The sequence below is a fragment of the Bombina bombina genome, chromosome 12 (genome assembly GCF_027579735.1).
Source record: "Bombina bombina isolate aBomBom1 chromosome 12, aBomBom1.pri, whole genome shotgun sequence".
Classification (NCBI taxonomy): Eukaryota; Metazoa; Chordata; class Amphibia; order Anura; family Bombinatoridae; genus Bombina; species Bombina bombina.
Genome location: NC_069510.1, coordinates 12,055 through 84,143, shown reverse-complemented (window position 1 = coordinate 84,143; position 72,089 = coordinate 12,055). Strand labels below are relative to the sequence as shown.

At 40.7% G+C, this 72,089-nt stretch overlaps 1 long non-coding RNA gene across 1 annotated transcript; it reads left to right on the top strand.

The window, feature by feature from the left end:
* Positions 1 to 25,641: 25,641 nt before the first annotated feature.
* LOC128643117 (uncharacterized) lies at positions 25,642 to 61,821 on the top strand. The gene is made up of 2 exons (XR_008399774.1): positions 25,642 to 25,992; positions 60,368 to 61,821. It is a non-coding gene; the product is annotated as an uncharacterized LOC128643117 (long non-coding RNA).
* Positions 61,822 to 72,089: the final 10,268 nt, after the last annotated feature.

Here is a 72,089-nt window from a genome sequence, read left to right as displayed (position 1 = left end):
ATATATATATATATATATATATATATATATATATATATATATATATATATATATATATATATATATATTAAAATGACCGTAAACCCATTTACCCATATGATTTATCCTTTACGTATATCAATAACAAAGAAATAAAATACCTATCACATACATGAAAGCTGGACTGTGTGTTTTCTTCTGTAGATGTAAAAATATCAGGGGCGGATTTTCAGTATACTTATTTATTTCTCCCCCATCATACATGACATTACTAAGTTACAGGTGACATAACATCCCGATTGACATCACTGATCTCACAATACCATGTGGTTTATTTTTGTAGAGTAATATCATGTCTATTAGTCGCTGAAGGACATTTCATGCACAGTAGAGTTTTGTGCAGTCAGTTTGTGTCATGTTTTGTAGCAAGCCTTGAACATGCTATAGTGGCAATTGGTGAGGCCATTTGTAAGCTGTTTTGTTCTAAGCAGTGTATATAGGGCAGGTCTGGTGCAGCCTTTTTGTTGGTTGTTGAACTTGCAGTGCTAGTTTGGCATTGACTTTTGTTTATGGTGTTTGTGATATCAGCAATGTTATGATATAGGATGTTATGGGATATGTCATGTCGTGAATGTCAATGAAATTTCAAAGGATGGACAAATAGAAGGTGAAAGGCTATACCCCAGAATGCCATGTAATATGCCCATGATGCATCTACTGATGTAGCATACAGTCAAGTATGTTTGTATGTGCCAGTCATATATCAATGTTCCTTTGTATGGCATCTAATGCAACATACATACAGCCCCATATGCAGCTTATTAATATACCCATGTTTGCCGTCTACTTATTTGACATACAGCCTAGTATGTATGCCTTGTATTTATATGCCAATGTATGATATCTACTGATGTGACATACAGCCCAATATGCTATGTATTAATATGCCCATGTATGTCTTCTACCAATGGGACATACTGCCCAGTATGCAATTTTTTAATTTTCCCATGTATACCATCTACTGATGGGACATACTGCCCAGTGTTATGTATTAATATGCCAATGTATACCATCTACTGATGTGGCATACAGACCAGTTTGCCATGTATTAATATTCCCATGTATGAAATCTACTGATGTGACATATAGCCCAGTATATGATATATTAATATGTTCATGTTAATTTTCCAATGTATGCCATCTACTGATGGGACATACAGCCCAGAATTGTATGCATTATTGTCTTCTATTGATGGGACATATAGCCCAGTATTCCATGTAGTAACTTGCCTAGGAATAGCATACAATTCTATATTCACATTCTCCCATTTGAACACTAAGATATTGGGTGAGACAGGCACACAGTTTTGTAGGTTAGGGATTTGGAGCAAACTGGTGTCGCAAAAGAGCTGTTACTTCAACCAGGGCACCGCCCGACAACTGCCCTTATAAGGGCAAATCCTAACCAGAATCTGGACCAGAGAGCTCCTGAACATGCCATCAAGAGAACACTAGGCTTCTCTCAGACCCCCAATCTGAACTCACACTCTCATTAGAGGGACCAGGGAGGGTCACATAGATACACAGTAAGATAGTTGGGCCTTAGTTTAATTCTGAGGAGGATCACTTATGTACATGGGAATATATGAATGCAAGGCAGCACCTGATTTAATGTATCTGAAAGATATCAGAAATTATCATGTTCACATTCTTATACAACCAAATGTATCATGTCTATTATACATTATGTAGATAAAAATATGCAGACATGTCCACATATGCAAATAAACATTTGCTGTTTATTAAGTGGAGGGTCTAGCACCCATTTACCCATATGATGTATCCTTACTTATATCAAAAACCAAAACAAAAATTCCCTATCACATATATGAAAGCTGGGCTGTGTGTTTTCTTCCTTAAATATACAAATATCAGGGGCTGATTTTCAGTAAACTTATTTATTTTTTCCCTCATCATACATGACATCATTACTACATTGCAGGTGACATAACATCCTGAGTGACATCACTGATCTCACAATACCATGTGGTTTATTTTGGTAGAGTATTGTCATGTTGTCTATTGGCCGCTGAAGGACATTTCATGCACAGTAGAGTTTTGTGCAGTCAGTTTGTGTTATGTTTTGTAGCAATCCTTGAACGTGGTATAGTGGCAATAGGTGAGGGCATTTGTACGGTGTTTTGTTCTAAGCAGTGTATATAGGGCAGGTCTGGTGCAGCCTTTTTGTTGTTGAACTTGCAGTGCTAGTTTGGCATTGACTTTTGTTTATGGTGTTTGTGATATCAGCAATGTTATGATATAGGATGTTATGGGATATGTCATGTTTTGAAGGTCAATGAAATTTCAAAGGATAGGCAAATAGAAGGTGAAAGGAGAAAGTCTGCAATGGTATGCCCATGTTGCATCTACTGATGTAGCATACAGTCAAGTATGTTCATGTATGCCAGTAATGTATCAATGTTTCTTTTGTATGGCATCTACTGATGCAACATATGTGCAGCCCCAAATGCAGCTTATTAATATAACCCTATATGCCATCTACTTATGCGACATACAGCCTAGTATACACCATGTATTTATATGCCATCTACTGATGGGACATACTACCCAGTATGCAATTTTTGAGTTTGCCCATGTATACCATCTACTGAACAGACCAGTATACCATGTTTTAATATTCCTGTGTATTCCATCTACTGATGGGACATATAGCCCAGTATGTCATTTATTAATATTCCCATGTATGAGATCTTCTGATGTGACATACAGACCAGTATGCCATGTATTAATTTGCTTGTGTATACCATCTACTGATGTGACATACAGAGCAGCATGCCATGTATTAATATGTTCATGTATGCCATCTAATAATGTGACATACAGAGCAGCATGCCATGTATTAATATAACTGTATGTAATCTACTGATGTAACATAGAGACCAGTGTGCCATGTATTAATATTCCCATGTATGACATCGACTGATGTGACATATAGCCCAGTATATGATATATTAATATGTTCATGTTTATTTTCCAATGTATGCCATCTACTGATGGGACATACAGTACAGAATTGTATGCATTATTGTCTTCTACTGATGGGACATATAGCCCAGTATTCCATGTAAAAATGTGCCCATGTATAACCTACAATTCTATATTCACATTTTCCCGTTTAAACACTAAGATTTTGGGCGAGACAGGCACAAAGTGTTCTAGGTTAGGGATATGGAGCAATCTGGTGTCATAAAAGAGCTTTGATCGCTTCAATCAGGGAACTGCCCTTCAACTGCCATTATAAGTGCAAATCCTAACCAGAATCTTGACTAGAGAGCTCCTGAGAACGCCATCAAGGGAACACTAGGCTTCTCTCAGATCCCCAATCTGTACTCACGTTTTTATTAGAGGGATCAAGGAGGGTCACATAGTTACACAGCAAGATAGTTGGGCCTTAGTTTAATTATGAGGAGGATCAGTTATGTTCATGGGAATATATGAATGCAAGGCAGCACCTGATGTATCTGAAAGATATCAGATATTATCATGTTTACATTCTTACACTACCAAATGTACCATGGCTATATTACCTTATACACTATGTGGATAAAAGTTTCAGACATGTCCACATATTCAAATAAAAGTGTGTCTGTATAGATGAGTATCAGTGAGGTGTATAGGGTGCTGTTTAAGGGGAGAGTCTAGCAGATGTGTCAGACTGTATTGGGAGTGACAATTCTGCACATAGATGAACTGATGGACTTTCAAAGGGTCCATCTCAGTAAGTGTATAACATTTCTGCCCTTCTGGGACAATCCACTGTGACTGATGTTCTTCACCGATTGAAAGCAGATGGTGCCACTACAGTGAAACTGTGCTCTGGGTGGCTGAACAGAGAGACTGTGCCAAACAAATCCTACTGCAGAATGTGTCATGCATGTCCTTTACCACAGACCTTACTGGCTACAATGCATAAGCCACTGGAATACCTATCTGCACCAGGGCAATCTATCAGGTGCTATGTATTACTATGCTCATGTATGCGATCTACTGATGTGACATACAGACCTTTATGCCATCTATTAATATGTTCATGTATGCCATCTACTGATGTGACATGCAGACCTTTATGCCATTTAATATTATGCCAATGTATGCCATCTACTGATGTGACATGCAGACCTTTATGCCATCTACTGATGTGACATACAGACCTTTATGCTATATTTTAAAATGCCCATGTATGTCAAATACTGATGTGACATACAGACCTTTGTCTTGTATTAATATGACCATGTTTTGCCATCTACTGATGTGACATATACATGTATGCCATCTCTTAACATGCCCATGTATGCCATCTACTGATGTGACATACATACCTTTATACTATCTATTAATATGCCCATGTAAGCAATATTTTGATGTGACATACAGACCTTTATGCCATCTATTATTATGCCCATGTATGCCATCTAGTATTGTGACATATAGCACAGTATACCATGTATTAATATGCCCATTTATGCCATCTACTGATGTGACATACCAACCTTTGTCATGTATTAATATGCCCATGTAGACCATCTAGTAATGTAACATACAATCCAGTATGTCGTCTTCTGTGTTAACATACTATATGCTATCAATATACCCGTGTATTCCATCTCCTAAACAGCCCAGTACTCCAAGTAATATGGCCATGTATTAATATGCTTTGTACGTCATATACTGATGATATACAGCTTAATAGGCTATATATTTATTTGCCCATGTATGTAATCTGACACAACATACAGGCCAATATACCATGTATTAATGTGCATTTTGTATGCCATTTACTGAAGCAACATTTAACCCAGTATGCCATGTACTAACATGCCCTTACCATCTGATGTAATCCCTGTATACTATGTAATATGTCTGCAATCTACTGACCACCCAATATGCCAGGTGTTAATACAAGCTTGTGATGTTTCCCTCCCTATCTATGTGCTGTAATTAGCGCACTGTGCATTGGATCATGTCAAGTCTATAGTAATACTAATATGAATATGGTGCAATAAGTAACAATATATTATGTATACTGGGATGTACCAGTCACTGATACATTATGTGCAATACATGCCCATTTATACCTTATACTTATGCAATAGACATCAGCTGTTTATTATGTATATGCACATATATATACCACCTGCTGATGCTGTATACTGTGTAATATATTTATGAATACTCATTAGGTATAAAGCAGAAAGCCCATCATAATCTATATAACATGTGAAGGCCCAAAAGCGTGCAGTATATATCCCCTTATGACACAATTTATTTGTACATAATACACACTGTGTAGCCATTTGCAATGCTGTATATGTGTGTGTGTGTGTATATATATATATATATATATATATATATATATATATATATATATATATATATATATATATATATATATATATATATATATATATATATATATATGTATATGTATGTATGTCCCATCTAATAATCATTTGAGACAGTTTATTAAGTCCTTACCAATGTTTAAGACCTTGATTCCCTTACTATGTGACCCTAGAACTTCTGTAAATCTGTTCCCTGAATCTACTAACACTTATTTTATGTTGTGTTCATTATTTACTCACTGTTGTGTTTTTTTTTTGTTTTGTTTTTGTTTTTCTTGTAAAAATTAATGTGGAAATACAACCAACTTTGGGAGAGAGCCAGGTCAGAAAATAGGCACTGTTACCAATGGTGTTCCCAGATCAGACGGCGGGCAGACGTGTGCATATAAGTAAAGTAGGGGTAAGTGTGATTACTCAATTTTATTTGTATAACTTTCATCCCAAACATTACTATCATGCTTAAGGAATATCACTATTTATACATGTTAAATGTAATATATAATGTTTAATTGACTTTGAAACTAAGAGGAATAATTATTTCTTACATAAGATGGTGAGAGTCTATAATCCATTATTTGTGGGATGAAGCGAAACATTCCAGAGCTTTGCTCTTCTCTGCCCAGTATTTCAGACGGCAGCACCTTCCAATAGATAAAGTTTTTAATTCATCATACCAGAGTTACAAAAAAAGTGATGTTTCGGGTATATAACCCTTAATCATACATAGCTACAAACTGACAATGTGCTCTTATATAAACCCACCTACACACAGGTGTTCAATTGACACCTCATTACAACACCACCTAGTGGTTACATCCTATTACAAAAATATCAAACAAACACTTGTTACGTTTAAAGTACACAGTGCAGGTCAAATGTTAAAATCAATATATTAATATTATAGCAAATATATATACACAGACATGTTGATATTTGCTGCACCCTTTTTAGGACACTCAGCAATTGGACACATTCATAGAGGAAAAATTACAAAAATAAGGTAAAATCCAACTCTTTATTTAGACCCTGTGGTTGCATAGCACTAAGTTTATGTATCCAAAATGCCTCTTTCCTTTTTAAGAAGTAACTCTGTCACCTCCCCGCCTAGGACGTGGCACTGCATCTGTTATCTGAAAACGAACTTGGCTAATATGTCCACACTGCAAAAAATGGCTAGATACAGGGGCCTCTTGGTTATTACACCTTATGTTGCTTTTATGTTGGATGATTCTTTCGCGGACCCTCCGGGTGGTCTCCCCGATATACACTTTATAAGGTAAATTGCAAACTTACGCCTAGATTAAGAGTCTTGTGTTAGCCTTAAAAAGCAGCGTTGAAGGGTCCCAACGCTGCTTTTTAACTCCCGCTGGTATTACGAGTCTGGCAGGTACAGGTGTACCGCTCACTTTTTTTCCCGCAATTTTAACATACCGCAAATCCCCTTACGTCAGTTGCGTATCCTAACGCCGGTATTACGAGTCTTGGAAAAAGTGAGCGGTACACCCTCTCCTGTCAAGACTCCTACCGCATTTTAAAGTCAGTAGTTAAGAGTTTTATGGGCTAACGCCGTAACATAAAACTCTTAACTAAAGTGCTAAAAAGTATACTAACACCCATAAACTACCTATTAACCCCCCCCCACACATCGCAAACACTTCACTAAAATTTTTAACCCCTAATCTGCCGTCCCTAACATCGCCGACACCTAACTACATTTATTAACCCCTAATCTGCTGCCCCAACGTCGCCGACACGATATTAAATGTATTAACCCCTAAAGCTAAGTCTAACCCTAAACCTAACAACTCCCTAACTTACATATATTTTAAATAAAACTAAATAAAATTACTACAATTAAATAAATTATTTCTATTTAAAAGTAAATACTTATAAAACAAACCCTAAGCTAGCTACAATATAACTAATAGTTACATTGTATCTATCTTAGGGTTTATTTTTATTTTACAGGCAACTTTGTATTTAATTTAACTATGTACAATAGTTTTTGAATAGTTATTAACTATTTAATAACTACTTAGCTAAATTAAGTACAAATGTATCTGTAAAATTAACCCTAACCTAAGTTACAATTACACCTAACACTACACTATAATTAAATTAATTACCTTAACTAACTACAATTAAATACAATTAAACACTAAATTACAGAAAATAATAAAATTACATTTTTTTTTTAAAACTAATTACACCTAATCTAATCCCCCTAATAAAATAAAAAAGCCCCCCAAAATAATAAAAATCCCTACCCTATACTAAATTACAAATAGCCCTTAAAAGGGCCTTTTGCGGGGCATTGCCACAAAGTAATCAGCTATTTTACCTGTAAAAAAAAAAAATACAATACCCCCCCAGCAGTAAAAAAAACACACCACCCACACACCCAACCCTACTCTAAAACCCACCCAATCCCCCCTTAATAAAACCTAACACTACCCCCTTGAAGATCACCCTACCTTGAGACGTCTTCACCCAACCGGGCACAAGTGGTCCTCCAGACGGGCAGAAGTCTTCATCCAGGCGGCATCTTCATCCATCCGGAGCGGAGCGGGTCCATCTTGAAGACATCCGACGCGGAGCATCCTCTTCGTTCGACGGCGACTGGAACAATGACTGGTCCTTTAAATGACATCATCCAAGATGGCGTCCCTTCAATTCCGATTGGCTGATAGAATTCTATCAGCCAATCGGAATTAAGGTAGAAAAAATCCGATTGGCTGATCCAATAAGCCAATAGGATTGAAGTTCAATCCTATTGGCTGATTGGAACAGCCAATAGAATGCAAGCTCAATCCTTTTGGCTGATTGGATCAGCCAATAGGATTTTTTCTACCTTAATTCCGATTGGCTGATACAATTCTATCAGCCAATCGGAATTGAAGAGACGCCATCTTGGATGATGTCATTTAAAGGACCCGTCATTGTTCCAGTCGCAGTCAATTGAAGAGGATGCTCCGCGTCGGATGTCTTCAAAATGGACCCGCTCCGGATGGATGAAGATAGAAGATGCCGCCTGGATGAAGACTTCTGGAGGTCCTCTTCTGCCCGGATGAAGGATGAAGACTACGGACCGTCTGGAGGACCACTTGTGCCCGGTTGGGTGAAGGCGTCTCAAGGTAGGGTGATCTTCAAGGGGGTAGTGTTAGATTTTATTAAGGGGGGATTGGGTGGGTTTTAGAGTAGGGTTGGGTGTGTGGGTGGTGGGTTTTAATGTTGGGGGGGTATTATATTTTTCTTTACAGGTAAAAGAGCTGATTACTTTGGGGCAATGCCCTGCAAAAGGCCCTTTTAAGGGCTATTTGTAATTTAGTATAGGGTAGGGATTTTTATTATTTTGGGGGGCTTTTTTATTTTATTAGGGGATTAGATTAGGTGTAATTAGTTTAAAAAAAAATGTAATTAATTTATTATTTTCTGTAATTTAGTGGGGGTTTTTTTTTCCGTAATTTAGTTTATTTAATTGTATTTAACTGTAGTTAGTTTAGGTAATTAATTTTAATTATAGTGTAGTGTTAGGTGTAATTGTTACTTAGGTTAGGGTTTATTTTACAGGTAAATTTGTACTTATTTTAGCTAGGTAGTTAATAACTATTTAATAACTATTCTACCTAGTTAAAATAAATACAAAGTTGCCTGTAAAATAAAAATAAACCCTAAGCTAGCTACAATGTAACTATTAGTAATATTGTAGCTATCTTAGGGTTTATTTTCTAGGTAAGTATTTAGTTTTAAATAGGAATAATTTATGTAATTGTAGTAATTTTATTTAGATTATTTAAAATTATATTTAAATTAGGGGGGGTGTTAGGGTTAGACTTAGGTTTAGGGGTTAATAACTTTATTATAGTTGCGGCGACGTTGGGGACGGCAGATTAGGGGTTAATAAATAAAATGTAGGGTTTGGCAATGTTGGGGACAGCAGATTAGGGGTTAATAGGTATAATGTAGGGGGCGGCGGTGTCCGGAGAGGCCGATTAGGGGTTAATAATATAATGCAGGTGGCGACGATGTCGGGGGCGGCAGATTAGGGGTTAATAAGTGTAAGATTATCGGTGTTTAGACTCGGGGTTCATGTTAGGGTGTTAGGTGTAGACATAACTTTTATTTCCCCATATGAATCAATGGGGTTGCGTTGTCGAGCTGAACGCTGCTTTTTTTGCAGGTGTTAGGTTTTTTTCAAGCCGGCTAAGACCCTTTGTTTCCTATGGGGAAATTGTGCACGAGCACGTTTAGCCAGCTTACCGCTACCGTAAGCAGCGCTGGTATTACAGTGAGATGTGGAGCTAAATTTTGCTCAACGCTCACTTTTCTGAGGCTAACGCCGACTTGCAGAAAACTCGTAATACCAGCGCTGTCTTAAGTGAGCGGTGAGAAAAAAAAAAAGGAGCGTTAGCACTGCACAGCCTTACCGACAAACTCGTAATCTAGCCGTATGTATTACATGTATAATAACCTCTTATTAAAAAAAATTCTTTTTAATGACACGATGAGTCCACAGATCGTCTAATTACGATTGGGAATATCACTCCTGCCCAGCAGGAGGCGGCAAAGAGCACCACAGCAAAGCTGTTAAATATCACCTCCCTATCCTCCCACCCCAGTCATTCTCTTTGCTTACGTTAAGAGCAAGGAGGTGGTAAATTAGGTGTTAGAAAGATTTTTCAATCAAGAGTTTATTATTTTTAAAAGTAGTACAAGATTGTGCTGCTTTGTTCTAGAGCAGTGCTTTCCAAACTGTGTGTCAGGACACACTAGTGTGTCGGCAGCAGTGTGTAGGTGTGTCCCTGCTTCAGCACAATTTTTTTAAATGTTTTTTTTTTGTTTTCTGACTTTCCGCCTGCCTGCTACGCATATCACATGGTTGACACGTGATTGATACCTAGGGGGTCACAGATCATCTTAACCTATTGGCGCAGCTCAGTGGGAACTGAAACTATTCCCATTGGCGGCACATTGGCTCCTGACTGCACGTGTAGTCTCCTCAATCGGCTCGTGGCTGCATGTGTAGTCAGTGAGTGGGACAGCAGTGTGTTTGCAGCGTGGGCAGTAGTCAATCGGACTCACCGAGCTCTGAGGGCAGCAGCTTAAACGCTGAGCTGAAGTCAGTGTTTTTTTTTTGCAGCTACCTCCCAGTAGTGAATTGCTGTTCCTGCTCTTGATATATGGATAGGAAGGGGAAGCTTAAAAATGCGAGTGTCTAATATTCCACCAAATATTCAGAAACTGTGTTCATCCCATTAAAATAGTAAGTAACTATTGGTGTTATTAAACTTATTCTTGCACTGTTACTGTTGTACTGTTACTTGTAAATACATTTTGTTATTATATCATTTATGTATGTGTCCATAATCTCTTAAAACAAGTTAGTTTAACCTCCTGTTTGCTAGTACAACTGAATTACTGTGTCGCGAAATTATGTAGGTCTAAAAAGTGTGTCACCAACATGAAAAGTTTGGAAAGCTCTGTTCTAGAGTGTAGCCGTAGTCCATATCAGTCTCTTCAGTAGAGCAATGGGAACTTGTGGGACATAATTCTCGCTGAGCCTCCCATACTATTGCTGCCCTAACCCTTAAAAACTGAGGGATATTACTCAGTCAATTCTCTTGTTTCACAGGTCCATGTAAGGGAGAGGACCTCTCAAACCTGGGAGCTGCCCTGCTGTCGGGCAGAATATGAGGTAAGTGCTAACTTTTATTGCTGGGGTTAATAGAAGAATACTCAGAAAAAGCTGGGCACGTTATTTCATAGATTGGGACATATAAGGAAGCCTTCATTGGAATTGGGCATTTTATATTCTTAAGACTTAAAATCTCCTATGTACTCAGGAGACACTATGTGGGCAGCCTAGACGCAGGCACTGGGGCATAAAAGTACTTGTGGTGGTTCACATCTCCCGGCGGTTTCATAAACAAATATGCCGACCGGGAGATCACTGTATTGGCGACGCCCACGATGGGCGGTACTAGAGGAGGCGACTATTGGGTTGCGCGCCTTTTCTCCTTCACTTTCTGAGAATGGAAGGGAAGTTGTACAGTTGCTTTTCTTATTACGCATTCTCCAATTTAACATGCGTATTTAGGACCAGAGACAGACTTCTGCTGCTGCGTTCCGGATCTGATAGTGTGGGAACGCTTCTGCTCAGAGGGAGTTTGTTATAGCGGTCAGGTAGGCACCTCAGCAAAGAACTGCTGAGGTGTAGATGTGATTGCAGTATTTAAGCCTTTCTGTCCTCTTTATACTTAAAAAATAAAAAAGGAAAATAGTTACGGTTTTAAAATTTAAAGTGACAGTAACGTTTTTGTATGTTTCAATTTTTATTAAAAAATTCAAACTTTTTATTGATAAATTGATTCATTGTGAGTCAGAATGAACCAAGAGGCCATGCAAAGTGTCACTTGTTCTTTGTGTTTTGATGCCAATGTGGAACCACCAATCCCTCATGTATTGAGAGGACTTTATACCATAGGGATATACTTTTTCTGAGCCAACATTTTCCAAAGAGGATGCTGTTCAGGAATCTAATGACAATGTTCAATATATACCGCAGCTCTCTCCTCAGGCGTCTCAAATGACAGCTACACCATGTTCGTTGTTAATCCTAAAAAATCCAGTAAGCTAAACAAATATTTTGATGTACCTTCCTTGGTGGAGGTTTTTCCTGTACCAGATCAAGCTACTGAGATCATTGCTAAGGAATGGGAGAGACCCCTTTCCCTTTTTCTCCTCCTATATTTAAAAAAATGTTTCCCATAGCGGACTCTATCAAGGAGTCTTGGAAAAGTTTCCACTCTGGCCAAGAGAACTACTATACCCATAGAGGATAGATGTGCCTTTAAGGACCCTATGGATAAAAAAAATTAGAGGGGTAACTCAAGAAGATGTATGTACACCAGGGGTTACAATGACAACCTGCAGTGTGCATTGCTACTGTCACTAGCGCGGCGGCATATTGGTTTGATGCGTTGTCTGATGCTATCAGGACAGACACTCCCCTTGATGACATTCAGGATAGGATAAAGGCTCTTAAGTTAGCTAATTCCTTTATTACTTATGCTTCCCTACAGGTTATCAAACTGGGAGCAAAAATATCAGGTTTTGCTGTTCTAGCCCGCAGAGCCTTATGGCTAAAGCCTTGGTCTGTGGATGTGTCCTCTAAATCTAAACTTTTGGTGATTCCCTAAAAGGGAAAGACCTTGTTTGGGCCAGGTTTAACAGAAATAATCTGATATTACGGGAGGAAAGGGTCATCTTCTCCCTCAGGATAAGAGAAACAAGCAAAAGGGATATCAGAGTAATTTTCGTTCCTTTTGAAATTTCCAGGGAAATTCTGCCTCTTCCAAGCAAGATCAGTCTAAACCTTCCTGGAGACCCAATCAGTCTTGGAATAAGGGAAAACAATTCAAGAAGCCTGCTATTGAGTCAAAGACAGCATGAATGGTCTGCCCCGATCCGGGACCGGATCTTGTAGGGGGCAGGCTTTCCTTCTTCGCTCAGGCTTGGGTTTGAGATGTTTGCCTTTCTAGACAAACACTTCCAATTTGTGGCTCTTCCTTTCGGGCTAGCCACAGCTCCCAGAATTTTCTCAAAGGTTCTGGGATACCTACTGGCGGTGCTCCGATTACAGGGCATTGCAGTGGCGCCTTATCTGGATGACATCCTGGTCCAGGCGCCACATCTTTTCAACAAGCAAGGTCCCATACGGAAATGTTATCCTTCCTGCGATCTCACGGATGGAAGGTAAATTTGGAAAAGAGCTCCTTAGTTCCAAATACAAGGATTACCTTCTTGGGAACCATAATAGATTCCCTATAAATGAAGATTTTTCTGACAGAAGTCAGGAAATCAAAGATTTTCGATTCTTGTCTAGCACTTCAGTCCGCTCCTCGACCATCTGTGGCTCAATGCATGGAGGTAATCGGGCTCATGGTGGCGGCAATGGACTTCATCCCGTTCGCTCGTTTCCACCTCAGACCTCTGCAGTTAAACATGCTCAGTCAGTGGAACAGAGATTATGCGGATTTGTCTCCACAAATTCTACTGGAGCAGGATACAAGGATTCTCTTCAATGGTGGTTGTCTCAGGATCATCTCTCCCAGGGAACCTTCGTTCACAGACCCTCCTGGGTGATTGTGACAACAGACGCCAGCCTTCTAGGATGGGGAGCAGTCTGGGACTCCCTAAAGGCTCAGGGAGTTTGGACTCAGTCTGTTCTGCCTATATACATTCTGGAGCTGAGAGCGATCTTCAATGCTCTTCTGGCCTGGCCCCAGTTAGCCTCGGCCCGGTTTATCGGGTTCCAGTCGGACAACATAACTTCAGTGGCTTGCATCAATCATCAGGGAGGAATGCGGAGTTCCTTAGCAATGACCGAGGTAGCCAAAATAATTCAGTGGGCGGAGACCCACTCTTGCTGTCTGTCGGCGATCCACCTCCCAGGGGTGGATCTCATGGCATCTCTACAGAATGCCAAGCTTCCGAGGTACGGGTCGAGATCCAGGGACCCTCAGGCTGTACTGATAGACACCCTGGCAGTACCTTGGACCTTCAGTCTAGCATATCTATTTCCTCTGTTCGCTCTTCTTCCTCGGGTCATTGCTCGAATCAAGCAGGAGAGGGCATCGGTGATCCTCACTGCGCCGGCTTGTCCTCGCAGGATTTGGTATGCAGATCTGGTGGACATGTGGTCTCTTCCACCTTGGAAACTTCCGTTGAGGAAGGACCTTCTACTTCAAGGGCCCTTCCTTCATCCAAATCTAGTTTCTCTGAAGCTGACTGCTTGGAGATTGAATGCTTCATTTTATCCAAGTGGGGCTTTTCGTAATCGGTCATAGAGATTGAGGCTCGTAAACCTGTAACTAGAAAGATTTACCACAAGATATGGCGTAAATATCTCTATTGGTGTGAATCCAAGGGCTATTCTTGGAGTAGAGTTAGGATTCCTAGAATTTTGTCATTTCTCCAAGAAGGTTTGGAGAAAGGATTATCGTCAAGTTCCCTAAAGGGTCAAATTTCTGCCTTATCGATTTTGTTACATAAGCGTCTGGCGGACGTACCAGACATGCAATCTTTTTGTCAGGCCTTGGTCAGGATCAGGCCTGTGTTTAAGCCATTTACTCCTCCCTGGAGTCTTAATTTAGTTCTTAAGGTTCTTCAAGGGGATCAGTTTGAGCCTATGTATTCCTTAGATATTAAGTTGTTATCTCGGAAAGTTTTGTTTCTTGTTGCTATTTCTTCTGCTCGTAGGGTGTCAGAGCTCTCGGCATTGCAGTATGAGTCTCCTTACCTTATTTTTCATTCAGATAAGGTGGTTTTACGTACTAAATTAGGATTTCTCCCTAAAGTAGATTCAGACCAGGAGATTGTTGTTCCTTCCTTGTGTCCGAATCCTTCTTCTCAGAAGGAACGGCTTCTGCACAAAAATTCTATTTGCAGGCGACTAAGGATTTTCATCAGTCTTCTGCTCTATTTGTGGTTTTCTCTGGGAAACGTAAGGGACAGAAAGCTACGGCTACTTCTCTCTCTTTATGGCTCAAGAGTATCATTCACTTTGCCTATAAAACTGCTGGACAGCAGCCTCCTGAGAGAGTTACGGCTCATTCTACGAGGGCTGTTTCCTCTTCCTGGGCATTCAAAAATGAAGCTTTTGTGGAACAGATTTGCAAGGCTGTAATTTGGTCCTCTCTTCACTCTTTCTAAATTCTATAAATTTGACACTTTTGCCTCGACTGAGGCCGCTTTTGGGAGAAAGGTTCTTCAAGCAGTGGTGCCTTCCATTTAGGTTCCCTGTCTTGTCCCACCCTTATAATCTGTGTACTCTAGGTTGGGTATTGATTCCCAATAGCAATTAGGTGATCTGTGGACTCATTGTGTCATTAGAAAGAAAACAAAATTTATGCTTACCTGATAAATGTATTTCTTTTTTGACACAATGAGTCCACAGCCCGCCCTGTTCTTAAGACAGGTTGTTGGTATGTTTATAAACTTCAGACACCTTTGCACCTTGTTGCTTCCTTTCTCTCTTTTACTTTGGTCGAATGACTGGGGTTAGAGGGAAGGGAGGTGACATTTAACAGCTTTGCTGTGGCGCTCTTTGCCGCCTCATGCTGGGCAGGAGTGATATTCCCAATAGTAATTAGATGATCAATGGACTCATCGTGTCAAGAAATAAATACATTTATCAGGTAAGCATAAATTTTGTTTTTGATACATTTATGATACACATTGATACATTCCCTTGTTGTTACACATAGTTTGAGGGCGGGGCTTAAAAAGCCATTTTCTCAGTGCAGGAATAACAACTGAGGTTTGTGATAAGAGAATTTGTTTTTCACTAGCAAGGATTCATGTTCTGCAAATGGTCCGACTATTACTACACTATATGTTTATTATTGCACTGTATAATATTAACACAGGATTAGTAACTATGAGCATTCACAATGTATTTGTTTTTTCTATGGTTGCTATGGCAACAGTTGTGCGTTTTTTTTTTTTTTTTTTTTTTGCACAGTGGGTGGGGTTTCAATGGGTATAAAATGTTTGATCCACTCTATACAATTGTTGGTCTGATGAAGGGGGTAAGTAGGAAAATGTGTTAGCAGCTTAGTGGTGATATCAAGCTTTGCAGCCTCCACCTATACCTACTCGGGTTAGACTCCAGGGATGGAACCCAGCTGTATCTATAATATAATAGACAGAACTAAGAATAAGGGTAGGGGATGTAGATATCATTTTATGTCCATGCCCTCTCCAGGGAGGGGGTATCGCCTGTTACGTATAGGATAGTTTGCGCCAAGATAGACTTACTTTTGAAAATAGTTGTTACTTTAGACAGTCTAAAATACAATTAAATATAAAACAAAGCATAGTCTTTTTGTAAAATTTATATGATAGCAAAAGATAACGTGTATAAACAACAACAGTTCACAAAGTAAATCCTTTAGCATGTATTAACTGTGTCCACCCAGTAATTTAATGTTGTAAAATATACCCTGCACAGTTGGCATTAGTGGCTAGTGCTGCACTAGCAAATTCCTCTGAGTGGTATAGTGAGGTGCAAGTCTGGAGAGACTGATCTGTGTATGTAATTTGTTCTTTAGGTATTGACCTGTGAGCTTCTGTTATAAGATGCACCGAAAACATCCAGAACTTCCTGCTCTGTATTTGCTACATTGTTTTCTTGCACATTGGTGAATCGAACAAACTAATATTTGTATCAGCTGCACCTTAAAGAACTGAAGCACCAAGATTTATTACTTTAATACAAAATTACTCCAGAGCTCTGAAGAGGATTGTTGGGAGCACTTTTATACAGCAGAATGGCGCACATTGATGCAACACACTTTATAGATGTAATTGTGCTATTACATGTCACTGTAAAGGAACCATCCTGAAAGTGAAGCACAAGCAACCAGCTCTGCCAGGAGAATATGGAAGGTTTTACACAGCTGCCTCTTGCAGTTAAGACATGTAATACAAGATCTCTCTTCCCCAAGAATGGAGCATGTACCCCCCACCTAAATAAGCCACTGAGCAAGGACTAACGCACATTATTGTGAGATCCTAGCCTGACTGACAATCCCCGGCTGATGAGCGACTGCTGTGGTAGCATCTGATAAACAGGCTGTGACTGCATATGCATGGACCTATATGCATCTGGTTATAGCAAGGCAAGTTTATTTGTATATGTAGAAGTGTATATGTATCTCAGCTGCTTGTATATCTCAGCTGCTGCTAAATAAGTTATGCAAATAAAAAAATATATACACACACACACACACACACACACTGTATATGTATATTTCTCAGCTACTGCTAGAATAAGGTACCTATATGTTAGCGAAGAACATGGCCATAAATTCTAATTCTGTTCATATTTCAGTTGCTGCTAGGGAAGGACCCCTGTATATTAGTGGATAACATGGCTATATATATATATAATATATATGTATGTATTGTATGCATCACAACTGCTGCAGTAGGGCCCTGTATATTAGGCATTAACATGTCTATATGTAAATTGTATGCATCTCCACTGCAGAGAATTTGCTTCCTGTTGTAGTAGTGGGAAGACACATATAATAAGGGATTTCATGAATGTCTAAGACATGCATACAGCTACCCTGATGGTTTGTTAAAGGGACATTAAACACTAAATAAATGCTAGATAGAATGATGCATACAAAGAAAAGAATAGTCTGAGAATATCATGTACATGTATTTTTTAAAGTTTAATTGGTTGTTTAAATATTGACAAAATAAGTGTAAAGTTTTAGTGTCTATAAAACAATGGGGCTGCCATGTTGTAACTTAGGTTACCTTCTCTGCTGTGGCCAATTAGGGACAGTTATAAATAAGTCACTAGAGTGTGCAGCCAATGACTGTGTGGAATATAACAGTGTTCTGCACTTCCATTTCTAGCAGGAACTGAAATCCTCATGATTTCAGAATAGAATTACAGGAAAAGGGCACAATATAAATAATGAAAGTACATTGCAGAATTGTTTTGATATATAAACTTTATCATTTTATATAACCATCTCAAATTGTTTAATGTCTCTTTTAGATATATAGTTACAATATCTAACTTCTATATGTAATAATACTTCTTATAGATGAGTACTTGTATAATGCAGCTTAATGACCAGTATATGTTACATGTCAGCACTTTAAAGCTCACCATACCTTAGATTATTTGCATACACCATTGATGGAACATGCAGCTCAGCATGTGTTATATTATGTACATACACTATTGGTGCAGTATACAGCTTGGCATAATTTATATTATACACATTCCCAACATATCAGGTATTGGTGTTACTAGGTACACCTTGCACTGATTTACTATATGCTCCATAGTAGGCATGTGTCAGTAGTGAAACAATGTTTCCAATACAATCTAATTGTGAATATCTCTATATAAATAAAGTTTTATGTAGACCATCTACTGATGCCTACACTAAATGGTCAAAAGCAACTCAGTACATTGTCGGCATATGGTTGACCATAATGCCTTCAGAGACCTATCCATGCATATTTTCCAAATGATGCCAGGAGGACAGTACTGGAATTTTTCACAATTTCTCCTGCCATATTGGTACAAGATAAAGATCTTCCTACATGATAATGGATTTTGCATTACAGTTTATCCCCCATCATATCCCCCCACAGCTATAGTTGACATAATATCATTTGACATTCAGTTCCTGAGTGGCTTAAGCAACAAGTCCGGCTAAGTTTGTTGCAGAGGACATGCAAGAGGTCTTCACATTTTGCAGTAATCTTTTTGTCATGATCACTTAGTTTGTTCAGCCTCCCAGATTGCAGCTTCTCTGCACTGGGACCATTTGCTTTCTAATCAATGAAGAATATCAGCGCAAGTGGGAATTTCTGAAGAGGAGCAATGCTATGTACTGATTGCTTACTCAGGTGGACTACAGCTACCATAATATTTGTCCATCAGTTCAGCTCCTTGTGGTATAGTCACTTCCAATATGGTGTGCCAGGTCTGCCAGACACTCCCCTTTATAAACAGAACTCGCCTCACAATTCTCTTTGTGTCTTTAAAGACTTTCCTGCAGCTGACAGAAAATGTATGTTTATTACACATATAATACAAGGCAGATATATATATATATTTATATATATATATATATATATATTAAAATGACCGTAAACCCATTTACCCATATGATTTATCCTTTACATATAACAATAACAAATGTATAAAACACCTATCACATACATGAAAGCTGGACTGTGTGTTTTCTTCTGTAGATGTAAAAATATCAGGGGCTGATTTTCAGTATACTTATTTATTTCTCCCCCATCATACATGACATTACTACATTGCAGGTGACATAACATCCTGAGTGACATCACTGATCTCACAATACCATGTGGTTTATTTTGGTAGAGTATTGTCATGTTGTCTATTGTTCGCTGAAGGACATTTCATGCACAGAAGAGTTTTGTGCAGTCAGTTTGTGTCATGTTTTGTAGCAAGCCTTGAATGTGGTATAGTGGCAATTGGTGAGGCCATTTGTAAGGTGTTTTGTTCTAAGCAGTGTATATAGTGCAGGTCTGGTGCAGGCTTTTTGTTGGTTGTTGAACTTGCAGTGCTAGTTTGGCATTGACTTTTGTTTATGGTGTTTGTGATATCAGCAATGTTATGATATAGGATGTTATGGGATATGTCATGTCGTGAATGTCAATGAAATTTCAAAGGATGGACAAATAGGTGAAAGGCTATACCCCAGAATGCCATGTAATAATATGCCCATGTTGCATCTACTGATGTAGCATACAGTCAAGTATGTTCATATATGCCAGTCATATATCAATGTTCCTATGTATGGCATCTGATGCAACATACATACAGCCCCATATGCAGCTTATTAATATACCCATATTTGCCATCTACTTATTTGACATACAGCCTAGTATGCATCATGTATGCCATGTATTTATATGCCAATGTATGATATCTACTGATGTGACATACAGCCCAATATGCTATGTATTAATTTGCTTGTGTATACCATCTACTGATGTGACATGCAGACCAGTATACCATGTATTAATCTGTTCCTGTATGCCAGCTACTGATGTGGCATACAGACCAGTGTGCCATGTATTAATATTCCCATGTATGAAATCTACTGATGTGACATATAGCTCAGTATATTATATATTAATATGTTCATGTTAATTTTCCAATGTATGCCATCTACTGATGGGACATACAGCCCAGAATTGTATGCATTATTGTCTTCTACTGATGGGACATATAGCCCAGTATTCCATATAGTAACTTGCCTAGGAATAGCATACAATTCTATATTCACATTCTCCCATTTGAACACTAAGATATTGGGTGAGACAGGCACACAGTTTTGTAGGTTAGGGATTTGGAGCAAACTGGTGTCGCAAAAGAGCTGTTACTTCAACCAGGGCACCGCCCGACAACTGCCCTTATAAGGGCAAATCCTAACCAGAATCTGGACCAGAGAGCTCCTGAACATGCCATCAAGAGAACACTAGGCTTCTCTCAGACCCCCAATCTGAACTCACACTCTCATTAGAGGGACCAGGGAGGGTCACATAGATACACAGCAAGATAGTTGGGCCTTAGTTTAATTCTGAGGAGGATCAGTTATGTACATGGGAATATATGAATGCAAGGCAGCACCTGATTTTTGGTGAACAACCTAGGTTGTCCTTGCTGATTGGTGGATAAATTCATCCACCAATCAAAAACTGCTGTCCAGAGTACTGAACCAAGAAAAAAGCTTAGATGCCTTCTTTTTCATATAAAGATAACAAGAGAATGATGAAAAATTGATAATAGGAGTAAATTAGAAAGTTGCTTAAAATTGCATGCTCTATCTGAATCACGAAAGAAATTTTTTGGGTTCAGTGTCCCTTTAAATATACAAATATCAGGGGCTGATTTTCAGTAAACTTATTTATTTTTTCCCCTCATCATACATGACATTACTACATTACAGGTGACATAACATCCCGAGTGACATCACTGATCTCACAATACCATGTGGTTTATTTTGGTAGAGTAATGTCATTTTGTCTATTGGTCGCTGAAGTACATTTCATGCGCAGTAGAGTTTTGTGCAGTCAGTTTGTGTCATGTTTTGTAGCAAGCCTTGAATGTGGTATAGCGGCAATAGGTGAGGCCATTTGTAAGGTTTTTTGTTCTAAGCAGTGTATATAGTGCAGGTCTGGTGCAGCCTTTTTGTTGTTGAACTTGTAGTGATAGTTTGACATTGACTTTTGTTTATGGTGTTTGTGATATCAGCAATGTTATGATATAGGATGTTATGGGATATGTCATGTCTTGAATGTTAATGAAATTTCAAAGGATATGCAAATAGAAGGTGAAAGGATAAAGTCCAGAATGCCATGTAATGGTATGCCCATGTTGCATCTACTGATGTAGCATACAGTCAAGTATGTACATGTATGCCAGTCATATATCCATGTTCCTTTGTATGGCATCTACTGATGTAACATACATACAGCCCCAAATGCAGCTTATTAATATACCCATATATGCCATCTACTTATGCGACATGCAGCCTAGTATGCACCATGTATGTCATGTATTTATATGACATCTGCTGATGTGACATACAGACCAGTATACCATGTATTAATATTCCTGTGTATTTCATCTACTGATGGGACATACAGCCCAGTATTTCATGTATTAATATTCCCATGTATGAGATCTTCTGATGTGACATACAGACCAGTATGCCATGTATTAATTTGCTTGTGTATACCATTTTACTGATGTGACATACAGAGCAGCATGCCATGTATTAATATGTTCATGTATGCCATCTACTAATGTGACATACAAACCAGTATGCCATGCATGAATAACTGTGTATGTCATATACAGATGTGACATACAGACCAGTGTGCCATGAATTAATATAACTGTGTATGCCATCGAATGATGTAACATACAGACCAGTATGCCATGAATTAATATATCTGTGTATGTAATCTACCGATGTGACATACAGACCAGTATGCCATGTATTAATAACTGTGTATGTCATCTACGGATGTGACATATAGACCAGTATGCCATGAATTAATATAACTGTATGTAATCTACGGATGTAACATAGAGACCAGTGTGCCATGTATTAATATTCCCATGTATGACATCTACTGATGTGACAAACAGCCCAGTATGTCATGTATTAATATGTTCATGTTAATTTTCCAATGTATGCCATCTACTGATGGGACATACAGCACATAATTTTATGCATTATGGTCTTCTACTGATGGGACATATAACCCAGTATTCCATGTAGAAAATGTGCCCATGTATAACATACAATAAATTCTATATTCACATTTTCCAGTTTAAACACTAAGATTTTGGGTAAGACAGGCACAAAGTGTTGTAGGTTAGGGATATGGTGCGATCTGGTGTCATAAAAGAGCTGTGATCGCTTCAACCAGGGCACTGCCCTACAACTGCCATTATAAGGGCAAATCCTAACCAGAATCTGGACCAGAGAGCTCCTGAAAACGCCATCAAGGGAACACTAGGCTTCTCTCAGATCCCCAATCTGTACTCACGTTCTCATTAGAGGGATCACATAGTTACACAGCAAGATAGTTGGGCCTTAGTTTAGTTAGGTTTAGTTAGGTTAGTTATGAAAGATATCAGATATTATCATGTTCACATTCTTACACTACCAAATGTACCATGGCTATATTACCTTATACACTATGTGGATAAAAGTTTCAGACATGTCCACATATACAAATAAGTGTGTCTGTATAGATGTGTATCATTGAGGTGTATAGGGTGCTGTTTAAGGGGAGAGTCTAGCAGATGTGTCAGACTGTATTGGGAGTGACAATTCTGCACAGAGATGAACTGATGGATAATCTCAGTAAGCGATCAGGTATAACATTGCTGCACTTCTGGGACAATCCACTATGAGTGATGTTCTTCACCGATTGAAAGCAGATGGTGCCACTACAGTGAAACTGTGCTCTGGGTGGCTGAACAGAGAGACTGTGCCAAACAAATCCTACTGCAGAATGTGTCAGGCATGTCCTTTACCACAGACCTTACTGGCTACAATGCATAAGCCACTGGAATACCTATCTGCACCAGGGCAATCTATCAGGTTCTATGTATTACTATGCTCATGTATGCTATCTACTGATGTTGACATACAGACCTTTATGCCATCTATTAATATGTTCATGTATGCCATCTACTGATGTGACATGCAGACCTTTATGCCATTTAATAATATGCCAATGTATGCAATCTACTGATGTGACATACAGACCTTTTTGCCATCTATTAATATGTTCATGTATGCCATCTACTGATGTGACATGCAGACCTTTATGCCATCTACTGATGTGACATACAGACCTTTATGCCATCTATTAATATGACATACAGACCTTTATGCTATATTTTAAAATGCCCATGTATATCAAATACTGATGTGACATACAGACCTTTAGGTCTTGTATTAATATGACCATGTTTTGTTATATACTGATGTGACATACGACATTTATGCCATATATTGATATGCCCATGTTTTGCCATCTACTGATGTGACATACATTTATGCCATCTCTTAATATGCCCATGTATGCCATCTACTGATGTGACATACATACCTTTATGCCATATTTTAATATGCCCATGTATGCAATCTACTGATGTGACATTCAGACCTTTATGCCATCTATTAATATGCCCATGTATGCAATCTACTGATGTGACATACAGAACTTTATGCCATCTATTAATTTGCCCATGTGTGCAATCTACTGATGTGACATACAGACCTGTGTTTCCATGTATTAATATGCCCATGTATGCTATCTTCTGATGTGACATACAGCCCAGTATGTCATGTATGCCATCTATTCATAAACCCATGTATGCCTTCTACTGATGTGACATACCGACCTTTATGTCATGTATTAATATGCCCATGTAGACCATCTAGTAATGTAACATACAGTCCATTATGCCATCTACTGTGTTGACATACTATATGCTATCAATATACCTGTGTATTCCATCTACTGATGTGATAAACAGCCCAGTACTCCAAGTGATATGGCCATGTATTAATATGCTTTGTACGTCATATACTGATGATATACAGCTTAATATGCTATATATTTATTTGCCCATGTATGTAATCTGACACAACATGCAGGCCAATATACCATGTATTAATGTGCCTTTGTATGCCATTTACTGAAGCAACATTTAACCCAGTATGCCATGTACTAACATGCCTATACCATCTGATGTAATCCCAGTATACCATACCATACCATGTAATAATATGTCTGCAATCTACTGACCACGCAATATGCCAGGTTTTAATACGAGCTTATGATGTTTCCCTCCCTATGTATGTGCTGTAGTTAGCGCACTGTGCATTGGATCATGTCAGGTTTGTAGTAATACTAATGCAGGATATAGTGTCTTGATATGGTGCAATGAGTAAACCAAAGTCGGAAAAGTCCAGCACTCATACACCAACCTTCACGCTGCCCAGGATCCTGCAATCCCACAAAGTAGAAAACACCAAAGGAGGCAGCAGCATACATTTTCACAAAGTTTATTTGGCACAAAAGCCCACAACGTTTTGTGGGATTCACCCCTTAATCATGTGGATACAGAGTAACACAAAATCTCTGCCTTATATACACAGGTGTAATTGACAAACAATTATCAATTAACGGATACAATTTCATGTTCATACCACCCTCTAGTGGTGGATCTATCAAATTACATCCTTACTTTTTCAACTAAAGGATACTAAAAAGAACAAAGTGTATTTAACTCTTAAAAATCACATTTACAAATAAAGAAAACAGCCTATAACAAATAGAACTTGTCATCACAATATCTCATAGAAAAATAGACCAAAATAGATCAAGATCCCTATTCATACCTTTGGAATGTAAAGTTTCCAATTTAAAAATCCAAAGCCTCTCTCCTCTTTTTAATAGAATCTCCCTGTTGCCACCCCTTCTCGGTCTATGTACCTGTTCAATAATTTGAAACCTAAATTGCGAAATTTGATGTTTAGCTTTAATAAAATGATGCGCGACAGGGGCATCTAAATTCCCCCTCCTAATGCTAGATTTATTTTCATTAATTCTTTCACGTGCCTTGCGTGTCGCAATGAGTAACATTATATTATGTATACTGGGATATACCAGTCACTGATAAATTATGTGCAATACATGCCCATTTATACCTTATACTTATGCAATAGACATCACCTGTTTATTATGTATATGTACGTATATGCACATATATACCACCTGCTGATGCTGTATACTGTGTAATATATTTATGAATACTCTCATTAGGTATAAAGCAGAAAGCCCATCATAATCTATTACATGTGAAGGCCCAAAAGTGTGCAGTGCAGTATATATCCCATTATATGACACAATTTATTTATTCATAGTACACACTGTGTAGCCATTTGCAATGCAGTTTACAGCCTATATATATATATATATATATATATATATATATATATATATATATATATATATATATATATATATATATATATATATATATATATATATATATATATATATATATATATATATATATATATATATATATATATTATATATATATATAGTCACATCTAATGCTCATCTGAGACAGTTTATTAAGTCCTTACCATTGCTTACCAATGTTTAAGACTTTGATTCCCTTGCTATATGTGAACCTAGAACTTCTGTAAATCTGTTCCCTGAATCTACTAACACTTATATGTTGTGTTCATTATTTACTCACTGTTCTTCTTCTTCTTTTTTTTTTCTTGTAAAAATTAATGTGGAAATACAATCGACTTTGGGAGAGAGCCAGGTCAGAAATAGGCACTGTTACCAAGGGTGTGCGCAGATCAGACGGCAGGCAGGAGTGTGCATATAATAGACACAAGGAAGGAGTGTGTGCAGATCAGACACTAGGAAAAAGTGTGCTCAGATCAGATGCAAAGTAGAGGTAAGTGTGATTACTCTATTTTATTTGTATAACTTTCATCCCAATCATTACTATCATGCTTAAGAAATATCACTATTTATACACGTTAAATGTAAAATATGTTTAATTAACTTTGAAACTAAGAGGAATAATTATTTCTTACATAAAATGGTGGGAGTCCATAATCCATTATTTGTGGGATGAGCAAAACATTCCAGAGCTTTGCTTTTCTCTGCCCAGTATTTGATCTTGCTAGCTTCAGTTATAGTTTTGCCTCCACAAAGAGAATGTAAAACTTGAAGTACTGAAGTAGATAAAAAGATTGATAGGGATTTTATGACCGGTCTTGTACCCATTATTCAGGAGTTTAACTGTGAAGTGAGAATAGTCTTCTAGTGTGGAGTTGTCACATTCCCCCAGTCAAAATCTGGACGTATCTGCCAATTTCCTAATACACTTAAAGTTCCTCATATGAAGGATCTTACTCTAGTGCAGGCTAACTTAAACTGCTGTGGTAAGTAATGCAAGATGTTTCATGTATTTTTTTTTTTATATTCCTGTGATCCATAAGCTATTTTCTTTTTTTTAAGACACGATGAGTCCACGGATCATCTTAATTACTAATGGGATATTCACCTCCTGGTCAGCAGGAGGAGGCAAAGAGCACCACAGCAGAGCTGTTAAATAGCTCCTCCCTTCCCTCCCACTCCAGTCATTCTCTTTGCCTACGTTAGTGATAGGAAGAGGTAAAGTGAGGTGTTAGTATAGATTCTTCAATCAAGAGTTTATTATTATTTTTAAAGTAGTACAAGATTGTGCTGCTTTGTTCTAGGGTGTAGCCATAGTCCATATCAGTCTCTTCAGTAGAGCATTGGTGGCTTTAGAGCAATGGGAACTTGTGGGACATTCTCACTGCGCCTCCCATACATTGATGCTGCCCTAACCCCGATGGCTTAAGTAAGATTACTCAGGCTGCATCCTTAGCCACAGGGCTATGTGAGGGAGAGGCCCTCTTAAACCTGCTGAGCTGCCCTGCTGTCGGGCAGATTGTAAAGGTAAGTGCTGACTTTGTTTTTCTGGGGTCAAGGACATTAACTCAGAGAAAAGTGGGCACTTTAATTTAATCAATTAAACATATAAGGCTCATTTGATAGGGGCTTTTTATGTTTGGGACATCAAGCTCTCTTTATATGGAGGGTATTTGGACAACAATCACTGCAGGCACTGGGGCTGGGAGTTAAGCTGGTTTTATTTTTTGCTATGGTGGTTAATTTTTCCTACGGCTTAAACAAGTAGATAAGCCGGTCGGGAGTTGAAAATGCAGTAACGCCCACGATGGGTGGGGCTTCAAATTTGTGCGCTTCCTGTATCTGCGCAGTATTCAGTACATCTTCTGTGGTAGAGACGTCTGGAGAGCATGTCACTAGAACCGCATGGTTTTCTATACTTGAAGCAGGCGGTTCTAGTACTTTGTGCTTCGGTATTGTTGCGGTTGTCCCGGATCGCTCCTGCTCCACAAGGGGGGATAGTGAAGTTCGATGGCAAGTAGGCGCCTCAGCAGAGTTGCTGAGGTGTAGGAGTGTCTAAATTCTAATTAATTTTTCTTTATTAGTTTATGGGTATTTTTATTTACACTTGCAGTAAAAAGTTGCACTTTTAAATTTAAAGGAACAGTAACATTTTATGCTTTCAAACTTTTTTGGGTAAAATTTAAGTTTTTATTGCATAATTATACTATTGTGACTCAGTATGGACCAAGGAGACTTGCAAAGTGTTATTTGCTCCTTGTGTTTTGATGCAAATGTGGAACCACTGTCAGTGTTTTTTCCTGCTTTGTTTGCCATGTGCTGCTGGCAGCCATTTTACTCACCTCTCTTGCTGACTTTGGTGCATTCTGTGTGATGCTGCTCATTTCCTGCACTTCCTTTTATGGCCAGACTGGTGTACATCATCCGTGTGAGACAGGATGCAGTCTCAGAATTGTGATGTCATCACTTATTATTTAAAGGGCCTTTGTTCAGTATGCTTTGCCCTTGCGTTGTCTCAGACCTGTTTGTAAGAGCTCCTGTGTATTACCTGGCTGTCTGACGCCCCTCTTGGTTCCTGATCCCTGGCTTGTTCCTGACTCTGCTGTTCTCCTTGTTCCTGATTCCGGCTCGTCTGACTACTCGCTTTGGCTCCTGACTTGGCTCGTCTGACTACCAGCTCTGGTTTTGATTCCTGGCTTATTTGACTTGTGGACTTTTTTTTTTTATTTTTTGCTATTAATAAAGGTGTCATTATTTTTGCACTTCTCGTCTCAGTCTGATTCCTGGCACCCTGACAACCACCTATCCCTTTCTGTCCCTCATGTATTGAGAGGACTTTAAACCATAGGGAAAAGAAAATGTATGCTTACCTGATAAATTTATTTTATTTTTTTACACGATGAGTCCACGGATCATCTTAATTACTAATGTGATATTCACCTCCTGGTCAGCAGGAGGCGGCAAAGAGCACCACAGCAGAGCTGTTAAATAGCTCCTCCCTTCCCTCCCACTCCAGTCATTCGACTGAAGTTAGGAAGAGAAAGGAAAAGCCAAGGGGCAGAGGTGTCTGAAGTTTACAAAAACCCATAACCTGTCTATAAGAATAGGGCGGGCCGTGGACTCATCGTGTCAAAAAATAAATAAATTTATCAGGTAAGCATAAATTTTCTTTTCTTTTTAAAGACACGATGAGTCCACGGATCATCTTAATTACTAATGGGATTCGATACCCAAGCTAGAGTACACAAATGATACGGGAGGGACAAGACAGGGAACCTAAACGGAAGGCACCACTGGTTGAAGAACCTTTCTCCTAAAAGCTTCCTCAGCCGAGGCAAAAGTGTCAAATTTGTGAAACTTTGAAAAAGTGTGAAGAGAGGACCAAGTTGCAGCCGTGCAAATCTGTTCCACAGAAGCTTAATTTTTGAATGCCCATGAGGAAGCAACAGCCCTCGTGGAATGAGCTGTTACTCTCAGGAGGCTGCTGTCCAGCAGTCCCATATGCAAAACGTATGATGCTCTTCAGCAAAAAAGAAAGAGAAGTAGCCATGGCTTTCTGTCCCTTGCGTTTCCCTGAGAAAACGACAAACAAAGAAGAAGACTGATGAAAATTCTTAGTCGCCTGCAGGTAAAACTTTAAAGCACGGACCACATCCAAATTATGCAAGTCTTTCCTTCTTAGAAGAAGGATTAGGACATAAAGAAGGCACAACAATCTCCTGATTAATTTGGAAAAAAATTAGTTTATTATCAAACCTGGTGAGTTTGAAATACTGCTCACCTTTAAAACTTTCCCAAAAGGTTTATAAATACAATGCTAATATAAGGTGGTGCAAAGTAATGCCAAGTTCTACTCAAATAAACTTATGCTAGTTATTATATAGGTCTTATTTTGACCTTAATAGTATGTGTTCCAAAATAACAAGGGTGGCATGTCTCTATTTATCCTTATGGTTTTGTAGGTTGTTTAACTCCGTGAGAGGTTTCTAATAGAATAAGTCAGTGTGTTAAGGTGAAATGTAATGATTTTATTATACAGTATCCAATTCTTAAAATACAATGCTAAAAATACTTTTATATTTAAAAACACCGGTGTTGAATGATACCACTTTAAATTCAATATATATTACAATTACTAAATAGATCTTAAGCATGTACACTTGTTAATAAAACATATAAGTACTTGATACATTAAAATGGAAACATAAAAAGTCCTTGAAACATCTCGTTTCAGATAAACCCTCTATTGGTTGTTAATATTTTCAAGGTAAGGTTGCAAATACCTTTCTAGGCTTGAATTAAGATCTTGGCTTATAAATTATAAATTATAGTTATCTTGTTATATTTAGGCAAGTGCTTCAACAAATATAACAGTTTGTGGCTTAGCTGTGCACATTTACGTGAGACTGCCTATGAGCTGTAACTCTCTCAGGAGGCTGCTGTTCAGCAGTCTCATATGCAAAACGTATGATGCTCTTCAGCAAAAAAGAAAGAAGTAGCTTTCTGTCCCTTGCGTTTCCCTGAGAAAACCACAAACAAAGAAGACTGACGAAAATCCTTAGTCGCCTGCAGGTAAAACTTTAAAGCACGGACCACGTCCAAATTGTGCAAAAGTCTTTCCTTCTTAGAAGAAAGATTAGGACACAAAGAAGGTACAACAATCTACTGATAAATGTTCCGATCAGAAACAACCTTAGGAAGAAATCCTAATCTGGTACGCAAAACTACCTTATCTGCATGGAAAATAAGATAAGGAGACTCATACTGTAATGCTGAGAGTTCTGACACTCTCCGAGCAGAAGAAATAGCCCCAAGAAATAAAACCTTCCAAGATAACAATTTTTAATATATAAGGAATGCATAGGCTCAAACGGAGCCCCTTGAAGAAATTAAGACTCCATGGAGGAGTAACTGGTTTAAACACAGGCCTGATCCTCACCAAGGCCTGACAAAAAGATTGTACATCTGGAACATCCGCCAGTTGTTTGTGTAACAAAACAGATAATGCTGAGATTTGACCCTTTAGGGAACTCGTCGATAAACCTTTCTACAAACCTTCTTGGAGAAAAGATAAAATTCTAGGAATCCTAACTCTACTCCATGAGTAGCCCTTGGATTCACACCAGTAAAGATATTTCTTTCATGTAATTGCCAAGAGTCCATGAGCTAGTGACATATGGGATATACAATCCTACCAGGAGGGGCAAAGTTTCCCAAACCTCAAAATGCCTATAAATACACCCCTCACCACACCTACAATTCAGTTTTACAAACTTTGCCTCTTATGGAGGTGGTGAAGTAAGTTTGTGCTAAGATTTCTACGTTGATATGCGCTTCTCAGCATTGTTGAAGCCCGATTCCTGAGTACAGCGAATGTCAGAGGGACACAAAGGGAGTATCACTTATTTGAATACGATGATTTCCCTAACGGGGGTCTATTTCATAGGTTCTCTGTTATCGGTCGTAGAGATTCATCTCCTACCTCCCTTTTCAGATCGACGATATACTCTCAAATTTACCATTACCTCTACTAAGAACTGTTTTAGTACTGGTTTGGCTATCTGCTATATGTGGATGGGTGTCTTTTGGTAAGTATGTTTTTTATTACTTAAGACACCTCGGCTATGGGTTGGCACTTTATACATTTATATAAAGTTTTAAATATATGTATTGTACTTATATTTGTCTTGAGTCAGGTTCATGTATTTCCTTCAGCAGACTGTCAGTTTCATATTTGGGAATTTAAACATTTTAATACATTTTTTTTCTTACCTGGGGTTTAGTCTTTTTTTTTTTCAATTGACTACTTCTTGCTATTGCGGGTATTAGGCCCGCGGGTGCGTCAAATGCTAAACTTTATTGCGTCATTCTTGGCACGAAAATATTTTTGGCTCGAAAAAATAAGTTTATGACGCAACTTCGTCATTTCCGGCGTCATACGTGACGCCGAGACCTTTCACACGGCGGCGTCATTAGTGACGCAAGTGTGTCATTTCCGGTTATTTCAATACCCCATTGATGTTTGCCTCTTGCTTTTCTCTATCAGAGGCCTATGCTTTTGCATTTTTTACCATTCCTGAAACTGTCATATAAGGAAATAGATCATTTTGCTTTATATGTTGTTTTTTCTCTTACATTGAGCAAGATGTTCCAATCTGATCCTGTCTCAGAAGTTTCTGCTGGAACATTGCTGCCTGACATCGGTTCTACCAAAACTAAGTGCATTTGTTGTAAAAGTGTAGAAATTATTTCACCAAATGTCATTTGTAATAGTTGTCATGATAAACTTTTACATGCAGATAGTGTTTCCATCAGTAATAATACATTGCCAGTTGCAGTTCCTTCAACTTCTAATGTGCATGATATACCTGTAAATTTTAAAGAATTTGTTTCTGATTCTATTTTGAAGGCTTTGTCTGCATTTCCACCTTCTAATAAACTTAAAAGGTCTTTAAAAACTTCACATTTAGCTGATGAAATTTCAAATGGCCAACAACATAATAATTTATCCTCTTCTGATGAGGATCTATCTGATTCAGAAGATCCTTCCTCAGACATTGACACTGACAAATCTACTTATTTATTTAAAATAGAGTATATGCGTTAGTGTTAATTACTTTGGATATTGAGGTAACCAGTTCTATTGACGTTCAGTCTAATAAACGTTTAAATGCTGTTTTTAAACCTCCTGTGGTTTCCCCAGGGGTTTTTCCTATTCCTGAGGCTATTTCTGATATGATTTCTAGGGAATGGAATAAGCCAGGTACTTCTTTTATTCCTTCTTCAAGGTTTAAAAAATTGTATCCTTTACCAGCAAAATCTATAGAGTTTGATGGGGCTATTTCTACTCTTGTTAAACGTACCACTATTCCTATGGAAGATAGTACTTCCTTTAAGGATCCTTTAGATAGGAAGCTTGAATCTTATCTAAGGAAGGCCTATTTATATTCAGGTCATCTTCTCAGACCTGCTATTTCTTTGGCTGATGTTGCGGCTGCCTCAACTTTTTGGTTGGAGAATTTAGCGCAACGAGAATTGGATCCTGACATATCTAGCATTACTCGCTTACTGCAACATGCTAATCATTTTATTTGTGATGCCATTTTTGATATTATCAAAATTGATGTTAGATCCATGTCTTTAGCTGTATTAGCTAGAAGAGCTTTGTGGCTTAAATCTTGGAATGCTGATATGACATCTAAATCTAGATTACTATCTCTTTCTTTCCAAGGTAATAATTTATTTGGTTCTCAGTTGGATTCTATTATTTCAACTATCACTGGAGGAAAAGGAGTTTTCCTGCCTCAGGATAAAAAACCTAAGGGTAAATCTAAGGCTTCTAACCGTTTTCGTTCCTTTCGTCGGAATAAGGAACAAAAACTCAATCCTCCTCCCAAGGAATCTGCTTCCAATTGGAAGCCTTCCTCAAATTGGAATAAATTCAAGCCATTTAGGAAACCAAAGTCAGCCCCTAAGTCTGCATGAAGGTGCGGCCCTCATTCCAGCTCAGCTGGTAGGGGGCAGATTGAGGTTTTTCAAGGATTTTTGGATAAGATCTGTCCAAAATCATTGGATTCAGAGCATTGTCTCTCAAGGGTATCGAATAGGATTCAAAGTAAAACCTCCTGTGAGAAGATTTTTTCTCTCACGTATCCCTGTAAATCCAGTAAAAGCTCAGGCTTTTCTGAAGTATGTTTCAGACCTGGAGTCTTCAGGGGTAATCATGCCAGTTCCTCCTCAGGAACAAGGTTTGGGGTTTTATTCAAACCTATTCATTGTTCCAAAGAAAGAAAATTTATTCAGACCAGTTCTGGATCTGAAAATTTTGAATCGTCATGTAAGAGTACCAACTTTCAAGATGGTGACTATAAGGACTATTCTGCCTTTTGTTCAGCGAGGACATTATATGTCCACAATAGACTTGCAGGATGCATACCTTCATATTCCGATTCATCCAGAACACTTTCAGTTTCTGAGATTCTCTTTTCTAGACAAGCATTACCAATTTGTTGCTCTTCCATTTTGCCTAGCAGCAGCTCTAAGAATCTTTTCAAAGGTTCTGGGTGCCCTATTATCTGTAATCGGAGAACAGGGTATTGCGGTGTTTCCTTATTTGGATGATATCTTGGTACTAGCTCAGTCTTTTCATACTGTAGAATCTCACACGAATCAACTATTGTTGTTTCTTCGGAAACATGGTTGGAGGATCAATTTACCAAAACGTTTCTTGATTCCTCAGACAAGGGTCACCTTTGTAGGCTTCCAGATAGATTCAGTGTCCATGACTCTGTCTCTAACAGACAAGAGACGTTTAAAATTGGTAGCAGCATGCCGGCACCTTCAGTCTCAGTCATTCCCTTCAGTGGCTATGTGCATGGAAGTTTTAGGTCTCATGACTGCAGCATCGGACGCAATCCCCTTTGCTCGTTTTCACATGAGACCTCTACAGCTTTGCATGCTGAATTAATGGTGCAGGGATTATACAAAGATATCACAATTAATATCCTTGAATCCCAATGTACGACACTCTGACATGGTGGATAGATCACCATCGTTTGGTTCAAGGGGCTTCTTTTGTTCGGCCAACCTGGACTGTGATCTCAACAGATGCGAGTCTTTCAGGTTGGGGAGCTGTTTGGGGATCTCTGACAGCACAAGGGGTTTGGAAATCTCAAGAGGCGAGATTACCTGTGCAATTTTCAGGGCTCTTCAGTTCTGGCCTCTGCTAAAGAGAGAACCGTTCATTTGTCTTCAGACGGACAATATCACAACTGGCTTATGTCAATCATCAGGGTGGGACTCACAGTCCCCATGCTATGAAAGAAGTATCTCGGATACTTGCTTGGGCGGAATCCAGCTCCTGTCTAATCTCTGCAGTGCATATCCCAGGTGTAGACAATTGGGAGGCGGATTATCTCAGCAGCCAGACTTTACATCCAGGGGAGTGGTCTCTCCATCCAGATGTGTTTTCTCGGATTGTTCAGATGTGGAGTCTTCCGGAGATAGATCTCATGGCCTCTCATCTAAACAAAAAACTTCCCAGATACCTGTCCAGGTCCAGGGATGTTCAGGTGGAAGCAGTGGATGCACTGACACTTCCTTGGTGTTATCATCCTGCTTACATCTTCCCGCCTCTAGTTCTCCTTCCAAGAGTGATCTCCAAAATCATCATGGAACAGTCTTTTGTGTTGCTGGTGGCTCCAGCATGGGCACACAGGTTTTGGTATGCGGATCTGGTTCAGATGTCCAGTTGCCCGCCTTGGCCACTTCCGTTACGGCCGGACCTACTATCTCAAGGTCCGTTTTACCATCAGGATCTCAAAACATTGAATTTGAACGTATGGAAATTGAACTCTTAGTTCTAAGTCATAGAGGTTTCTCTGAATCCGTGATTACTATGTTACAAGCTCGTAAATCCGTCTCTAGGAAGATTTATTATAGAGTTTGGAAGACTTACATTTCATGGTGTTCTTCTCATAAATTCTCCTGGCATTCTTTTAGAATTCCTAGAATTTTACAGTTCCTTCAGGATGGTTTGGATAAGGGTTTGTCTGCAAGTTCCTTGAAAGGACAAATCTCCGCTCTTTCTGTTTTATTTCACAGAAAGATTGCTATACTTTCTGATATTCACTGTTTTGTATAGGCTTTAGTTTGTATTAAGCCTGTCATTAAATCAATTTCTCCTCCTTGGAGTCTTAATTTGGTTCTGAAGGCTTTACAGGCTCCTCCATTTGAGCCTATGCATTCTTTGGACATTAAACTACTTTCTTGGAAAGTGTTGTTCCTTTTGGCTATCTCTTCTGCTAGAAGAGTTTCTGAGCTATCTGCTCTTTCTTGTGAGTCTCCTTTTCTTATTTTTCATCAGGATAAGGCAGTTTTGCGGACTTCTTTTCAATTTTTACCTAAGGTTGTGAATTCTAACAACATTAGTAGATTAATTGTTGTCCCTTCCTTATGTCCTAATCCTAAGAATTCTTTGGAGAGATCCTTACATTCTTTGGATGTGGTAACAGCTTTGAAATATTATGTGGAAGCAACTAAAGATTTCAGGAAGACTTCCAGTCTATTTTGTTTTATTTTCTGGTCCTAGGAAAGGTCAGAAGGCTTCTGCTATTTCCTTGGCTTCTTGGTTGAAACTTTTGATTCATCAAGCTTATTTGGAGTCGGGTCAGGCTCCGCCTCAGGGAATTACAGCTCATTCTACTAGATCAGTCTCCACCACTGTTCCCTCTAAGACCAGTTTTTTGTGCGGCCCAGCAGTGAAACAGTTAATCAAGTAACCACACCCAGCAATTAGCAAACATTGCACAATGCAGACTGGAAGGTATGGTTCTCTTATTAACTGTTTCACTGCTGGGCCGCACACAAAACTGGCCTTAGAGGGAACACTGGTCTCCACTTCGTGGGCTTTTAAGAATGAAGCTTCAGTTGATCAGATTTGCAAAGCGGCGACTTGGTCCTCTTTGCATACATTTACTAAATTCTACCGTTTTGATGTATTTGCTTCTTCTGAAGCAGTTTTTGGTAGAAAAGTTCCTCAGGCAGCTGTTCCAGTTTGATTCTTCTGCTTTTGATTTAAGTTTTTTTTTCTTTCAAAAATGAAAATAAACTTTTTTTTTTGGGGTTGTGGATTAATTTTTTTCAGCGGAATATGGCTGTTTTTATTTTTATTCCCTCCCCCTCTAGTGACTCTTGAGTGGAAGACTCCACATCTTGGGTATTGATATCCCATATGTCACTAGCTCATGGACTCTTGCCAATTACATGAAAGAAAACATAATTTATGTAAGAACTTACCTGATAAATTCATTTCTTTCATATTGGCAAGAGTCCATGAGGCCCACCCTTTTTATGGTTATGGTTTTTTGTATAAAGCACAATTATTTCCAAATTTCCTTTGTTGATGCTTTCTACTCCTTTCTTTATCACCCCACTGCTTGGCTATTCGTTAAACTGAATTGTGGGTGTGGTGAGGGGTGTATTTATAGGCATTTTGAGGTTTGGGAAACTTTGCCCCTCCTGGTAGGATTGTATATCCCATAAGTCACTAGCTCATGGACTCTTGCCAATATGAAAGAAATGAATTTATCAGGTAAGTTCTTACATAAATTATGTTTTACACCAAATCTTATGGTAAATTCTTCTAGTTACAGGCTTCCGACCCTGACTCATGGTCTCTATGACCGAATCAGAAAACCCCCGCTTAGATAAGATTAAGCGTTCAATCTCCAAGCAGTCAGCTTCAGAGAAACTAGATTTGGGTGAAGGACGGGGCCCCTGAATCAGAAGGTCTTTCCGCAACGGAAGTCTCCAAGATGGTAGAGATGTCATCTCCACCAGATCTGCATACCAAATCCTGCAAGGTTAGGCCGGTACTATGAGGATCACCGGGGCCCTTTCCTGCTTGATTCAAGCAATTACTCAAGGAAGAACAAACAGAGGAAACAGGTATGCTAGATTGAAGGTCCAAGGGGCCGCCAGAGCATCTATCAGTTGCGTCTGGGGGTCCCTGGATCTGGACCCGTATCTCTGGAGCTTGGCATTCTGTTGCGATGCCATGAGATCTAATTCCGGCCGACCCCACTTGAGAATCAGGCTGGAAAACACTTCCGGGTGGAGTTCCCACTCCCCCCGGATGAAAGGTCTGCCTGCTCAGGAAATCCGCCTCCCAGTTGTCCACCCCTAGGATGTGGATTGCCGACAAACAGCAAGAATGGGCCTCCGCCCATTGGATTATTTTAGATACCTCTGTCATCGCCAAGGAACTCCTCGTTTCCCCCCCTGATGATTGATGTAGGCCACTGATGTTATGTTGTCCGACTGGAACTTGATAAACGGTGCCATGGCTAACTGAGGCCAGGCCAGAAGAGCATTGTAGATCGCTCTTAGTTCCAGAATGTTTATGGGTAAAGCAGACTCTGACTGAGTCCATATTCCCTGAGCCTTTAGAGAGCCCCAGACTGCTCCCCACCCTAGAAGGCTGGCATCTGTTGTCACAATCACCCAAGTAGGTCTGCGAAAGCATGTTCCCTGGGTGAGATGATCCAGAGACAACCACCATTGAAGAGAGTCCCTTGTCTCCTGCTCCAGTAGAAGACGAGGGGACAAGTCCGAATAATCTCCGTTCCACTGTCTCAGCATGTTCAACTGCAGAGCTCTTAGATGGAAGCAAGCAAACGGGATGATGTCCATTGCCGTCACCATCAACCCGATTAACTGCATGCATTGAGCCACTTATTGTCGAGGAGTGGACTAAAGGGCTAAACAAGTATCGATAATCTTTAATTTCCTGCCCTCCGTCAGAAATATCTTCATAGAGTCTATTATGGTTCCTAGGATAGTTACCCTTGTGTTTGGAACTAAGGAATCTTTTTCTAAATTTACCTTCCAGCCCTGGGATCTTAGGAAGGACAACACCAAGTCCGTGTGTGATCTTGCTAGCTGAAAGGATGGCGCTTGAACTAGAATGTCGTCCAGATAAGGCGCCACTGCAATGTCTTTTGATCGAAGTACCGCCAACAGAGATCCCAGAACCTTTGTGAAGATTCTGGGGGCTGTGGCAAGACCGAAAGGAAGAGCCACAAACTGGTGTTTGTCCAGAAAGGCAAACCTTAAGAACTTGTGATCATCCTTGCGAATGGGAACATGTAGGTACGCGTCCTTTAAATCCACTGTTGTCATAAATTGACCCTCCTGGATCAATGGAAGAATGAAACGAATATTTTCCATCTTGAAGGATGGTACCCTGAGAAACTTGTTTAGACTCTTGAGGTCTAGAATTGGTCTGAAGGTTCCCTCTTTTTTGGGAAGAACAAATAGGAATAAAACCCCAGTCCCTGTTCCTGAATTGATAGCTGCAACTCTTGAATGTGAAATTGCAACTGAGTGTTAGGATAGGTAGTTGCTTGGCAGAAGTAGATTTAAATATAAGACAGTGTGTGTGTATGTATATGTGTGTATGTATGTGTGTGTATATATATATATATATATATATATATATATATATCTGCTTTGTTTGAGCCTAAGGTACTTGAAACAACCAGGCTTGACAGAACTGTACAGAGCAACACTTGCCCTTTAATAAACTTGGTCTCTGTCCCTGCTGCTGTGCTTGCATTCAACTATGGAGAGCTGTTGTGCTGCTGCAGTTGGAGCAGTCTCCTGTGTGAGCTGTGATCAGAGCAGGCTTGTGTGGAACCAATCCGGTTACAGATGCGTGAGGGGGCGTGGCCAAGCTCCAGTGCTGCACTGACACTATTGAAAGCCAATCCTGTGAGTAAGGTCTTTGAAATGCTGTGGTTAATTTCCAGAGAGGCAGGCTTCCCCAGGTAAGCAGCTTGTCATAACAAAAGTCAAACTCAAAGTGCGAGTGTTTGCGTCTCAGCACAGTGCAGTTAGCATTCAGTGTCCAATTATTATACCTGAGACCGGATGGAAGAGGTCAGAGCAAAAGGGTAGTAGCAGGTAAAGCTTGTAGTATCCAAGCCTGCAGGAGCAGATTGTATATAAACAAGAATAGTCCCTTAGCAGCTAGTTGGCAAATGAGTGAATCAGGTATTTAGCAACAAAGAGACTTCAATCCTTTGGTAATGTAACATGCAAGATTTATATATAAAGTTGGTATCCAGGGTTGTAATCCAGTAAGAGATTTGTCTAGTGACATGCAGTAGACAGTTGTAGCTTCAGCTTGTGAGCAAAATAACTAAGCACCTGTTTAAGGTGCAATGATGACTTAAATAGGGGAGTAACCCAGGAGAGCAGGAAATCCAGGGTAGGAAGGAAAAGGTGGACTGGAATCCTCACAGACCCCCTCCCCTCAAGCAAGCCGTCCCACGGCTTGAAGCTTAGGTCTATGAGGGTAACGTCTATGGAACCTCGAGACAAGTCTCGGGGCGTTCAGGTTGCTGTAAGGTTCCCAGGAGTCATTGTCTGGAGTGAAGCCTTTCCAGCGAACTAAATATTGGAGTTCACCCTTTAAGAGCCTGGAATCCAAAATGTCTTGGACTTCAAAAGTCTCTTCATCCAAAACCGGAGGTAAAGGTGGAAGCATAACAGTTTGATGGTCAACAGTGGAAGCTGGTTTCAATAAGGAAACGGGAACGAGGGGTGAATTTTAAGTGAAGACGGTAGATCAAGCACAACAGCGTTGTCATTTATAATGCGGACGATTTTTCCGTAACACCTGGAAATTTTCAGCAAGGTTCTGTGTAAGATCATCAACAGAGGGGTTGGGAATGGAATCTGAATAATCGAACGAAAACCTTGGGTGGTAGGCGTAGTTGGCATAGAACGGTGTCATTTTGGAGGAGGTATGTAGTGTGTTGTTGTAGGAGAATTCCGCCATCAACAAGAATGTCGACAAGTCATGTTGTCGGTATGCACAGTAGCACCGAAGATACTGCTCTAGCCACTGGTTCAATCTTTCCGATTGGCCGTTGGTTTGAGGGTGGTATGAGGTAGATAAGCGGTGGTCAATTTGAAGGACTCTACTAAGATGCTTCCAAAACCGGGAGGTGAATTGACTACCCCTATCTGTGGTTATAATGGAGGGAAGACCGTATATTCTTACAATAGAATCGAGGAAGAGCTGGGCAGTTTCAGCAGAGGTAGGTAATTTATGGAATGGTATAAAATGAGCCATCTTCGTTAGCAGATCAGTGACAACTAATATGGTGTTTTTACCCAAACTTACTGGCAAATCAACAAGAAAGTCCATTCTTAAATGAGTCCAAGGTTTCTCTGGAATTGGCATGGACATAAGTAGACCATAAGGTGTTTTTTTCTCTGCTTTGGACGTTATGCTCACAGTGCAGTTCCTGATGTAATCTTTTACAGAAGATTCCATCCTGGGCCACCAATAGTCTCGTTTGATCAGTTCAAGAGTCCTGTGGCTACCTGGATGACCAAGAAGTGGAGGGTCGTGATACTGTTTGATCAGATCCTGTCTCAGTGTATGAGGGATGTACAACTTGGAATCGTTGTAGTACAAATCGTTTTCTGAGGTGGTAAGGTTTTGTGGAACATCTTTATCTATGCTTAAAGCCTCCTTTAAACTTTTGGTTGAGAAAGGTATCAATCCTAAGAACCTATCTGGTGGTATGATTGAGGTAGGTGAGAGATCCTTTGAAACTTTCTCTTCTGTTCTCTCTATTCGGGATAAGGCATCCGCCTTCCCATTTCGAGAACCCGGCCGATAGATAATCTGGTAGTTAAAGCGACTAAAGTACAGGCTCCATCTCACCTGTCTTCCTGAAAGAGTTTTATTTTTTTGTAGGTATTCTAGGTTACGGTTCATGTAATAACAATCCTATGTACTAAAAGAAGTTCATTTTGTCACAAAATAATGGTTAACTTGCCCCAACCTCAGCACCTCAGCCTCTGCTGAAGTGCTCCTACCTGCCAGAATATTGTTAGGATATGTTGCACAACGATCTTTCCTTTCGGGTACCGCAATAAAATGCTTGTAAACCATTTGATTCAGGAAGTACTCAGTGTCTGTATTAGAAGCGCATGTCTCACATGCGACTCCAGAACAGACCTGAAAACTGCGCAATGAGGAATAGCTAGTAGCGCTACTGAATGGCGCCAAAAACAAAACCGGAAGGACTGCCCATCGTGGGCGTGGCCTAACCCGTACATTTCAAACAATGAAACCACCGGAGCCATAATTAAGTCTCTCAAATTCAGCAAACTGCTTTCTCCAGCCCCAGTGCCCTTTCATATGCTGCCCCAAACATCTTTGACCCAGGAAAGAAAACAATGTCCCACATAAAGCACCACTTAAATAAAAAGAGCCCTTTATGTCTATGTGCCATTCAAATTCTGAGTCCTTATCCCCAGAAATAAGGTAGCACTTACCTTGTCTTCTGCCTGGCGGCAAAGGCATCTCTCAGGCTTGAGAGGTCCTGTCCCTCACATCGACCTGAGGAAATAGAAATGCTGAGTGACTAAAAATCTCAGACTAAAGGATAAGGGCAGCAAGAAAATCATGGGAGGTGCAGTGAGAATTATGTCCCACAAGTTCCCATTGCTCTAAAGCTACCAAAGCTCTACTGGACTGATATGGACTACGGCTACACCCTAGAACAAAGCAGCACACTCTGGCACTACTTTTAAAATAATAAACTCTTGATTGAAGAATTTAATCTAACACCTCACTTTACCTCTTCCTATCACTAACGTAGGCAAAGAGAATGACTGGGGTGGGAGGGAAGGGAGGAGCTATTTAACAGCTCTGCTGTGGTGCTCTTTGCCTCCTCCTACTGACCAGGAGGTTAATATCTCATTAGTAATTAAGATGATCCGTGGACTCATCGTGTCTTAAAAATGAAAAGATTTTTTCTGAGCAAAACTTTTCAAAGGCGGATACTTTCCAAGAGTCTAATGATGAGGTTCAGGGTGTGCCGCAGCTTTCTCCCCAAGCGTCCCAAAATTTAACGCTCGCACAAGCATTGCCCTGCACTTCTGCTATAGCTCCCGTTGGAGTTACTTAAAAGACATTGCTTCGCTCATGTCTTCTACAATTTCTGATGCATTGTCTGCTTTCCCAATGTTGCAGGGCAAACGTAAGAGGAAAACCAGTCATTCAGTAAGTTCTGATGCAATTGTTGCAGTTTCGGAGGTACCCTCCCAAGACCATGAAGAGGAGGGTACTGCTGTTTCATCTGAGGGTGAAATCTCAGATTCAGAAGGTTCATTGCCTCTGACGGATTCAGAGGTTGTAACTTTTAGGTTTAAGCTATAACACCTCCGCCTGCTACTCAGGGAGGTTTTGATTACTTTAGACTGGGACTCCACGGTTGTGGTTGCTCCTGCAAAGTCTAGTAAATTAGACAGATATTTCGAAGTTCCTTCTTAATCAGATGTATTTCCGGTTCCAAAGCGAGCTTCGGAGATCGTTACTAAGGAGTGGGAGAGACCAGGCATTCCCTTTTCTCCCTCCTCTATTTTTAAGATGTTTCCCATAGCTGACTCTTTCAAGGAGGCTTGGCGAACAGTTCCTAAGGTGGAAGGAGCTATTTCCACCTTAGCCAAGAGAACCACTATTCCCATAGAGGATAGTTGTGCTTTTAAAGACCCTATGGACAAGAAGTTAGAGGGTTTACTTAAAAAGATTTATTTTCACCAGGGTCTGCTATTAGTCTGCTGCGTGCATTACTACAGTCACTAGAGCAGCAGCATATTGGTTTGATGCTTTGTCCGAGTCTCTCAGGACGGAGACTTCTTTGGAGGAGATCCAAGACAGGATAAAAGCTCTGAAGCTAGCTAATTCTTTTATTACGGACGCTTCCCTTCAGATTATCAAACTGGCAGCTAAGAGTTCGGGTTCCTCATGGTTAAAACCTTGGTCGGCGGATGTGTCATCTAAGTCTAAGCTTCTAGCGATTCCTTACAAGGAAATTATCGGGAGGTAATGGTCATCTCCTTCCTCAGGATAAGAGAAACAAACAAAAGGGACGACAGAGTAATTTTCGTTCCTTTCAAAATTTTAAGGGAAATTCTTCCTCTTCCTCCTCTAAGCAGGAGCAATCTAAGCCTACATGGAGACCCAACCAGTCTTGGAACAAGGGTAAACAATCCAAGAAGCCGGCTACTGAATCCAAAACAGCATGAAGGGCATGCCCCCGATCCGGGACCGGATCTGGTAGGGGGCAGACTTTCCTTCGTTCAGGCTTGGGTTCGGGACGTTCAGGATCCCTGGGCAATAGATAGTGTCTCAGGGATACAAATTGGAGTTCAAAAGTTTTCCTCCCTGAGGCAGGTTTCTTCTTTCAAGATTATCTGCAGACCAGACAAAAAGAGAGGCTTTCTTACATTGTGTAAGAGACCTTGTTGTCCTGGGAGTGATTTTTCCCATCTCAGTACAGGAACAGGGTCAGGGTTTTTATTACAATCTGTTCGTGGTTCCCAAAAAGGAGGGAACTTTCAGACCAATTTTAGACCTAAATTTCTCAGAGTGCCGTCCTTCAAGATGGAAACTATTCGTTCCATTCTTCCCTTAATCCCGGAGGGTCAGCTCATGACAACTGTGATTTAAAGGACGCATACCTACATGTTCCTATTCACAGGGATCATCACAAGTTCCTAAGATTTGCCTTTCAGGCTCTTCCTTTCGGCCTGGCCACTGCTCCCAGAATCTTCACAAAGATTCTGGGGTTTCTGTTGGTGGTACTTCGGTCAAGGAGCATAGGGGTGGTGCCTTATCTGGACGACATTCTAGTCCAGGCGCCATTGTTTCAACTAGCAAGATCCCACACCGACATAGTGTTATCTTTCCTGAGAACTCACGGGCGGAAGGTAAGTTTGGGAAAGAGTTCGCTAGTCCCATGTACAAGAGTCATTTTCTTTGGTACCATTATAGACTCATTGTCCATGAGGATTTTTCTGACAGAAGTCAGGAAATCAAAGATTATAGATACATGCCAAGTCCTTCAGTCCACTTCTCGGCCGTCCAGTGGCTCAGTGCATGGAGCTAATAGGGCTGATGGTGGCGGTAATGGAAATCATCCCGTTTGCTCGTTTCCATCTCAGACCTCTGCAGTTAAGCATGCTCAGGCAATGGAACGGAGATTATGCGGACTTGTCTCCTCGATTAACTCTGGAACAGGAGACAAGGGACTCTCTTCAATGATGGTTGTCTCTGGATCATCTCTCCCAGGGAACCTGCTTTCGCAGACCATCTTGGATGGTTGTGACAACAGATGCCAGCCTTCTGAGGTGGGGAGCAGTCTGGGGCTCCCTAAAGGCTCATAGTTTGGACTCAGTCTGTTCTCCCTATAAGCATTCTGGAACTGAGAGCGATCTACAATGCTCTTCTGGCCTGGCCTCATTTAGCCACGGTCCAGTTTATCAGGTTCCAGTCGGACAACATAACTTCAGTGGCTTACATCAATCATCAGGGAGGAACGAGGAGTTCCTTAGCGATGAAGGAGGTATCCAAGATAATTCAGTGGGCGGAGGCCCATTCTTGCTGTCTGTCGGCGATCCATATCCCAGGGGTGGACAACTGGGAGGCGGACTTCCTGAGCAGGCAGACTTTTCATCCGGGGGAGTGGGAACTCCATCCGGAGGTGTTCTCCGACCTGATTCTTATGTGGGGTCAGCCGGAATTGGATCTCATGGCATCTAGTCAGAATGCCAAGCTTCCGAGATACGGGTCGAGGTCCAGGGACCCCCAGGCAGAACTGATAGATGCTCTGGTGGTTCCTTGGTCCTTCAGTCTAGCATACCTATTTCCTCCATTTGCTCTTCTTCCTCGGGTAATTGCTCGAAGCAAACAGGAGAGGGCTTCGGTGATCCTCATAGCACCGGCCTGGCCACGCAGGATTTGGTATGCGGATCTGGTCGGGATGGCGTCTCTACCACCTTGGAGACTCCCGTTGAGGAAGGAACTTCTGATTCAGGGGCCTTCACCCAAATCTAGTTTCTCTGAAGCTGACTGCTTGGAGATTGAACGCTTAATTTTATCCAAGCAGGGGTTTTCTGACTCGGTCATAGAGACCATGATTCAGGCTCGTAAGCCTGTAACTAGAAGGATTTACCATAAGATTTGGCGTAAATATCTATTGGTGTAAATTCAAGGGCTACTCATGGAGTAGAGTTAGGATTCCTAGAATTTTGTCTTTTCTCCAAGAGGGTTTGGAGAAAGGTTTATCGACGAGTTCCCTAAAGGTGAAATCTCAACCTTATCTGTTCCGTTACACAAACGTCTGGCGGATGTCCCAGATGTACAATCTTTTTGTCAGGCATTGGTCCGGATCAGGCCTGTGTTCAAACCAGTTACTCATCCATGGAGTCTTAATTTAGTTCTCAAAGGGTTCCGTTTGAGCCTATGCATTCCTTAGATATTGTTATCTTGGAAAGTTTTATTTCTGGTGGCTATTTCTTCGGCTCGTAGAGTGTCAGAGCTCTCAGCATTACAGTACGAATCTCCTTACCTTATTTTCCATTCAGATAAGGCAATTTTACTTACTAAATTTGGATTTCTTCCTAAGGTTGTTTCTGATCAGAACATTAATCAGTAGATTGTTGTGCCTTCTTTGTGTCATAATCCTTCTCAGAAAGAACGGCTTCTGCACATTTTAGACGTAGTCCGTGCTTTAAAGTTTTACTTACAGGCGACTTTCGTCAGTCTTCTTCTTTGTTTGTGATTTTCTCTGGAAAATGTAAGGGACAGAAAGCTACGGCTACTTCTCTTTCTTTTTGGCTGAAGAGTATCATATGTTTCGCATATGAGACTGCTGGACAGCAACCTCCTGAGAGGGTTACGGCTCATTCCACAAGGGCTGTTGCTTTCTCATGGGCATTCAAAAATGAAGCTTCTGTGGAACAGATTTGCAAGGCTGCAACTTGGTCCTCTCTTCACACTTTTTCAAAATTTTACAAATTTGACACTTTTGCCTCGGCTGAGGCCGCTTTTAGGAGAAAGGTTCTTCAAGCAGTGGTGCCTTCTGTTTAGGTTCCCTGTCTTGTCCCTCTCTTATCATCTGTGTACTCTAGCTTGGGTATTGGATCCCATTAGTAATTGATCCGTGGACTCATTGTGTCTTAAAAAAGAAAAGAAAATTTATGCTTACCTGATAAATTTATTTCTTTTTTGGCACGATGAGTCCATGGCCCGCCCTGTTCTTGTAAGACAGGTTTTGGGTTATGGTAAACTTCAGACACCTCTGCACCTTGGCTTTTCCTTTCTCTTCCTAACTTTGGTCGAATGACTGGAGTGGGAGGGAAGGGAGGAGCTATTTAACAGCTCTGCTGTGGTGCTTTTTGCCTCCTCCTGCTGACCAGGAGGTGAATATCCCATTAGTAATTAAGATGATCCGTGCACTCATCGTGTCAAAAAAGAAATAAATTCATCAGGTAAGCATAAATTGTTTTTTGACTGTCTATCTTTATACTCACATGGCTAGATGTATATCTTTCATTATAGAAACCTTTTATATCACTTTGACAGAGTTGAAATTGTGGGTGTACGGTCAGTGTATGAAACCATTTAATAGGAGACAGTTCTGTTTTTTAGCTTGCCAGAAATCACATATTGGTGCTCACGTTATAGAGCTTAGTTTTTAGGGTTGTTGGTCTCTGTTGGGCTTGAGGACCTTGCAGGGCACTGCTGGAAAGGGGAAGGGACATCAGCAGGGTTAACTCCTGATTTATCTATGCTACAGTGATTATTTTATCCTTGATCTGGGCTGTGCTAAATTTTGTGGGTGCTGGTAAGTTGTTTTTGGGTTTTTTTTAAACATTTTACCAGTACTCTCTGCTTTATTACCTACAGTTAAGCAAGAGTGTACACCTGCTTCTGATGTAGCTTTCTCTCCAGGATCATTGTTCAATGTTCTCTGCTGAAGTGACATATCAGGCTCACCATGAACAGTAGAGGGAATGCTTCATGCTGACTAGTCCTCTGAAGAGTAGTCGGTGCCTGAATCACAAACTGCCACTGTTGTTGCTCTAGAGGAGGATCCTTTGTCTTCACGGTAGCTTGGGAATATACATGTTATTTTACGGTAAGTTCCTTACACTTTTTAAGTGGTAGATGTTTCTAGTCCTCAGTAACTTGGTACTAAAGTGTAGGACGTTATTTTTAGGTCCCCACCTAAGCAGCCAAAAAATGAAATGTTCCTTCTGCTACGTTTAAATTCCATGTGCCTTTCTCTAGAGGTATGGAAAAACATTTTTAAGGTAGATAGTGGTGTTTCTGCTTTGGGCAAGAGTAATACTACTCCTTTAGAAGATATTACTACCTTAAGGGATCCCATGGATAAGAAGCTGGAGAACTTTTACAGATGCTCTTTCCAGATTGCATTTATATTTTGTTTTGCCATTCTTGTGGCTCGCGTATCTGCTGCAATCATGTCTTAACGGTGTGGAAACTTTATAGAAGATTTATCTCAGCAAAAAAAATGAAGCAATGAGTGTCTTGTAATAGCATGTTTTGCCTAGTCCTGGTAAGCTAATGTGTTTTCTAATAGCAGGCTTTTGGATCTACCCATTTTAAGGCAAAATCTTTCTTGAGCCAGGTCTAGGTTCTATTTTCTGTGGGTACTGGAGGCAAAGGCACATTTTTTTTCCTCAGTATTCAAGGAACAAGTTCTATAGATCAGCTAATGCTTGGTCTCTAGTTCTTGTCAAGGCTCTCCATTCTTTGTAAAGACAATCAGGAATTACTTAGTTAATTTACTGTATTAAATTGCTTAGGAGATTATCTAAAAGCCAAATAGCGATTTTAGAGCATTTTTAACGCTTCCATCTCCTTCAGGAAAAAAAAAAACTTTCCATAAAGCACTTCAAGGTCCCAGTAGTGCTATCATCCCATCTACATTTTTCTTAGTGTAGTCTAAAGTACGGGGAAAAACATGGTTCAGGGCACAGCACTCTTGTTTGGCAGACTTGGAAAGCAATAGTTATTTGTTCTAGTTGGAGTGCGAGGGCAAGGATTTTACTCATCTGTAGTTTTGAAGAAAGACTGGACATTTAATCCCATTCTGAATCTTAAAACCCTGAACACATTTTAAAGGGTTCAATCTTTCAAGATAGACTATCTGAACTATTTTTCTGTAAGTACGGGAATGTCGGTTCATGTGAACAATAGATTTGAATGATTCATACCTAAATATTCCCATTCATCTGGACCATGTTTGGTTTCTTAGGTTCCTTTTCCTGGGACATCATTATCAATTTGTAGCCCTTTAATTTAATCTGGCTACAGCACCCACAATGTTTACCAAGGTTTTAAAAGCAATGTTAATGGTGGCAACATCTCAGAGAATTTCTGTAGCCCCTTACTTAGAAGATATTTCAGATCAGGTGGGTTCTGGAGGCAGTCAGTCAAATAGATACATTGGTTATCTTACTCAGGCGCCACAGACAATGTATAAATGTACCAAAGAGTTTGCTGGTTCAGGTATCGTTTTTAGAGTTTCTAATAGACTAAGTGGGCTCCATTTATGAAGCAGCGAATGCTGCTTCTGAGGCCTATCATTTCAGGCTCGCCTGAAACTGAAGCTATGAAGCAGTAGTCATAAGACAGCTGCTTCTTATCCTGTCAGTCACCTTATAGGTGGCGGATTGAAATCACCCGATCCGATTGGTATTATTGACAGCCCCTGCTGGCGGCCGATTGGCCACCAGTGAGCAGGGGACGGCATTGCACAAGCATTTCACTAGAAATGCTTGTGCAATGATTTCAAATGTGGACAACGTATGCAATGTTAACATGATTCGCTATAGGGAATCATGTCCACTTAACATTCAATAAATCTACCCCAGTGTCTGTGAGACTGTCTTACAAATGTACTCAGATAGAAACTTCAGGCAGCTTGTCTAAAGCTTTGGGACACTCTTTGCTCTGCAGAGGTGATGTGCATTTAGGTTGTAGGGCTTATGACTGCAGCTTTTGCTATGATTTCCTTTACCCAGTTGTCCTTTCTTCATCAATCAAACAAGGATTTTAAGGATTTTACTACAGTCAGGAGAGCATGAATGTTATGATTGATATCTCAACTGTCTAAGTTTAGGGTCCTCCTTTTGAAGACCGTTATGGATGGTCATTTTCACGGACCATTTTAGGAGCTTCAGAGTAATATGATCACCTCAAGAGGTGCAGTCACTAATCATTTTCTTGAACCCACAGTTGTGGCATTTTCAAACATCAGTGAAATTCTAAGGCATTGAGGTTAGCCGGAGAGAGACCTCATGGCCTCTCGCTTGAACACCAAGCAACTTTGTTATTGTACAAGGCCAAGAGAGAGATCCTCAGGCAGCCCTAATGGGTGCCTTAGTGGTTCCTTTATCTTCAGTCTCATTTAAATTTTTCCCCTTTGATAATGTCATATGTGGATCTGATAGAAATGTCAATGTTCTCTCAGTGGTATCTTCCTCTCAGATGGGAATTGAGGTCTTTGATGGGAAGCTGACATCCTGGTTCTTGAATGTCTAATTTAAGCAGATAAGGGTTTATCTGACAAAGTAATTGATGCCTTAATTCAGAGATTTCTAGGGCTTACAAGTTGCCTTGGACGTTGCTGTTATTTAAGGCTAAATCCTTAAGTATGGAGTTTATCGGTATATAGTTGAGTCCTGCGACAAGTAGCTGTTACAATGTCAATATACATGGTATTGAATGTATTAGACCACAAAATGTTGTTATATCTAAGCAACACCTTTTCTCTTACATTGGTGTATCCGGTCCACGGCTTCATCCTTACTTGTGGGATATTCTCAATCCCTACAGGAAGTGGCAAAGAGAGCTGTCCATATAGCTCCCCTCAGGCTCCGCCCCCCCAGTCATTCTCTTTGCCGCTCTAACAAGTAGCATCTCCACGGGAGGGTAAAGAGTTTGTGGTGTTAGATTTGTAGTTTTTATTTCTTTTATCAAAAGTTTATTTTAAAATAGTGCCGGCTTGTACTATTTACAAGAAAGTGATGAAGATTTCTGCTGAGAGGAATATGATTTTAGCACCAGTAACTAAAATCCATTGCTGTTCCCACGCAGGACTGTTGAATACCGGAGAACTTCAGTTGGGGGGAACAGTTTGCAGGCTTAACTGCTTCAGGTATGATCAGTCATTTTTCTAACAAGACCAAGTAATGCTAGAAGACTGTCAGAAATCCCCTCAGGGATAGGTAAGCCATTTTTCTTAGACTCTGTATAAAATGATGGCTTAAATTAAGGGCTCAATGCTGGTTGACACCATTGTGGGCTTAATCAATTGCTTATTAGCATGATTTAGAATGAATAGGTTGTTTTTTGAGACTTTTAAAACACTTTTATGGGGTTTATTATTGCGCCTGGCACTTAATTAGACACCTAACCTAGTCTAAAAGGCCCCATCACTCTGGAATGAAGAGGGAGGGGGCCTCATTTTCGCGCCTCAGTTGCGCAGTTGTTTTGGCTTGACAGTTCATGCAGCTTCACGTGGGGAGTCCAGAGACCTCAGAGAGGACTTCAGAGAGGCTTATTTCTTCTTCAAATAATCCCTAAGGAAGGTAAAAGCCACAGTAGAGGCTGTGGCATCGTGCTGTAGTGTTTTTAACCGGTTATCTGCTGTTCTTAGCTCCGGTTTGGGCATTAAGGGGTTAATTGGTCTGAAAATTTGTGTGCAATCTTTTCAAAGCATTAGGACAATGTGGTGAAAATTTCATTAAGATCGGATGTTTATTTGATGGTTATTTGATGTTTTAGTAATAAAGTGTGCTCTTTTATTATTTAAAGACACAGTAAGGTTTTTTTTCAAAAAATATTTTTTATTGCATTGTAGTGCTGTCTAAGTCTGTCAAACATGTCTGAGCCTTCAGATAGCCTTTGTTCTGTATGTTTAAAGGCCATGGCGGTACCCCCATTAAATTTATGTTTGAAGTGTGCTATAGCGTCCAAACAACTTAAGGACCATACAGTAATGCTTAAAAATGTAGCCCAAGATGATTCTTTAGCTGAAGGTAGTGGGGATAGTACACTATCCTCTCCTTCTGTGTCAACACCAGCTATGCCCGCGCAAGCGATGCCCAGTACCTCTAGCGCATCGATTCCTATTACTTTGCAACAGTTAGCTGCAGTAATGGATAATTCTCTCGCAGCATTTTTATCCAAACTGCCAGCATTTCCGAGGAAGCGTGATAGCTCAGTTTTAAATACAGAAAATGAGCAATCTGACGCAGCGGATAATTGTAGTGCCCTCACAACAATCTGACTTGGCGGTGAGGGAGGGCCTGTCTGAGAGAGAAATTTCTGACACAGGAAAAGTTTCTCAACAGGCAGAGCCAGATACCATAGCATTTAAATTTAAGCTAGAACACCTCCGCGCCCTGCTTAAGGAGGTCCTGGCTACGCTAGATGATTGTGACCCCTTGGTGGTCCCAGAAAAATTGTGTAAAATGGAAAAATTCTTAGAGGTCCCGGTACACACTGACGCATTTCCGATACCTAAGAGGGTGGCGGATATCGTGACTAGGGAGTGGGAGAGACCAGGTGTAACTTTTGTCCCCCCCCCCCCCCCCCCTATATTTAAGAAAATGTTCCCCATTGTCGACCCCAGAAGGGACGCGTGGCAGACGGTCCCTAAGGTAGAAGGGGCAGTTTCAACACTAGCTAAGCGCACGACTATACCAATAGAAGATAGTTGCGCTTTCAAAGATCCTATGGATAAAAAAATTAGAAGGTTTGCTTAAGAAAATATTTGTTCAACAAGGTTTTCTTCTTCAACCAATTTCTTGCATTATTCCTGTAACCACTGCAGCGGCTTTTTGGTTTGAGGAACTAGAAAACTCGCTCCAGAAGGAGACTTCTTATGATGAGGTCATGGACAGAATCCACGCCTTGAAGTTGGCTAATTCTTTCATCACAGATGCCGCTTTTCAGTTCGCTAAATTAGCGGCGAAAAATTCTGGTTTTGCAATGGTGGCGCGCAGAGCGCTTTGGCTAAAATCTTGGTCGGCGGACGTGTCGTCCAAAACAAAATTGCTTAATATTCCTTTCAAGGTTAAGACCCTATTCGGGCCAGAGTTGAAAGAAATTATTTCCGATATCACTGGGGGAAAGGGCCATGCCCTTCCACAAGATAGACCCTTCAAAGCTAAAAATAAGTCTAATTTTCGTTCCTTTCGCAATTTCAGGAACGGACCTGCTTCTACCTCTACAGCCACTAGACAAGAGGGTAACGCTTCCCAGCCCAAACCAGCATGGAAACCCTTGCAAGGCTGGAACAAGGGTAAACAGGCCAAGAAGCCTGCTGCTGCTACCAAGACAGCATGAAAGGGTAGCCCCCGATCCGGGACCGGATCTAGTAGGGGGCAGACTTTCTCTCTTTGCTCAGGCTTGGGCAAGAGATGTTCCGGATCCCTGGGCGCTAGAAATTGTCACTCAGGGGTATCTTCTGGAATTCAAGGACCTTCCTCCAAGGGGAAGGTTCCACATGTCTCGCTTATCTTTAGACCAGATAAAGAGACAGGCATTCTTACGTTGCGTAGAAGACCTTCTAAAAATGGGAGTGATACACCCAGTTCCAACAGCAGAACAAGGACTGGGTTTTTACTCAAACCTGTTTGTAGTTCTCAAAAAGGAAGGCCAATCCTGGACTTAAAAATCCTAAACAAATTCCTCAGAGTTCCATCATTCAAAATGGAAACCATTCGGACAATTTTACCAATGATCCAGGAGGGTCAATATATGACTACCGTGGACTTAAAGGATGCGTACCTGCATATTCTTATCCACAAAGATCACCATCAGTTCCTGAGGTTCGCCTTTCTGGACAAGCATTACCAGTTTGTGGCCCTTCCCTTCGGATTGGCCACTGCTCCCAGAATTTTCACAAAGGTGCTAGGGTCCCTTCTAGCGGTGCTAAGACCAAGGGGCATTGCAGTAGCACCTTACCTAGACAACATCTTAATACAAGTGTCGTCCTTTCACAAAGCAAAGGCTCATACAGACATTGTTCTAGCCTTTCTAAGATCTCACGGGTGGAAGGTGAATGAAGAAAAGAGTTCTCTGTCCCCGTTCACAAGGGTTCCCTTCCTGGGAACAATAATAGACTCGGTAGAAATGAAAATCTTTCTGACGGAGGTCAGGAAGTTAAAACTTTTGAACACTTGTCGAGTTCTTCATGCCATTCCTCAACCCTCCGTAGCTCAGTGCATGGAGGTAATAGGACTCATGGTTGCGGCAATGGACGTGGTCCCTTTTGCTCGAATTCATTTGAGACCACTGCAACTGTGCATGCTCAAACAGTGGAATGGGGATTATGCAGATTTGTCTCCCCAGATACAAATGGACCAGAAAACCAGAGACTCACTCCTCTGGTGGTTGTCTCAGGATCACCTGTCTCAGGGAATGAGTTTCTGCAGACCGGAGTAGATCATTGTCACGACCGACGCCAGCCTCTTAGGCTGGGGTGCGGTCTGGGACTCCCTGAAAGCTCAGGGTCTATGGTCTTGGGAAGAATCTCTTCTCCCGATAAACATTTTGGAACTGAGAGCGATATTCAATGCGCTCCAGGCCTGGCCTCAGCTAGCGGAGGTCAAATTCATCAGATTTCAGTCGGACAACATCACGACTGTAGCGTACATCAATCATCAGGGAGGAACAAAGAGTTCCCTGGCGATGAGGGAGGTTTCCAAGATCATCAAATGGGCAGAGGATCACTCCTGCCATCTATCCGCAATTTACATCCCAGGGGTGGACAACTGGGAGGCGGATTATCTGAGTCGTCAGACTTTCCATCCGGGGGAGTGGGAACTCCACCCGGAGGTTTTTGTCCAATTAACCCAACTATGGGGCTTTCCAGATCTGGATCTGATTGCGTCGCGCCAGAACTCCAAAGTTCCGCGTTACGGGTCCAGGGATCCCAAGGCGACATTGGTAGAGGCCTTAGTGGCGCCTTGGTCGTTCAATCTAGCTTATGTCTTTCCACCGTTTCCTCTTCTCCCTCGGCTAGTAGCCAGAATCAAGCAGGAGAAGGCTTCGGTAATTCTGATAGCTCCTGCGTGGCCACGCAGGACTTGGTATGCAGACCTGGTGGATATGTCATCGGCTCCACCATGGAAGCTACCTTTGAGGCAGGACCTTCTAATCCAAGGTCCATTCAAGCATCCAAACCTAGTTTCTCTGCAACTGACTGCTTGGAGATTGAACGCGCTAAGCATGGGTTCTCTGAATCAGTTATAGATACTCTGATCCAGGCTAGAAAGCCTGTTACCAGGAAAATTTACCATAAGATATGGCGGAAATATCTTTGTTGGTGCGAATCCAAGGGTTACTCATGGAGTAAGATTAGGATTCCAAGGTTACTATCCTTTCTCCAAGAAGGGTTGGCAGCTAGTTCTCTAAAGGGACAGATATCTGCTCTGTCTGTGCTGTTGCATAAGCATCTGGCAGCCGTGCCAGATGTTCAGGCGTTTGTACAGGCCTTAGTCAGAATCAAGCCTGTCTACAGACCTGTGGCTCCTCCATGGAGTCTAAATTTAGTTCTTTCAGTTCTTCAAGGGGTTCCGTTTGAACCGCTACATTCCATAGATATCAAATTATTATCTTGGAAAGTTTTGTTTTTGGTAGCTATTTCTTCTGCTAGAAGAGTTTCGGAATTGTCTGCTCTGCAGTGTAATTCACCCTATCTGGTGTTCCATACAGATAAGGTCGTTTTGCGTACCAAACCTGGGTTTCTTCCCAAAGTGGTTTACAATAAGAACATTAACCAGGAAATAGTTGTTCCTTCTCGTGTCCTAATCCAGTTTCTAACATGGAACGTCTGTTACACAATCTTGATGTGGTTCGTGCTTTAAAGTTTTATCTAAAAGCAACTAAAGACTTCAGACAAACATCATCCTTGTTTGTCGTCTATTCTGGCAAGAGGAGAGGTCAAAAAGCGACTGCTACCTGTCTGTCTTTCTGGCTGAAAAGCATCATCCGGTTGGCTTATGAGACTGCCGGAAGGCAGCCTCCCGAACGAATTACAGCTCATTCCACTAGAGCTGTGGCTTCCACATGGGCTTTCAAGAATGAGGCTTCTGTTGAACAGATCTGTAAGGCAGCGACTTGGTCTTCACTGCATACATTTGCCAAATTTTACAAATTCGATACTTTTGCTTCTTCGGAGGCTATTTTTGGGAGAAAGGTTTTGCAAGCAGTGGTGCTTTCTGTTTAGGTTACCTGACTTGTTCCCTCCCTTCATCCGTGTCCTAAAGCTTTGGTATTGGTTCCCACAAGTAAGGATGAAGCCGTGGACCGGATACACCAATGTAAGAGAAAACAGAATTTATGCTTACCTGATAAATTTCTTTCTCTTACGGTGTATCCGGTCCACGGCCCACCCTGGCAATTTAGTCAGGTTTAAATTTATTTTTGTAAACTACAGTCACCACTGCACCCTATGGTTCTCCTTTTTCTCCTAACCGTCGGTCGAATGACTGGGGGGGCGGAGCCTGAGGGGAGCTATATGGACAGCTCTGCTGTGTGCTTTTTGCCACTTCCTGTAGGGATTGAGAATATCCCACAAGTAAGGATGAAGCCGTGGACCGGATACACCGTAAGAGAGAGAAATTTATCAGGTAAGCATAAATTCTGTTTTTGTGAATGTTGCACCTTTTAGGTCGAAAATTGGTTTTTCAGTGATTGTGTAGTACTCACTATTTCTTCGGCATCCTCCAGCAGTCTGCACGCTCCTGTGCTCAGACGTTATGTGTTTGTAGTGACCAATCGTTGACGATTTCTTAGAGTGTGCACTCTTTTGAATATAAACGCTGCAGTTATGGGAGTCAATCCAGGATCTCATTTCAGGAGCTGTGAAAAAAATAGAACGTCTACGCGTTTCAGCTGCTCAGAGCCTTTGTCAAGATGATCTTTCTTTCATGCTCCTCCCCTATATAGGGCTAGCTTTTAACCCTTCATTCGTTTTTATTGTAGCTGTAATCTCCTCAAGACAAATTTGGGCTGTTTAAATCTGCTGTTCTGCTTTATCATATGAAATAATTATCCCATCGCCTTTTTCACTTTAGTCATTAAAGTGTCATTGAATGTTTTCAGGGCCATGGAGAAGAAATATATCAATTACTGATTCAATGGACAACTGCAGAGGTAACTTGATAATTCAAGATGTGATTTCACTCTGTGTTGTGCATCAACCTCCTCTATCAGGCGAATACCAACGCTGTGACCCTCTTTATAGTGCACAGAAAGTCCTCACAACTCTAACCAGACTAGTTCCCAATGATCTCACAAGTTCACAAGAGTAGTCTTATGGCCGAAACATGTTAACCGTTTGGTGCTACGCCCTCTCATGCACTATATTTTTGTGACTGCACTGTCCCAGATTATGGAATTTTTTTACCCTGTGATGTTTATTAAAAAGAGACTTTTATTCAAGCAAGACCCTCTTCTATTCTTTTTTGCTCTGATTGACACCAGTCATTGGGTCTGGCTTTTCCTCTGAGGGATTTACAGCACCGAGTGAAGATAGCCCTCACCCCCTCCCCTTCAGTTTACCTATCGTCAAACTATGACATCACTTCCTTTCTGAGCGCCGCACGCTGGATTCCAGATAGAGGCACAGACCGAGGACAGCAACGGATGCCTGCTGAGTAAGCTCTCAGCCCGTATGGGCTACGGATCCCTCGATTGTCCCTTCTCCCTCTGACGGCTGCCATAACAGCATCTTAGGAGTACATATGAGGATTCAATTCTGGATACCTGGGGTGAGTGAGGTTACACAAGACCCGGACACCAGACAGGTGTGTATTTGACAGACTGAACACACTCATTCAATCGTGTATTTTTATGGGATATCCCTCTCCTCTCTTACCTCCTTAATCGAAAAATGTCAGTTCTGTCTTGCAAGCTGCCCTTGCTTATCTTTCATTATAAAAAGGTGTTTCTGAAACCCATTTATTGTGTTTTTTTTTTTTTGCAAAATGGCCCCTGATCCTGCACGAGCCTTCAGGCTTGCCAGAAACAGCAGTTAAGAAATAGCGGTCTTAAGACTGCTGCTCCTTAACTGGTCCGCCGCCTCTGAGCGCCGGACAGCAAGCAACCCGATCAGATACGATCGGGTTGATCGACACACCCTGCTAGCGGCCGATTGGCCGCGAATCTGCAGGGGGCGGCATTGCACAAGCAGTTCACTAGAACTGCTTGTGCAATGTTAAATGCTGACAGTGTATGCTGTCTGCATTCAGCGATGTCTGGCAGACATGATACGCTACAGCGTATCATGTCCGCCAGACTTTGATAAATCGGCCCCAATTAATTAATATTTTGTTATGCCATCACTTTGTCCAGATCCTAAATTGTGCAAGGAAAGACTTTAGATGTGGTGAGTGCACTGACGTTTTATGTGGAGATGGAAAAATACTTTTGTATACCTTCTGCACTTTCTGTACATTTTTCAGGGCTTTGTTAATGTCAGGAAGCAACTGTCATTACTCTGGTGACTTGGCACAAGGCCTTAATTCGAAATGCTTGTCTGGTGGCAGGTAAGTAATCCCCTCAGAAGATTACAGCACATTCTACTAGCTAAGTACCTACTTCTGGGGCCTTGCATCCATGGAGCAGATTTGACTTCTTGGTGTTTTGCTAATTTCTATTATCTTCATTTGTTTGCTTTGTCTGAGGCTGCTTTTGGCAGTAAGGTTTTATGGGCCATTATTCCTGCCTAGTCACCTTCCTTTTCTCAGTCCCACCCATTTTGGTGGTGTTGTGGACTTCATTGCTATAGTAATGGATCCCACAAGTGATGGGTCATGGGCTTACCATATTATGAAAGAAACATCATTTATGCTCACCTGATAAATGTATTTATTTCTATGTACCACAGCTATCTATGGTTTTTCAATGTTTCCATTCACAGTGTAATGCTGCTAAACTTTTTTGAATCAAATTGGATATTTTTACTTAAAGAGATAGTCTAGTCAAAATTAAACTTTAATGATTCAGATAGAATCATGATTCAGGTAGTTTTAAGCAACTTTCTAATTTACTCCTATTATCAATTTTTCTTCATTCTCTTGGAATCTTTATTTTAAAAAAGCAAGAACGTAAGCTTAGAAGCCGGCCCATTTTTGGTTCAGCACATGGGTAGCGTTTGCTGATTGGTGTCTTAATGGTTTCATCCAATCAGCAAACGCTACCCAGGTTCTGAATAAAAAATGGGCTGGCTCCTAAGCTTAATTTTCAGCTTTTTTAAATAAAGATACAAAGAGAACAAAGAAAAACTGATAATAGGAATAAATTAGAAAGTTGCTTTAAATTGCATTCTCTATTTGAATCATGAAAGTTTATTTTTGACTAGACTATCACTTTAAGGATGGACACTGTTGTGATGTGTTTCCTTTGTATTCCTCCTCTGCTTTGCTACATGGGTAACTGAGGCTAGCTAGGAGGAATACTTGGTATGGGAGAGCATAGCTCTGGAAATGTTATGGTGTGTTTTGCCACCTTTTGTTGGGCAGGAAATAATATCCAAAAAGTAATGGATTGTGAACTCAGAAATAATTTATCAGCTAAGCATTTAATTGTATTTTTTTTCAATAAACTAAAATACATTTTATAAATAACTTTTAGGTGCAACAAAGAATCAGATCATTTGAATGTGAGCTGACATTTGCCTTCGTATCGTAAACTAATTATGTGAAGACCCTTGTCCTACACTGGGTTAGGACTATTAAATACATAATAAATGCATAATTATCTAACAAATTTACTCCAGTTAGCCAGCCCCCTTGCATCATGTGACATCTATCAGACTTATATTACACTGATCTTTTGCACATGCTCAGTAGGTTCACATTAAAATAAAAGAAGCATTTTTTTTTCTCAGCTAAGAAGCCGGCTCATTTCACTGTGATAATTATATGCTGGACACCATTTCATTAAAAAAAAAAATGCATCTACAAGAGAATATTTTTATATTTATAACTAAAGCAAATAAATTATTTGCACACTGTTTAAGGTTTTTCTTTCATGAGACAGAACATATAAAATTTTGTTTCCAATTTACATCTATTCTTTGTTGAAGGAGCAGCAATGCACTACCGGGAGCTAGCTGAACACATCTAGTGAGCCATTAACAAGGGATATGGATATATATATATATATATATATATATATATCCAAAGTAGAAACCACAAATGCGCTCAGAGTCCTTATGTGTAGGTTAAAAAAACTTGCTTTATTAATACATTTAAAAGCAAAAAAGTGTCCTAAATAGGACTAATCCAAATGGTATTTTGCAGGCGCACAGAGAGCATACATGTTTCGTGCTTAGATAGCACTTGTTCACTGAGCGCATTTGTGGTTTCTACTTTGGATTTGGATATTTCTTGCGTGCAGGACAGACACGCTGAACCACTAGCTGCCATTGCCCTTCATTAAGGGATTTTGAATCTCCCGCCCTCCCCTGTCAGTGAGCCGGTTACACTTCCATACAACAGACGAAGGATTCGTTGCGCTCCGTTGTGCAGGTACTCTGTGGATGTTTATATATATATATATATATATATATATGTGTGTGTGTGTACACATCCACCAAGCAGCTAGCTCCCAGTAGTGTATTGCTCATGAGCCTACCTTGGTATGCTTTTCAACAAAGAATACCTGAAGAATGAAGGAAATCCAAAAATAAATGTAAGTTGCATACAATTGCATGCTCTATTGGGATTCTGAATGTTTACTTTCCCTAACATTGGGATTTAACTAGAAAAGATTATTCATTTGATTTAATCGTAAAGCTTGTAAGTAAGCATACATTTGCAGGATCTACCTGCTGGTTATAGGATGAGGTCGGCAGAAAAAAAAGGATCACCTAGCAGGTCTCTGGCAGCTAAGGGGTTAGTGATATAAACAGGGCTGTGTCACTGTGATAATTATATGCTGTACACCACATTATGCTAGACAGTAACTATCTCTGCTTGGTGTTTAGGAGGTAAAATACAAGTGTGGGTAATTTAGCCTTGGTCAGAACCTGACATTAATGTTTGGTCTCTCCCATACTAGAAGTATCAGATTTAGAGATCATGTAGTAGTAAAGAGACTTTAAACCTGTACACCGTGGTCTTTAGCTGTATGACTCCTCCACCTGTGTTTAGGTCTAGTGGACTTCGTGTAGGTGCATCCAGATTTAATTTTACTAAAAATTTGAAAGTTTGTATGTGTTTGTCAGATTGTGATATTTTTTAATAAAGCATAGTATTCACCTGGTCAGAACAGACAATATGTTTAGTTATGCAGCAATATGACCATATTAATTTTACATGAACTTGCATATAGAGTTTGCTACTTAGTGGCACAAATAAACCCTCAATGGCTAATTTCTCTGTATGTGACCAGTGAGGTACAAGTATAGTCTAGTCTGGCTTATTTGTAACTGTGCTGTCTTCTCTAGGGTACTGTGCACTTAATGTCCTGAAGACTGACCAGTGACCTGCTGCTGTTAGAAGATGTACTTACAACATATGGAACTTGTCCTACTCTGTATGCGCCAAATTATGTTCTCACGTACATGGATGCAACTGAAACACTTATCTTCATATCAGCTGCAACCCGGAAGAAATAAAGCACCAGGATTTATTACTTTCGTGCAAAAGTACTTCAGAGCTGTGGAGAGCACCTCTAAACAACATATAAAGCACATTGATTCAATGCTCTATGGAGATGTAACTGTGCACTTACATTACTGTCACTGTAAAGACACCATACAGATAGCTAAACATATGCAACTGACTGTCATAAAAAATAAAACTTCAGCATTGTACACTACAGTCATCTGCTGGCCAAACGGAGAGAACAAGTCACTGCACTAAATAATTATTTCCTATAAGTGGAAATTTGCTATCAGACCGATCATCAGTCACACAGGTGTCTCTTGCAGCTAAACCACTGAATACATAATCTTTCTTCCCCAAGAATGGAGCATATACTCCCCACCTTAACAGGCAACTGAGCAAGGACACATTGTCATGACACCCCTGCCTGACTAATCATCCCCCGGCTAATGGACAACCAGCGTAGCAGCACCTGATAAATAAGTTGTGATTATATCTAAACTGATATGTCTAGATATTAACCCTTGTCTGCATATTTATAAAGTGTATCTAGATATCTTATTGCATTTATTCACTAACTGAATGTTATATTATTGTTTGTATCACTCTCACTACACAGTTGGGTTATACATTTATTTGGTCAGTGTTGTCACAAGAACTATCTTAAGCCATGGACATTATAATAGTAATAATTTGTGGAATTCTCTGTATCCTGGAGGGATGTGTACCCAATCAGCTGTTAAAGGACCAGTAAATATAGTAGATTTACATAATCAAAAAAATGCATGATACAAATCCAATGCAATAGCAATTAGTATGAACTTCAAATGAGTAATAGATTTCAAAGTTATGTCTATTTCTACTCCTCTTCCATCATGTGATAGCTATCAGCAAGTCACACATGCATATACTTCTTGCACATGCTCAGTAGGAGCTGGTGACTCAAAAAGCGTAAATATAAAAAGTAACTGCACATTTTGTTAATGGAAGTAAATTGGAAAGTTGTTTAAAATTGCATGCTCTATTTGAATCATAAAAGTTTAATTTTGACTTGAGTGTCTCTTTATTTATTGCCTGACTAATGACCCTACTAACAGACTCTCTGGCACCTGACAAGTAAGTTGCATCCTTATCTGAAAATTCCACTCTGTCATAGAAAGATATTTTCGGGGTTGTTTTTGTTTAATTGTTATTGGTTCTTTTACAAATCTTTGGTATGCATATGAACTGGGACGATGAGATGGAGTCTATAAATGTGTGTGGTGTTCAATAAAGGATGTATACTGATTTCACAGCTTTGACTCAGGTTGAGTTAATGGAATCTGGGGTAGAGTGTTTTAGGTTATTTTCCCTTTCAGCTATATCTTTTGAGTCTCAATGAGAGAAGTATTTGTAAAGACTGAACTGGTTAAATTTGCACAGACTGTTACTGAACCCCTCACGGCACCGCCAGTGCCCTCTGCAGAAATAGAGCATTCAGATGCCAGAAATGTTACTTGTTAGTCAAACAAGTGACTAGACTAGGGCAAGAGAATGTGGTATGCATGCTTATCAGAGTGCCTGCAGGCTGTGTCTAATCTAGTTAATGACATGGGACGAAGTTGTCTGTCACACTCCGCATATGATGTATTAACCTGTATTCATATTATCTATCTATACTTATATTATACCAGGTGCTAATTGCTTAATTTATAGTTACTCTCTAGTGTGCATCAAAATGATTGATAATCAGGGGGCTGCAGGACCAGGGATCTAATCTGAGTGCTGATGTACTGTAGCTATTTGTTTAAGGGGGCTGCAGGACCAGGAATCTGATGTGGGTATTAGGCTGACAGAGGGTCTGCAGGGCCAGGGTTCTGTTTTGAGGTCCTATGTGGATATGTGACCAACATAGGAGCAGCACGGACAGGGGTATGATTAGAAGATCAGTGTGTGTAAGTGACTGATAGAGGGACTGCAGGGCTATGAATATGATCTGAGTTTTTATGTAGTTATATGGCTGACCGTGGTTCTGAGGTCTGATGTGGGTATGTGACTGAAAGAGGGGCTGCAGGGCCATGGTATGATTAGAGTTTTGATTTGAGTATGGGACTGCAGGGCCAGGGTTCTTATCAGAGGTCTGATGTGAGTATGTGACTAAGAGAAGAGCTGCAGGCCAGGGGCCTGATCTGATATGAGCATGTGGCTGAGGTGGTGTCTCACCTGAAGGGTCTGATGTGGGTGTATGGTTAACAGAGGGGCTGCATGCCATGTGGTAATTTCTGATAAAGTCAAGAGATATGATCACAAGTCTGATAGGGGCTACAGAACTAGGGATCTGATCTGAGCTCTAATATAGTACTGACAGGCGCTGCAGGGCCAGGGGGCTGATCTGATCTTGATCACTCCCAAAATATATTTTTCTTTTTTAAGACATGAGTCCACGGATCATCTTAATTACTACTGGGATATTCACGTCCTGGTCAGCAGGAGGAGACAAAGAGCACCACAGCAGAGCTGTTAAATAGCTCCTCCCTTCCACCCCATTCATTCTCTTTGCCTACGTTAGTGATAGGAAGAGGTAAAGTGAGGTGTTAGTATAGATTCTTCAATCAAGAGTTTATTATTTTTAAAGTAGTACAAGATTGTGCTGCTTTGTCCTAGAGTGTAGCCGTAGTCCATATCAGTCTCTTCAGTAGGGCTTTGGTGGCTTTAGAGCAATGGGAACTTGTGGGACATAATTCTCACTGCGCCTCCCATGTTTTTGCTGCCCTGAATGCCTTAGTCTGAGGAAAAGAATTACACAGCATGCCTTTTTTTCCACAGGTCAATGGGAGGGAGAGGACCTCTTTTTAAGCCTGTGAGTTGCCTAGCTGTCAGGCAGAAATTACGGTAAGTGCTACTTTATTTCTGGGGGATCCTGGAAAGAGCTAGCACACCATTACCTATAAACAGAGTTAAGTGCAATATAAAGAGGACACTTAATCTGGGACACAAAAGACTCTCCTAGTTAGGAGAGATAATGGGACAGCGCTAGGTACTGGGGCTGGGGACCCATTTGCTCTGGTGGTTGTTCACTTTTTTCAAAGACGTTAACGTTTTCATTTTGTTAACACGCCCACGATGGGCTGAGCTTCCGACTCGCGCCATTTCCATTGCGCATCAGTCTGGAAGTTAGTCGGCATTTCCTGAGGTGCGGTGTAGAAGCGCTCTGGTGGTTGTTCACTTTTTTCAAAGACGTTAACGTTTTCATTTTGTTAACACGCCCACGATGGGCTGAGCTTCCGACTCGCGCCATTTCCATTGCGCATCAGTCTGGAAGTTAGTCGGCATTTCCTGAGGTGCGGTGTAGAAGCGCATGGTTTGTGTTAGAGCATGTGTTTCTAACACCGGTTAAGGAAGCTTGTTCTGTGACGTTTTTAGACTCTGCAGCGCACCGGACCGTGTGGTGATTGCGCTGTTTGGAATCTCTAGCTCCCATTTTTGCTGGTCAGGTAGGAGCACCTCAGCACAGCTTATGAGGTGCAGAGGTGTTTTTATTCTTACTCCAGGATAATTTAGTGGAAAAAATTATCATTAAAGCAGTAAAGTAAAATAGTTGTCTCTGAATTTAAAGAGACAGTAATGCTTTTTTGAAATATTATTTTTATTGCATAAAAAGATCAATTGTGAACAAATATGGACCATGGGGCCTTGCAGGATGTTTCTTGCTCCTTGTGTTTGGAAGCTAATGTGGAACCACCAATCCCTTTCTGTCCCACATGTATTCTGAGGACTTTAAGTTTTAGGGATCATATTTTTTCTGAGCAAAATTTTTCTAAGGCTGATGTTGCCCCAGGGTCTTCTGACGGGGGTCAAGTTATCCCGCAGCTTTCTCCCCAAACGTCCCAAAGTGTACCGTCCGCACAAGCAGTGCCTTGCACCTCTGCTCTAGCACCCGCTGGAGTTACTTTAAAAGACATAGCCTCTCTCATGTCTTCTACAATTTCTGATGCGTTATCTGCTTTCCCAATGCTACAAGGCAAACGTAAGAGGAAAGCCAGACATGCAGAAAGTAAGGTTTCTGATGCAATGGTGGCAATCTCGGAAGTACCCTCCCTAGGACCTGAGGAGGAGGGTATTGAGGTTCCATCTGAAGGTGAAATTTCAGACTCTTAATTGCCTCTGACGGACTCGGAGGTTGTGACTTTTAGGTTTAAACTAGAACACCTCTGCCTGTTACTCAGGGAGGTTTTTGGTTACTTTAGACGACTGTGACTCCACGGTTGTGGTTGCCCCTGCGAAGTCTAGTGAATTAGACAGATATTTTGAAGTTCCTTCTTACTCAGACGTATTTCCGGTTCTAAAGCTAGCTTTGGAGATAGTTACTAAGGAGTGGGAGAGACCAGGTATTCCCTTTTCTACTTCCTCTATTTTTAAGAAAATGTTTCCATTAGCTGACTCTTTCAAGGAGGCTTGACAAACAGGTCCTAAGGTGGAGGGGGCTGTTTCCACCTTAGCCAAGAGAACTACTATTCCCATAGATGATAGTTGTGCTTTCAAAGATCCTATGGACAAGAAGTTAGAGGGTTTGGTTAAAAAGCTTTATGTTCACCAGGGTCTGCTATTACAGCCTGCTGCGTGCATTGCTACCGTCACTAGTGCGGCAGCATATTGGTTTGATGCTCTGAGTCTTTCAGGACTGAGACTTCCTTGGAGGAGATCCAAGACAGGATAAAGGCTCTGAAGCTAGCTAATGCTTTTATTACGGACGCTTCACTTCAGATTATTAAACTGGCAGCTAAGAGCTCGGATTTCTCTGTCCTAGCCCACAGAGCTTTATGGTTAAAACCTTGGTCTGAGGATGTGTCATCTAAGTCCTAAGCTTTTAGCGATTGCTTACAAGGGGAAGACCCTGTTTGGACCTGGCCTGTCAGAAATTATTTCTGATATCACGGGAGGTAAGGGTCATCTACTCCCTCAGGATAAGAGAAACAAACAAAAGGGATGACAGAGTAATTTTCGTTCCTTTTGAAATTTCAAGGGAAATTTTTCCTCCTCTAAGCAGGAACAATCTAAGCCTACTTGGAGACCCAACCAGTCTTGGAACAAGGGTAAACAATCCAAGAAGCCGGCTACTGAATCCAAAACAGCATGAAGGGCATGCCCCCGATCCGGGACCGGATCTGGTAGGGGGCAGACTTTGCTTCTTCGTTCAGGCTTGGGTTTGGGACGTTCAGGATCTCTGGGCGATATAAAAAGTCTCTCTCTCAGGGATACAAGTTGGAGTTCAAAAGTTTTTCTCCCAGAGGCAGGTTTCTGCTTTCAAGATTATCTGCAGACCAGATAAAAGGAGAGGCGTTCTTACATTGTGTAAAAGACCTCTTCGCCTTGGGAGTGATTGTTCCCGTTCCAAAACAGGGACAGGGTTTTTATTCCAATCTGTTTGTGGTTCCCAAAAAAGAGGGAACCTTCAGACCAATTTAGACCTAAAGAGTCTTAAACAAATTTCTCAGGATTCCTTCCTTCTTTTAATCCAGGAGTGTCAATTCATGACAACTGTGGATTTAAAGGACGCGTACCTTCATTTCCCTCTTCACAGGGACCATCACAAGTTCCTAAGGTTTGCCTTCCTAGACAAACACTTCCAGTTCGTGGCTCTTCCTTTCGGCCTGGCCACGGTTCCCAGAATTTTCACAAAGGTTCTGGGGTCACTGTTGGCGGTCCTTTGGTCAAGGGGCATTGGGGTGGCGCCTTATCTGGATGACATTCTAGTCCAGGCACCATCTTTTCAGCAAGCAAGATCCCACACCGACATAGTGTTATCTTTCCTGAGAGTTCACGGGTGGAAGGTAAATTTTGGGAAAGAGTTCCCTAGTTCCAGACGCAAGAGTCACTTTCTTGGGAACCATAATAGACTCCTTGTCCATGAAGATTTTTCTGACAGAAGTCAGGAAATCAAAGAGTATCAATACTTGTCTAGTCCTTCAGTCCACTCCTTGGCTGTCAGTGGCTCAGTGTATGGAGTTAATTGGGCTGATGGTGGCGGCAATGGACATCATCCCGTTTGCTTGTTTCCATCTCAGGCCTCTGCAGTTATGCATGCTCAGGCAATGGAACTGAGATTATGCAGACTTTTCTCCTCTAATAATTCTGGAGCAGGAGACAAGGGACTCTCTTCAATGGTGGTTGTCTCTGGATCATCTATTCCAAGGAACCTGCTTTTGCAGACCGTCTTGGGTGATTATGACAACAGACGCCAGCCTTTTAGGGTGGGGAGCAGTATGGGGCTCCCTAAAGGCTCAGGGAGTTTGGACTCAGAGTCTGTTCTTCCTATAAACCTAGAACTGAGAGCAATATTCAATGCTCTCCAGCCTAGCCCCAACTAGCCTCACTACGGTTTATCAGGTTCCAGTCGGACAACATAACTTCTATGGCTTACATCAATCATCGGGGTGGAATGAGGAGTTCCTTAGCGATGACAGAGTTAACTAAAATAATCCAGTTGGCGGTGACCCACTCTTGTTGTCTATCGGCAATCCATATCCCAGGGGTGGACAACTGGGAGGTGGATTTTCTGAGCAGGTAGACCTTTCATCCAGGGGAGTGGGAGCTCTATCCGGAAGTGTTCTCCACTCTGATTCTCTAGTGGGGTCAGCCGAAATTGGATCTCATAGCATCCCGTCAGAATGCCAAGTTATCGAGATACGGGTCGAGGTCCAGGGACCCCCAGGAGGAACTGATAGATGCTCTGGCGGTCCCTTGGACCTTCAGTCTAGCATACCTATTTCCTCTGTTTGCTCTTCTTCCTCTGGTAATTGCTCGAATCAAGCAGGAAAGGGCTTCTGTGATCCTCATAGCACCGGCCTGGCCTCGCAGGATTTGATATGCGGATCTGGTGGAGATGGCATCTCTGCTTCCTTGGAGACTCCCATTGAGGAATGACCTTCTGATTCAGGGGCCCTTCCTTCACCCAAATCTAGTTTCTCTGAAGCTGACTGCTTGGAGATTGAACGCTTAATTTTATCCAATCAGCGTTTTTCTGATTCGGTCATAGAGACCATGGTTCAGGCTCGTAAGCCTGTAACTAGAAGGATTTACCATAAGATTTGGCGTAAATATCTCTATTGGTGCGAATCCAAGGGCTACTCATGGAGTAGAGTTAGGATTCCTAGAGTTTTGTCAAGTTTCTCAGAGTACCATTTCTTACAGATGTAGACTATTCCCTCCATTCTTCCTTCGTGCAAGAGGGTCAGTCTATATCGACCTTAGACTTTAAGGATGCGTATCCTTAGTTTCCCATTCAATTATCCAAAAATGTATGAGTTTTGCCTTCTGGCCAAACTTTTTCAGTTGTGGTTCAACAATAGTTTTGCCACAGCTCCCAGTGTTTTCTCATTCTGGGCTGCAATTCGATTCTGGGATTGCATGGGCATTCTATTAGTTCAGGCGCCATCTTTCTACAAGCAAGATCTCATTCAGAGGTTTTTGTTGTCTTCTTAGTTCCACAAATGGAAGTGGAGCTGGAAAAGAAGTTCCCTTGTCCCAGCTACAAGGGTAGGGTGCTTAGGTACTATAATTTTTTTTTTCCTTATCAATGAAAATCTGTCTGACGGAGATCAGAAGAGCCAAAATCCTTCCTCTTGCCTCTCTCTTCAGTCTACTGTTCGACAATCAGTGGCTCTGTGTATGGAGGTGATTGGTCTGATGGTGTTTTCTATGGACATCATTCCCTTGCTCGATACCGTTTGAGAGCTCTTCAGGGGTGCATGCTCAGACAGGGGAATGGGGATCGTCTCAGAGAATCTAGTTCAGTCGACAAGGGTCTCTTCCTGTGATGGTTCCTGGGACTGGGGAGGAGCCTGGGTCGTTAAAGGCACAGGGACTATGGTCCTGGGAGAAGTCTGTTCTCCCCTTCACATTTAGAGTTTAGAGTGATTTACAATGCTCTGATGTTTGGCCTCAGTTGACTTTAGCCCAGTTTTTGGGGTTCTGTCAGACAACATAGACCCTGTGGCTTACATCAAACTCCAGGGAGGAACTCCAAGTTCCTTAGTTATGAAGGATGTGTTCAGGTTTTTTCTGTGGGTGGGTGCTCACAGTTACTGTCTATTAGCCATCCACATTTCTGGAGTGGACAACTGGGGAGCAGATTCTGAGCAGACAGACTTCCCATTCTGGGGAGTGTGAACTCCATCCGGAAGTGTTCTCCAGCATATCTACCAAATGGGGGTTCCAAAATGGGTTCTGTTCGGGTCGCGTCAGAACATCAAGTTTCCAAGTTCGGCTTGAGATCAAAAGATGTTCTAGCCTCTCTTAGTGGTCTCGCAGGATATCGTAGGTGGCTCTAGTAGAGATGCCGTCTCTACTTCCGTGAAAACTTCCACTGAGGAAGGATCTTCTACTTCAGGGGTCCTTCCTTCATCCAAATATCGTTTCTCTGAGGCTGACTGTTTGGAGATTGTTTGCTTGATTTTAGCTAAACATGGGTTTTTGGAATTGGTTATTGAGACCGATTCAGGATCGTAAGCCTATCACTAGAAAGATTCTATAAGATACAGCATGGTCCTTATCTTTTCTCCAGATGTGCCTTGAGAGGGGGGGTTATCTGTTGGTACCCTCAAGAGTCATTTTCGGCTCTTTCTATTCAGCTGCTCAAGCATCTGTCAAGAAAGAAATACATTTATCAGGTAAGTATACATTTTGTTTTTATTACATCACAGGATGTATCCAGCATATTTTATTACATCACAGGATGTATCCAGCATATTTTATTACATCACTGGATGGGAGCTTAAAGCAGATACGGATGAAAATATAAAATTATATATATATTTGTAATAATGTTACACATATAGCACTGAAGAACATTTGCACACTCCTGAGGCTATCTCAGTATGTACTCATGAAAAGTAGCGATGTTTCAATAAAGGAACCATAAAAACATGATAATGAAAATAAACTGGAGTTTAAAAAACGAACCACTCTCTATCTGAATCATAAACTGTTCATTTTGATTTCCATTTACCTCTAATAAACTGAAGGCAAACATCCACACACAAATCTATTAGAGTATTTTTTTATTGTACAAATATTTGCTCTGTTGTGTTTGACCCCTATGAATTCCTGCAGCACTAATAAGACAGTCCAGAGACACAGCTGGTAATTGGCAGCTACATGCTTATTCCATTCATGATTGGCTAACTATCCTTATCCCACTCATGAGTGACAATACATTTAAGTGGACAGTCTACTCCAGAATTTTTATTGTTTAACCCCTTAATGACCGGACCATTTTTCAATTTTCTTACCCTTTACATTTCTGCAGTGTTTGTGTTTAGCTGTAATTTTCCACTTACTCATTTACTGTACCCACACACATTATATACCGTATTTCTCTCCATTAAATGGACTTTCTAAAGATACCATTATTTTTATCATATCTTATAATTTACTATAAAAAAATTATAAAATATGAGGAAAAAATTGAAAAAAAAACACACTTTTTCTAACTTTGACCCCAAAAATCTGTTACACATCTACGACCACCAAAAAACTCCAACACCCATGCTAAATAGTTTCTAAATTTTGTCCTGAATTTAGAAATACCCAATGTTTACATGTTCTTTGCTTTTTTTGCAAGTTATAGGGCCATAAATACAAGTAGCACTTTGCTATTTCCAAACCACTTTTTTTTCAAAATTAGCGCTAGTTACATTGGAACACTGATATCTGTCAGGAATCCCTGAATATCCTTTGACATGTATATATTTTTTTTTAGAAGACAACCCAAAGTATCGATTTATGCCCATTTTGGTATATTTCATGCCACCATTTCACTGCCAAATGCGAGCAAAAAAAAAAAAAAATTGTTCACTTTTTCACAAATTTTAGCACAAACTTTAGGTTTCTCACTGAAATTATTTACAAACAGTTTGTGCAATTATGGCATAAATGGTTGTAAATGCTTCTCTGGGATCCTCTTTGTTCAGAAATAGCAGACATATATGGCTTTGGCATTGCTTTTTGGTAATTAGAAGGCCGCTAAATGCTGCTGTGCACCACACGTGTATTATGCCCAGCAGTGAAGGGGTTAATTAGGGAGCTTGTAGAGACCTTGAAGGGTTAATTTTAGCTTTAGTGTAGTGTAGTAGACAACCCAAAGTATTGATCTAGGCCCATTTTGGTACATTTCATGCCACCATTTCACCGCCAAATGCGAGCAAATAAAAAAAAAAGTTAAATTTTTCACAATTTTAGGTTTCTCACTGAAATTATTTACAAACAGTTTGTGCAATTATGTCACAAATGGTTGTAAATGCTTCTCTGGGATCTCCTTTGTTCAGAAATAGCAGACATATATGGCTTTGACGTTGCTTTTTGGCTATTAGGAGGCCACTAAATGCTGCTGCCCACCACACTTGGGCCTAGATTTGGAGTTTGGCGGTAAAAGGGCTGTTAACGCTCCGCGGGCTTTTTTCTGGCCGCACCATAAATTTAACTCTGGTATCGAGAGTTCAAACAAATGCTGCGTTAGGCTCCAAAAAAGGAGCGTAGAGCATTTTTACCGCAAATGCAACTCTCGATACCAGCGGTGCTTACGGACGCGGCCAGCCTCAAAAACGTGCTCGTGCACGATTCTCCCATAGGAAACAATGGGGCTGTTTGAGCTGGAAAAAAAACCTAACACCTGCAAAAAAAGCAGCGTTCAGCTCCTAACGCAGCCCCATTGTTTCCTATGGGGAAACACTTCCTACGTCTGCACCTAACACTCTAACATGTACCCCGAGTCTAAACACCCCTAACCTTACACTTATTAACCCCTAATCTGCCGCCCCCGCTATCGCTGACACCTGCATATTTTTTTTAACCCCTAATCTGCCGCTCCGTAAACCGCCGCAACCTACGTTATCCCTATGTACCCCTAATCTGCTGCCCTAACATCGCCGACCCCTATATTATATTTATTAACCCCTAATCTGCCCCCCTCAACGTCGCCGACACCTGCCTACACTTATTAACCCCTAATCTGCCGAGCGGACCTGAGCGCTACTATAATAAAGTTATTAACCCCTAACCCGCCTCACTAACCCTATCATAAATAGTATTAACCCCTAATCTGCCCTCCCTAACATCGCCGACACCTACCTTCAATTATTAACCCCTAATCTTCCGAGCGGAGCTCACCGCTATTCTAATAAATGTATTAACCCCTAAAGCTAAGTCTAACCCTAACACTAACACCCCCCCTAACTTAAATATAATTTACATCTAACGAAATAAATTAACTCTTATTAAATAAATGATTCCTATTTAAAGCTAAATACTTACCTGTAAAATAAATCCTAATATAGCTACAATATAAATTATAATTACATTGTAGCTATTTTAGGATTAATATTTATTTTACAGGCAACTTTGTAATTATTTTAACTAGGTACAATAGCTATTAAATAGTTAAGAACTATTTAATAGTTACCTAGTTAAAATAATAACAAATTTACCTGTAAAATAAATCCTAACCTAAGATATAATTAAACCTAACACTACCCTATCAATAAAATAATTAAATAAACTACCTACAATTACCTACAATAAACCTAA